This window comes from Choloepus didactylus, chromosome 18 (genome assembly GCF_015220235.1).
Source record: "Choloepus didactylus isolate mChoDid1 chromosome 18, mChoDid1.pri, whole genome shotgun sequence".
Taxonomy (NCBI): domain Eukaryota; kingdom Metazoa; phylum Chordata; class Mammalia; order Pilosa; family Megalonychidae; genus Choloepus; species Choloepus didactylus.
In genome coordinates, this window is record NC_051324.1 from 15,913,093 (window position 1) to 15,970,601 (window position 57,509).

At 57.9% G+C, this 57,509-nt stretch overlaps 3 protein-coding genes across 8 annotated transcripts; 2 read left to right on the forward strand and 1 right to left on the reverse strand.

Annotated features, from left to right (window-relative positions):
* Positions 1–237: 237 nt before the first annotated feature.
* GGT6 (gamma-glutamyltransferase 6) lies at positions 238–2,804 on the forward strand. Its single transcript, XM_037810046.1, has 4 exons — positions 238–368; positions 989–1,191; positions 1,278–1,391; positions 1,739–2,804. The coding sequence occupies exons 1-4, from the start codon at positions 238–240 to the stop codon at positions 2,776–2,778; spliced, it is 1,488 nt and encodes a 495-aa protein (XP_037665974.1). The 3' UTR covers positions 2,779–2,804.
* A 2,017-nt stretch (positions 2,805–4,821) lies between these two features.
* MYBBP1A (MYB binding protein 1a) lies at positions 4,822–19,722 on the forward strand. Its single transcript, XM_037808847.1, has 26 exons — positions 4,822–5,038; positions 5,241–5,336; positions 6,022–6,105; positions 6,183–6,257; positions 6,376–6,483; positions 7,389–7,564; positions 7,662–7,829; positions 7,948–8,065; positions 9,422–9,717; positions 9,952–10,062; positions 10,699–10,824; positions 11,014–11,181; positions 11,271–11,370; positions 13,051–13,147; positions 13,251–13,402; positions 13,776–13,862; positions 13,950–14,126; positions 14,213–14,386; positions 14,520–14,677; positions 15,897–16,149; positions 16,400–16,525; positions 16,600–16,668; positions 17,187–17,300; positions 17,498–17,599; positions 18,632–18,780; positions 18,948–19,722. The coding sequence occupies exons 1-26, from the start codon at positions 4,832–4,834 to the stop codon at positions 19,630–19,632; spliced, it is 4,176 nt and encodes a 1,391-aa protein (XP_037664775.1). The 5' UTR covers positions 4,822–4,831; the 3' UTR covers positions 19,633–19,722.
* A 384-nt stretch (positions 19,723–20,106) lies between these two features.
* SPNS2 (sphingolipid transporter 2) lies at positions 20,107–56,938 on the reverse strand. 6 transcript variants are annotated; one of them, XM_037808849.1, is made up of 13 exons: positions 56,432–56,938; positions 43,232–43,297; positions 32,711–32,847; positions 28,839–28,990; positions 28,511–28,577; positions 26,851–26,993; positions 26,332–26,484; positions 26,020–26,209; positions 25,599–25,664; positions 23,272–23,370; positions 23,006–23,169; positions 22,442–22,612; positions 20,107–21,796 (listed from the first exon to the last, which is right to left on the reverse strand). In XM_037808849.1, exons 1-13 carry the CDS (start codon positions 56,790–56,792, stop codon positions 21,310–21,312), a joined length of 2,256 nt encoding a protein of 751 aa, XP_037664777.1. In that variant the 5' UTR covers positions 56,793–56,938; the 3' UTR covers positions 20,107–21,309. The 6 variants fall into 6 exon arrangements, 4 of the variants coding, with proteins under 4 accessions (XP_037664777.1, XP_037664776.1, XP_037664778.1 ...); XM_037808848.1 differs by having other exon boundaries at positions 22,442–22,633; XM_037808851.1 differs by having other exon boundaries at positions 21,660–21,796; positions 22,442–22,488.
* Between the last annotated feature and the right edge of the window lie 571 nt (positions 56,939–57,509).

The window sequence follows — 57,509 nt, forward strand, 5'->3', positions numbered from 1 at the left end:
TCACAGGGAACCACACTGGGAACCTTGCTGTGAGAGCCCTGGGGCCCTGGCCCTAATAGAGCACACTCACACACAGAGCCTGCTCCCACGCCCTGCCCGACCAGTTCCAGGCTTCCGGCCTTCCCCAAGGCCGCCCCTACCCCACCCCCCTGCCCACCCACCCAGCTGGGGCAGGGCCTCCCAAGACTCAGCCAGGCAGTTTGGTGGACAGGAGGGCTTGGCAGACACTGGGGGGCCATGGACCCCACAGCAGGTCCTGTGCAGTACCAGAAGCTCCTACTCTTGGAGCCGGGCTTGGATTCTGACCAGGAAGAGGAGCTATCAGAGCCACTGGTTCCCCAACCCTGGAGGCCCCAGGAATCCTCTGGGTAAGTCTGGAAGGGGTCTGGGTACCCAGCCCCTCAGGTCTGAGGTTGGCAAGTCCCCTTCTCTGGAGCCCCTAAGGGGGCCGACAACCCCCTGCCTGGCTCAGCTCCAGGAACTTTCTTGTTGAGTGGGGTAGAGTTGGGGTGGGGGAAATGTGGGCTGCAGCCCCAGACCTGGCCTGGGCCAGACAGCCAAGAGTCTGTGAGTCTGAAGGGGCATTTGTCCCCAGCTAGCCCCTGCCTGCTGCTTGATCCCAGCCCCCACCCCCTAGGGAAGGAGGCACCTGCTTAACAGGTTGGGGCCTGGCTACGCCTGATCAGCTCCACTCTGCAGCACAGCTCCTCAGCTTCTTCTCCCCAATCAAGCCCCCCTCAGGCCCCTCTCTCAGCGAATTCAATCCTGCCTCTCCAACCTCCTTCCTAGATTCTCTCTCCCTAGCTGTCCTCAGTTTCCCTTCCCTGTGTCATTGTCCACACTGTGCCCTCTGCCTAGAAACCCTTTCTCCCTGGCAGACATGCACTCCTCTTGCAAGAACCAAACTCCTTTAGGAAACTTTCCCTGCTTCTCTTGGGGCTCTTGGGTGCCCCCCAGGGGCCCTGGCTCAGGACACCCCTCTCTGCAGGAACCAGGTCGGCTGCCTGCCCGGAGCCTGGGCCCGACTAGTTGCAGCCCTGCTGCTGCTGGCCGTTGGCATCTCCCTGGCCCTGAGGCAACTCCAGACCAGGGATGGCTCTACAGGGATTTTGGACTCTGCAGCCCCTCTGCTCACCGGACACTCCCACAGCACTGGCGTGTACCACCACGGGGCCATTATCAGCCCCGCAGGTCAGAGCTGAGGGCAACTCAGAGTACGGGAGGGCAGAGGTCACCAGTCCCTGCCCCTTCCCGTGACAGCTGCTTCCTTGCTGCAGCCGCATGCTCCCGCCTGGGCCGAGAGCTGCTTGAAGCCGGGGGTAATGTGGTGGACGCCGGAGTCGGAGCAGCTTTGTGCCTCACGGTGGTGCATCCTCATGCCACCGGGCTAGGTTAGTGACCCATGACCCCAAACAGCAATCCCAACCCTGGGCCTTGTCAGTGACTTGGGATTCAAGCACAGTCAGTGGTCCTGATCTCAGGGCTGGTTAGTGACCAGGACCTAGGACTTGGGCCGTGATTATGACCCCTAGACTGACATTTGACCCCAAGTGTATGTACTCTTGACCCCAAGACTGGTCATTGACCCCTGTCTGCAGGCTTGGTCAGTACTCCTGATCCCAGGTCCAGTCCAGAAGCTCAACCTCAAACAAGATAGTGATCCTTCATCTGGGGTTGCTGTGGGACACTGACCCCAGTCCTGACCCCTGTTGACCCCTTTGTCTCCCCCCGCCTTCAGGTGCCATGTTCTGGGGACTCTTCCACAATGGCTCCTCAGGCAATTCAACTGCCCTGACCTCAGGCCCAGCCCAGACCCTGGTCCCTGGCCTGGGGCTGCCAGCGGCTCTGCCTGCCCTGCACTTGCTACACACACGCTTCGGCCGCCTGCCCTGGCCACAGCTGCTGGAGGGCCCCACCACACTGGCCCAAGATGGTTTCCTGGTGGACACACCCCTAGCAAGGGCGCTGGCAGCCCAGGACACGAAAGGCCTCTGCCCACTGCTTTGTCAAGCTGACGGGACACCTTTGGGCCCCGGGGCCTGGGCCACCAACCTAAGACTGGCAGCAGTGCTACGCAGTGCAGCCCTCATCCCCACCCCAGATCCATCTGGTGATGTGCTACTGGGCCTGGTGGCCAGCGATCTGGGGCTAGTGGTGCCCTCAGCTGGCCCCAGGCCCACCTTGGAGCCAGCACTGCAGCTGCCTATGCCCCAGGGAGTCCTGTTCACCACCCCCAGCCCCTCGGCCGGCCCAGAACTGCTGGCGCTGTTGGAGGCAGCCCTAGACCCCAGGGCACCCAGCCCTGACCCCTGTCCACTGTTCCCGCAAGCTGCTGGGACCCCCAAAAGCAGTGTCCTGGCCACCGTGGACAGCAGTGGCTCTGTGCTCCTTCTCACCTCCTCACTCAACGGCTCCTTTGGCTCCAGACGCCTGTCTCCCAGCACTGGGGTTCTGCTCAGCAACCTGGTGGCCGGGCCTGCAGTGAGTGCGTGGGCCTGTCCCCTCATCCTCCATGGTGGCCCAGATGACAAGGAGGCCGATGTGTTGGGGATGGTGGCTGCAGGAGCCCCCATGGCAGCCAGAGACATGACTAGCACCCTGCTCAGATACCTGGCTGAGCCCCAAGATGAGGCCCAGCACCAGCACCAGGCCCAGCGAGGGCCAACAGAGGGCCCCAGCACTTGCGGCCAAGGGACCCTGCTCCAGGTGGCAGTCCACGCTGAGCATGTTCACGTCTCCAGTGTCCCCCATGGCTGCTGCCCCTTCCAGGGTTTCTAACAGGGGGATGGTCTGTCTGGGGTGGAGGTGCCTCAAACCGGGGGCAGGGGCAAGCACAGCAGCAATGAGTGTGCATCTACTAGGTGCTTACTGCTGGCTTAGACCCCCAACCTCTGGCCTGGTTAGTGACTCAAGCCCAGGCCTTGTCAATTACCTGGACATCTAGGGCTAGCTCAATGGGTCTTCAAGGTAACCCTGCTGGATGGAATTTTGGGCTCCTTTTGCAGCTTAGGAAGCTCTGAGGTTAATGAAGAGAGAGCATCGGGGCTGGGGGACCCAGCTCTGGGAAGGCCAGGTGGGAGAGTGCCAAGCCCATGGCTAGGCCCTGGGTCCCATCAGGCAGGGCAGGTGAAGCCTGGGGTGCTGCTGTCATCTCCACCCTCCCCTTTGGGACTTTCTGGGCCAACTCCACTGTTTCCATGGGGCTCTGTTCTGGATACTGGGGCCATCCCCTGCTGATCTCTCACAGCTGGACAGGAAACAAAATAAAGATCAAGTCTCCTGAATGCCAAGTGCCATTCCTGCTTCTTGCTTAATTTCTCATCAGCCTTTGAGGCACCCTGGGTCAGGGCTTTACCCACGGGCACCTCAGAGACCAATTCCCCAAGACAGGCAAAGCCTGCACTGCTGATTTCAGCTCCCCCTGCTCCCTTCACCTTCTGCCTCCTGGAGCACCCTCTGGGCATAGCAAACCTCTTCCTTTCACTTTCTAAAACAGACAGGAGAGCAAGGAAGGAGTTGAGAGGAGGAGGAGGTGCCCCAGGGGGCATGTGGAACCTAAAGGTTGCAGCTGGCTCTGACCTTCCCCCAGAGGGCTGGGGTGACTTAGGACCACAACCCTGGAGACAGCTTCTCAGGCCAAAAAGCAGGGCTGGCCAGTAGCAGCCTCTCCCTCCAACTTTAAAAGGCATCTCTCGTTTAATAGACCCCTTGATCCCACCACCTCCATGCTCCTCCACTCTCCAAAATATTTCCTCCCTAGCTCAGAATATGGTACCATAATCTACCCAATTATTTGTGCTCCAAACCTGTAATCCCTCTTTTCCTAGTCTACCCCCATGTCCAGTCCATCACCCATCCCTATCAGCTCCTAATTGGCCGGAATCTCCCCCGTGCCGACCTTACCCAGCTCCAAACCACCTTCATCTCTAACTGGTCTCCCTGCTTCTAACTTTGCACTCCTACCATCCAGCCCTCACCCAGCAGCCAGAATAATCTTTTTAAAATGCAAATCTGATCCAGGCTTGCCCCTGCATAAAACCCTCCATTGACTTCCCAGCACATCAGAATGAAACCCAAACTCTTGATCCCGGTGGGACCAGAATGAAACCCAAACTCTTGATCCCGGTGGGACGGGATCTTGCTCCCCTCACCCACCTTGCCAACGGCGTCCCACCCAGCTTTGGGACCTGGCTAGCTGCGGTGGCCTCCCCCTGAGAATTCTCTTCCCTCTCCAACTCCTCGTCATGCAGCTCTCCCTCCTCGGGTCCCCTCCTTGTGCCCTCAAATCAGCCTCTAGGATTATTCAACTTTCTTTTGAACAGCAATGTTTTTAACAGGTGATGTGTTCAGGCGTTTCCAAACTGAAAAGCCTCCCTTTGACCTCTGTGTCGGTACTTTTATTTTCTTCATACTAACTGTCATTTGTAAATTGTATTTGGTTACTTGTTAATCCGCTGTCACTCCCCCGGTGGAAGCAGTAACTTTGTTTTCTGCGGCTCAGCCCTGAGCCCAGCACAGGAGGAGCTCAACAGTGTTCGGAACGCAAGGCCCACGCTGGAGCGGGACGCATCGATTTGCTTCGCGTGTTTTCGTTTTCTGAGAAAGGCCCTCAGCAGCCCGGGGAAAGGGCGTCCCAGGGAGAGGCCAGGGGTTCCGCTCTACTCGCAGAGGGCCCTGCCCTGGGTGAGGGCGGAAGGGCCCGCCTCCTGTGGCCCCGCCCTGGCCCCGGCCCTCCCCTCTCGGGTCTCCTCTCCAGGCGACCCAATCAGTGCGCATGCGCGGGGACGTGACCCGGAAGAGGCAGGCTTCAGGACCCACGTGTTCATGGAGCATGGCGGAGATGGAGACTCAGGACGTGGCCGAGCCTGTGTTCCCCGGGGAGATGACGAAGAGCGGCGCCCGGCCGACCGATCGCCATGGCTTGCTGCAGCACAGCCGCGAGTTCTTGGATTTCTTTTGGGACATTGCGAAGCCGCAGCAGGAGACGCGGCTTGAGGCCACAGAGAAGCTGCTGGAGTATCTGCGCACACGGCCAGAGGTATGGTGGCTTGGCCTGGGATAGGGAGCCAGGCAGATCCCTGCAAGGATGTGGCGGCGTGACCCGGGATTTGGGGCTGGCTGGGGGTACGTGGTCCCGAACGGGGATGCCAAAGTGAATACGGGCGGAGTTGCCGAGCTCAGTAGGGGACGCGCTAACTCTTATCACCCGCCGTCACGAGGTCTGCTTTTTGGCTCTGCAGGGATCCGAGATGAAATACGCACTGAAGCGCCTAATCACTGGGCTCGGGATCAGCCGAGAAACCGCCCGGCCCTGCTACAGTCTGGCTCTGGCACAAGTGAGCTCCTGGCTCCGGGCTTACCGCAGGGGGCTCAGCTGGAGGGAGGGGTCTGAGGGGGCGGATGCCTCCGCTGTTTGGAAAGAGGTGGCGGAGGAAGAGGTTGGAGGCGTGCTTCGTGTGATAGGTGCCGCCCAGTATGAGGGAAGATTCACCATGTGGAGCTAGGGAAAGTGTGTAAGCCAGGACTTGGCTGCAAAGAAGCCCAGGCAGGTGGACAGAGGGTGGAGGGCGGGGGGGGGGGGGGTCCTGAGGGGTTAGGGGGTAGGTTTGAGCAGCCTCTTAGGTACATTTACTGGGGGGGAGTGAGCTTTGAGGTAAGCTCCCAAACCTCTGCAAGGTTCAGGGCCCTCTCCCCAACTTGGATGACTAGAAGGGCAATAAAGACCCAGATCTCTGGGGAGCTCAGAGCAGACTTTTGGAGATAGGGTGTTGAGCACTCTGGGGGCCAGGGGAGGGACTTTCTGAAGCTCTGGGCAGAGATGGGGTGGGGAGGTGAGGTTCAGCCCTGTTTGAGCAGCAGAATTCTATCACTGCTTGGCAGGGTGCAGCTTCAGAGGCATCCTTGGGGTGGGATCAGGGACCCAAGGCCTTTTGGCAGAAGTTGAAGGGAGGAGGCCGAGATCCGGGATGTGGCTGGGCCTCTCCCCTGAGCCCCTCTCCCTCCTGTCACAACTCCTGGCAGCTGTTACAGTCTTTCGAGGACATCCCCCTGTGCAGCGTCCTACAGCAGATTCAAGAAACACATGACCTGCAGAATGTGAAGAAAGTGAGTGGGGCTCCAGGGTGGCGGCGGAGGCGGGGAGGACGTGGGCCCTTCTCACCAGTGTCTGGCATCCTGTCTAGGCGCTGATGAGACCCGCTCTCTTCGCAAACCTGTTTGGGGTGCTGGCACTCTTCCAGTCAGGCCGGCTGGTGAAGGTAAGAGCTTTGGGGAAATCAGGAGATTCTCTCATCTGGGGTGCCTGGACTGGCCTGGGAGTGGCAGGGGACAGTGGCGTGCCCTGCTCACACCTTCTGCCCCTCTGTATGGTGCCAGGACCAGGAGGCTCTGATGAAGTCAGTGAAGCTGCTGCAGATCCTAGCCCAGCACCACAACCATTTGCAAGAGCAGCCCCAGAAGGCTCTCGTGGATATCCTCTCTGAGGTATGGGCTGACTAGCGGCATGGCCTTCGGCAACCCCCCCTCCCCATATAGAAACTTCTAGAAGACTCAAGTGAATACATGAGGACACTATAGCAGCGTTGTCTGATAGAAAAAGGCAAGAAACATGTGTGGTTTGAAGTTTCCCAGTAACCGCATAAAAAAAGCAAATGGAAGCAGGTAGAATAAATCTTGGTGTGGCTTATGTAATTTAATATATCCTAAAGTTCTACCATTGCAACATGTAATTAATATAAAAAGTCACTGAAGTATTTTACACTCGTTTTGCCATATTGAGTCTTCAAAATCCAGTGTGTATTTTATACTTACAACAAAGCTCAATTCAGCCTTGTCATATTTAAGTGGTCAATTGCCACTGATGGCTGTGACTGCCATTTTGGGCAGCGCAGATAGAACAGTGCCTGGCATGTGGCGAGTATTACATACATGTTTGTCATTGCTATTTGAGTAGGGACTGCTATCGCCCTACATGGGAAACTGAAGTCAGCTAATACTAGAACGCTTTGCCACCCCTGAGGGCTGAGGAAAAAGCAGGAGGCTGGCACAGCCCCAGCCAGGGTTTTCTGCACGGCCCCAGCTCTTCCACTGGTTCTCAGCTGAGGGCTCTTTAAAAATAAGAAATGGGCTGTTCTCTGAAAGCCAAAAAAGAGGAATTATGGAAAGGGTGACTCTGGGCTAATTTAATCATCCTCGACGGAATGCTTGCTAAAAACCTAGTTTCCTGGGACTTGGGAGTTTGAAATTTTTAACAAATTCTCTCTGATGGCCCCAAGACACTGCGAGGTAGATTCTGGCTGTCCTACCTCAGACCCTGCCAGGGACCATCACAGGAGCTGGCAGGTGGAGAGGCTGAGGCTACCCCGCTCACCCCAACTCCCCACCCTCAGGTCCCAGAGGCCACGCTGAAGGAGATTCTGCCAAAGGTGCTGAAGGCTGACTTGAATGCGGTACTCAGCTCCCCCGAGCACCTGGAGCTCTTCCTCTTGGCCCAGCAGAAGGTGCCTGCGAAGCTTGAGAAGCTTCTGGGACCAGTCAACCTGTTCTCAGATGAGAATCTTCCCAGGTGCATATGGGAGATGGGCGGGGTGGCCCTGCTGCTTGCAGCCTTGGCACCTGTCTGCTGGGTGGGTGTTCTGAGCTCCCCTTGCCCTCCTCCGCAGGCTGGTGAACGTGCTGAAGGTAGCTGCCGCCTCTGTGAAGAAGGAGCACAAGCTGCCCACTGTGGCTCTGGACCTGCTCCGCCTGGCGCTCCAGGAGGGCCAGTTCCCACAGTTCTGGAAGGAGGTGGTGGAGCAAGGGTTGCTGAAGAAGCAGTTCTGGCCGGCCAGGTGCGAGCAGCCCTTGTCCTGTCTGGAACCCCTCTCCCTGTTTGTGAAGTGGGAGTGGGACAGCAGGTACACCTGGGCATCCCAGGGCTCTAACCAGGCTCTGTCCCACACCCCTCAGCTACCTGTGTTTCCGCCTGCTGGGCGCAGCCCTGCCCTTGCTGTCCAAGGAGCAGCTACAGCTGGTGATGCGGGGAGACGTGATCCGCCAATACGGGGAGCACCTGATCACAGCTAAGGTGGGTGCCCTGTGTGTAGCTCGACACTGCCAGGAAGGCCTGGCAGCAGGGTTGCTGCCTTCTAAGAAGCAGGGTAGGGGGTTGGTATCAGGGCTTGGTCAGCTTCTGGAAAAGGGCATTGGTTGCTCTTTGCTGTGATGTAAAGGGTCCTGGTCCCGGGTGGGCAAGTAGAGCTGCTGTGGGGAGGGGCCTGGGACTGGGTGTCCCTTCCCTCTGGGAAAAGCGGGCCACCTGAACCCCTTCTCTCCTCCCCTCTGAGTGGAGTTTTGGCAAGATCAGGCCCTTCTGCCCTAGCTAGACCCTCTCGGCAGAAGAACGTCCAGCTGCTGGTCTGTGCAGATCTCCCTATTCCCCTAGCTAGTGTTATAATAATGACAGTTGTCATTGTCACTAATGTTTAGAGCATTTTCCATGTGCCCCACCCTAAGCTGTGGGCTCAATGTAAGGACCAAGTGGTGGTGAAGTGCCTGCAAAGAGTCCAGGGGCCAGGCTGCCAAGTTCCAACCCTGACTCCACTTGCTAGCTGTGTGACCTCGCAGTAATTGCTTTACTCCTCTGTGGGTAAAACGAGGCCAACAGTACCTTCTTCATGGGGTTGTGATGAAGATTAAGTGGGGTGATAGACACAAAGCAGTGTCAGGTGTGTAATAAGTGCTGTAGTGTTTGCTGGTGTCTCTCTCTTAGTCTGTACAGCTGACTTCAGAGAGCTGTTTTCCCATTTGATGGGCAAAGGCTCAGGCTCAGGGCTCTGGGTGGTGGTGAAGAGCCTGGTGGCCCCAAACCCAGACTGACCAGGTCCAAATCCCAGGTCCACCCCTTATGAGCCCTGGGAACCTGAGAATGTTACTTCCGAGCTTTTATTGTGCCCCTTATCTATAAAATGGTAATGATAGTGATCAAGCTCAGAAAGCTGTTACAAAGATTCTACGAGCTGCTGCACAAAAATGTGTAAGGCTCGTAGTGAGCATGTGCAGGGTGTTGGTTTACATCCCAAAATAGCACAGTTAGAAACTGGCAGAAGTGGGGCTTGAACCCAGGTCAGTCTGATGACCCCGTCTGGACCCTTAACTGCTGCTCTGCCCTTTCTTAGGCTAATCTGAGAGGTGGGAAGGAGGGGCTTGCTGGAGCCAGAGGTGCAGGTGCTGAAGTTAGGCATGAGGGGGCCCAAGGGGAAGCATTGGGGTGAGGGAGCCATTGCACATTTGTGAACAATGGAGTGAGAGGATTCTAGGCTCAGGCTGGCTGGGTACAGGGGAGGGGGGTTTCCCGGGCCTCAGTTTAGCCTGCTGTGGAAGGGGCCTGGGCTGGTGACCCCAGAGCCGGGCCCTCTGCCAGTGCCATGCTTGGCTCTTGCAGCTCCCAGACCGGTTCAAGTTTGCCCCGGAGATGGACGAGTATGTGGGCACCTTCCTGGCAGGCTGCAGGGACGACCCTGAGCAGCAGCTGGCCCTGCTGGTGGCCTTCTCATCCCTCACCAACCAAGGCCACCCGGTCGTGCCCACCTTCTGGCGGGTTGTGCGGTTACTGAGCCCCCGCGCCCTCGTGGACTACGTGGCCTGGCTGCGGAACATGTTCCTCCAGCCCGACCTGGACTCCTTGGTCGACTTCAGCACCCACAACCAGAAGAAAAGCCAGGACGTCTCACTACATGTGTGAGTGGGCGGAGGGGCAGGCCCCAGACTCTGCCTCCCAGGATGGGGGGGGAGGGGGGTCCAGACCCAGAAGGGGAGGGGGAGCAGCTTAGCCATGAAAGGCAGCCTCAGTTTCCTTTTTTGTAGTCCCAGCTGGCGACTGGGGTGGAGTGAAAGGGTGCCTTTTTTTTTTGTTTTCTCTGGATGGCTTCCATGACCCCTGCTCTGACCACCCCCACCACCCCACCCTCCCAGTCCTGAGCGATCTGTGTTCCGGCTTCGGAAGTGGATCATCCTCCGCCTGGTCAGCATCGTGGAGGACTCTCAGGTGGAGAAGGAGGAGGCCTTGATCGAGGAGGTGGCCAGGTGCGACCCGTGCGCCCGCCCTGACTCCCCCCTACCCTGAGTAGGGCAGCCAAGGAACGGGGCCCAAGGCCTGGTCCGAGTTTGGAACTCCGAGAGCCTTCAGGTTGAGTCATCAGCGGGAATCACACAAGCCATTCCTGCCCCTTAGGCACAAGGGGATTTAGAGAAATTTCTCAGGGGCTTGGGAGAGGAAGGGACGTCTGAAGCACAGGGTCACAGGGCCCTCAAAGGCTCAGGCTTGCTCCAAGTGTCCCTCGGGCAGCCTTTGCACATAGACCATGCCAGGGAGGCCTTTTGCCCAACACTTGTGTCACCTGGGCCAGGCACAGAGCCAGGTGCTAGTTTAGTCTCACCATGGTGGGGGGCGGGGGGCTCCATTAGCCCTGTTTTTTACAGTATTGGAGACTTGACTTTATCCTGACCACTCAGCCCCCCCCCTTCCCCCAGCTGGGGATCCAGGCCTGAGAAATGCGCCCTTCTCATGTCTCCTGGCTGCCTTGGACCTTGTCCTGTTGGACCCCTCAGGTCGTGCCCACAGGACCCCATTCCCTTGGAGATGCCATCCAGGGAGGGGAGCCCGACACCTTGGCTGGTGCTATCTGAGGCTAAGGCCGATTGCTCTCCCGCCCACCCCAGGTTCTGTTTGTTCCACTCATTCTTTGAAACAAAGAAGCCCACATCCCAAATCCCAGAGACTGGGCAGCGGCTCTCCTTCCCTTTGGACAGCCGGGCACGAGAGGTCGTCAGCAATGCTTTCTTCAGGTGGGCCCTGGGTTGCTGAGGAGGGGGCCAAGGGTGGTAGGCGAGCAGGGCAGGAAGGTGGGGAGAGCTACAGAGGCCTGGTGGGTTCCAGTGGGTGGAGGGCAGGGGCACCAAGCCCTGGGGTGGGTGGAAAGAGGCAGCCGGGGCCCACGTCCAGCCCTGTGACCCTGGCCCCCACCCCTCACCCAGTCTGCTGCAGGTACTTGGCATGCCCTCCAGGCAGGCACCAGCCCAGACCCAGGACGGGAAGCCCTGGTCCCACCGCCTGGTACAGTTTGCCGGCGCGCTGCTGAACCACGGCCGCAATGTGACCGCCGTGACAGCCTTCACCCCACAGCAGCGCCTGGCCTGGGACCGGTGAGGGGGGGCTTTCCTGGGCATGGCTGGGTCACTCGGGTCTGGCCCTGGCAGCAGGGGCCTGATGTCACGCCCCCGCCCCATCCCAGGATGCTGCAGACTCTGAAGGAACTGGAGGCCCAATCCTCGGACGTCAAGGTCACTGCCTTCCAGCACCTGCTGCTCCTGGTGGGAATCCACCTTTTCAAGGTATGGCTGTCCTGGAATGGGGGGCTGTGACCTTCGAGTTCCGAGGTATGGCACGTTCCTACCGAGAGGAGTAGCCAAAGGCACTGAGGAGTCAGTGCTGGAAGGTTTCCGGACTGACGTAGTTTGTGGGTGAAATTCACAACCTAAGGGAAAAAATCACTCTGTTCACCTAGTGGGCACCAGCCAGCATCCTGGGCTTTCTGGACAGTCTCTTGTAATCCCCATGCCTTTGAAGCAGGCACTTCTTTCCCCTCTTGACAACAGGGGTTGGGGTGGGGGTAGGACTGAGACTTAAAGGCCGAGTAACTTGCCCTGGACCACACAGCTGGGATTCAAACATAGGCTTCGGCTCTGCTGCCCCACAGGGCCTCCCAGAATGTGCTTTACTGGCCAGAGGTGATGGACTTAAAGGGAAAGTGCTGCTTTCCCACAGAGGAGGCCCACTCTGGCACACTTCTCACCCTGGGGGTATTTATTCCATGGTTTGGTACTTAATGAGTGTGGGGTCCCAGCTTTTATGTTTAACTCTTAACCACATGGAATCAGTGTTAGTGGGTTGAGGCTAATGTTTGTCAGTATTATTGCTCATTGTCTTTATCACATTTTATATTTATGCACCTAATAAGGTTCTCGTACACAGTGATGTCTCCTTTTCTGTTCTTTTCACCAAGAAGTTTGACCAGAACTAAAAGTCATTGCTGGGAAATCTCCTGACCCTTGTGGTTTCTTGTTGATGCTGAACCCTGATTTCCTGGGAGGTTTTCCTCTCCCATTGCCTGGGGGCTCTTGTCAGGGCTGCTTCAGGTTGTAGGTAGCCTGAGTAGATGAGGCTCCTGCTCCCCTCTGGCCTCTTGGCTGAGAGGTTTTTTGCTTTCCAGTCCAGCATCGGGGTGAGCTGTGTGGTCAGTGGTCCACAGGGCCTCTTCCAGTCCTCAGCTTCGGGCCCTTGATAGTGCTGGGTTCCTGGCGAGTCTAAGTCACGTGCAGAGCAGACCTTGGGATCTCTGAGCTTGATTTGGACAGAGAAGCTGGGGTTCAGGGTGGATTAAACCCTGGATAAAGGGGCACGGCTCTGAGAAGGGCCTCCCCAGAAGGCCACCTTCCCACCATCCCTGGCCTAAATGTCAAAGGTGCCAACTGCACTGTGTGGGGAAAGTCTTCGTTTTAGGTATCACACATCACATGGGATGTTTTCAAAATGCCCCCCTAACTCACTGGTGGGCAGCTGGAGTCTGGGCTTTTTTCCAGCAAGATGTGTTTCCATTTGTTTAAACTTTAACATAACTAAATTAATTACAACTAGTGGTTTTAAGTGTTGTCTTTGTAACTCCAAGCCAGGTGTGGGGGGTGCAGTCCCATATTGCCAATCGGTTGGCCTGGGACCTGCCAGCTTCCTTGTGGCCATGACCTTGTCATCGTCCTTGTCAGCCTCAGCCTCTGGGTGTCAGGTGGGGAAGGTTGGCTGCCATGTTCCCCATGGGCTCGCAGGTGCGGGGCTGCATGTCAGATGTGAAGAAGACATCTGGGGTCTAGGGTTCCTCTGATCTGGAAGGTGAGGGTGACTGGCCAAGGTGGGCTGGTGGCTGGAGTCTTCAAGGCCACATGACCAGCCCTTCGCCTGGCTCAGCAAAGGCTGGGAGTGGGGCCTTGCCCCTGACTTGCCATCATCCCTGCCCACAGTTCCCTGCAGAGAGCTGTGACCTTCTGGGCGACATCCAGACTTGCATCCAGAGGAGCCTGGAGGGGAAAACTCGCCGGACCCGCTCCAAGGCCATCAGTGCGTCTTCACCTCTGCCCCGGGGCCGGGGGGCACGTCCTTGGCACAACAGGGACTTGGGATGGGGGTTCTCTGCCCGGGCTCAGCCTTTTCCTGCCTGCAGGCTCCCAGGAACCCCCGTGGGTGGAAGTGCTGGTGGAGGTCCTGCTGGCCCTGCTGGCCCAGCCTAGCCACCTGATGCGCCAGGTGGCGCGGAGCGTGTTTGGCCACATCTGCTCTCACCTGACTCCACAGGCCCTGCAGCTAATCCTGGATGTGAGTTGATCTCCTTAGGGAACTGGGGCCTTGCCATCCCCTCACCCTTCTCGTCACAGCCCTGCAGGGATGGGGTATCCTCATTCAAACTCTTGTGTGCTGTGCTGGCTTATTCCAGGGGGTCCTGAAAGGGGTCTGGGCCTCAGGAAGCCAGAGGCTCTGTTGAGGAGAGTGCTGTTTCCTGGGCATTTGAGGATGTGGCCTTCGATCCTGGGCTCCATTTTCCTCCCTGAAATCGGGGCCCTTTGCCTAAGACTGGACAGGGCTGTGGTCAGCAAAGGCCGATGGGGGTTGGGGTGGGGGTGTCTGGTGAGCCAAGGAGGGTAAAGGGTCAGGGCAACAGGTGGGTCAGTGGCCTGGGCATCCTCCGCAGGTGCTGAACCCTGAGAAGAGCCAGGACGAGGACGACAACGTGGTGGTAACAGATGATTCTGATGAGAAGGAGCTGGAGAACGCAGAGGTACTTGCCGGCGGAGAGCAGAGCGGGGCGGTGGCAGTAGGCACATGGGCAGGGCAGGGCAGTGACCCGCCACCCACCCACCCCCAGGGCCAGAGCCCAGGCGCTTCAGACGGTGAGGACAAGGAGGAGGAGGAGAAGGAGGAGAGGGAGAGCAGTGAGGGGAGCGACCAGGACGAGGAGAGTGACGAGGAGGCCCGCGATGGGGACGTGGACCAGGGCTTCCGGGAGCGGCTGATGGAAGTGCTGCAGGCAGGGAAGGCACTGGTGAGCGGGAGCCTTGGAGGGGCCGGGGGGTCTGTCTGTGTGCGCCCACCTGGGGCCAGGCTAATGGCCAGGCATCTGCCCCTCAGGGTGGGGTGGACAGCGAGGAGGAAGAGGAGGAGCTGGGAGATGAGGCCATGATGGCCCTGGACCAGAACCTCGCCAGCCTCTTCGCCGAGCAGAAGCTGCGCATCCAGGCCCGGAAAGACGAGAAGAACAAGCTGCAGAGGGAGAAGGTGCTGCGGCGGGACTTCCAGATCAGGGTAAGCCTGTATGCCAATGCTCGTCTGCCTTCCAGTGCCAGCCCGGCTGCCCTGCTGCATCCCTGGCCCCCTGACACACACACACACCCGCCCCCCTCCAGCCCCCAGTTGAGCCCGCCCCTCCTGGCTGCAGGTGCTGGACCTGATCGAGGTGCTGGTGACAAGGCAGCCCGAGCACCCACTGGTCCTGGAGCTGCTCGAGCCGCTGCTGACCATCATTCGCCGCAGCATGCGCACCAGCAGCACCAAGCAGGAGCAGGACCTCCTCCACAAGACTGCCCGCATCTTCACGTGAGTGGGCGGCAGAGCTGCAGGGTGGGTGGAGGGAGACGGGCATTTCACAGCCCACAGGGCTTAAGCAGAGCCAGCACTCCCGGGGCTCACAGATAGGAAGGGTGGGAGCCAAGATGACTATCCAGGCCGCCCGACTCTGCAGGCTCCCTGCTCAGCCTGCTCGCACACGCCAGTCCTCCATCCGGCCCGTCATGCTCTGGGCATTCTCTGGCCCTCACAGTGCTGCCATGCACTAGAGCCAGGGGGCGCCACAGTCCTCTCGTTGCCCTCACAGGGTTGAGAGGAGTTGAGAGCCAGACTGGTCATCAGGCAGTTGGCTAACCTGAGAGTGGGCTGGTGGGAGGCACCTAACCCAGTCTGGAGGTACCAGGAAGGCCCCCCGGAGACGTGCCGGGGACACTGGGAGTTGATCCAGCCTGGAGGCCCACTGGAATGTAAGGGAGGCAGGGGCCTCAGGGACCCTGGTCCTAGCAGTATGAGGAGTCAAGAGGTGTCTCCAACCAGCACTTGTTGGGGGGTGTCTGGGTCTGGTTTGCCTTTTCTGAAACAGGCTGCGGTGTGGAGGAGGGTTTGGAGGGTGCTGTCTAGAGGCCGGGAGCCCAGCAAGGGGCCATGGCAGGATCGGGAAACGATGCAGGAAGCAGATACAAACCTGCCTTCTTGAGCTCAGAGGGGAGGTGGTGAGACAAAGACCCAGGGACTTAGGCTGCTAAGTATAGAGGTATAGAAGGTTGGGGGGCAAGTGACCATCAAGGCCAGCCCCAGCTCAGGCTTTCTCCATTCCTTCTCCCCACCCCCTGCTCTGACGAGGTCCGAGTGACCTGCCTCTCACCCCCCGCTCAGTTTCCAGCCCTGTGGGGCCACAGAGGTGCTGAGCACAGAGGCACTGTCTCACTACACAGGGCCTGAAGGCCACTGCCCCACGAGAGATGGGTGCAGGAGGACGGTCTGGACCCTTGGTGCAGCTGATGGGGTGTTGGACCCTTGGTGCAGCTGATGGGGTGTTGGACCCTTGATGCAGCTTCACCCCAGAGCCCTTTCCCCTCTGGCTGGGCCTCTGTCGCCACCAGGGTCAAATCCCTTGTCTCCTCTAGGTCTCCTGCTTCCCCTCCTGTGAAATGGGACTGAGGGTCCCTGCTCTCGGGGTTGGCTCTGCTGGGCTGAGAGCAGGGATGGAGAGAAGATGCTGACTCCTCTACCCCTTCCCACCCTGCAGGCACCACCTGTGCCGCGCCCGGCATTACTGCCGGGACTTGGGCAGCCAGGTGGAGATGCTGCACGCCCAGGTGGAGCGGCTGGTGCAGCAGGCCGGCCACCAGGCAGACTCCTCCATCGCCCTCTACCACTTCAACGCATCCCTCTACCTGCTCCGCGTCTTGAAGGGCAACACTGCTGACAGCTTGACCCTCAAGACCCCAAAGAAACAGAAGGCCGGCGGTGGCACCAGCTCCAAGCCCAACGGTCCAGAGGTGAGTAGGACCTGGTCCTGGAGGGCTCGAGGAAGGTCTCCTGGTTCAGCACAGAGAGCCAGGTGCCAAGATGGGAGCAGGTCACAGCCAGCAAGCCAGGAGGCCATCTGCCCCGTTCACTGGTGGGGATTGAGGCCATGACTCTCCAAAGCCAAATCTTTAGCCTTCTAGAGGCAGCCCAGGCCCTGCTCCCATTCTGGGGATACCACCTCTCCCTGGCATCACACTTGCTCCTTCTCCCCTGGTCCAGACTACCAGCTGCTTGGACTTGAACCTCATGACCCCTGTGTACTCATCAGCTCTGAGCTCCTTCCTGACCAAGCGCAACAGCCCACTCACTGTGCCCATGTTCCTGAGCCTCTTCACCCGGCACCCGGTGAGTGTGGGCTGCCCTGCCCCTGGAGCCCCTGCCCTGACCGGCCCTGCCTCACTGTCTCTTTTGTCCCCCAGGTACTGTGTAAGAACCTGCTTCCCGTCATGGTCCAGCACATGACAGGCCCAGCGCGGCCCCGCCAGCAGGTAGGCAACTTCCCAGGGCCCGGCGGAGTGACCCGTTAGCTGGATCCTGGCTGGGTGTTTGTGAGGTTCGAGAGCTGCTCTGCTGCCCTGGAAAGTGAGGGCAGGGTTCCCTCTGACTCCTGTCTTGGCCAGCCCTTCCCCCACCACCAGCACAGGGGTGGCACCAGCCAGCTGCTCTAATCCAAGGGCTGCCACTTCCTACCTGGCCCACCCAGGAGGCTCCTGGCCACATCTGCTCAGGTGCCATGGCTCACAGGTAGCCTGCCTGGGTGGGACAGGACGGCTGGGAGGCTGGGAGGAGGTTGCACAGCCAGGAACTTCTCAGGCTGAGGCCCCACCTCTGTCCGTCTGGGAGTCCTGGCTGCTGTTCCCCAGGCTTATCAGCAGGGGGTGGGAGCCCAGGCAGGTGGGACCTGCAGCAGGAGGCAGCCCCTCACAAATGGCCTGGAGTTGCCGTGGCCTCAGTGGAGCCCCTCAGGGCTCTCTTAGCGACCACATTCTCATCCCCCTTCTCCCAGGCCCAGGCCTGCCTGCTGCTACAGAAGGCCTTGTCCATGCGGGAGGTGAGGCTGTGCTTTGAGGACCCTGAATGGGAAAAGCTGATTGGCCAGGTCCTGCCAGAGGTCACCGAGGTAAGAGCCTCAGAGCCCCTCCTGTTGACTCCATCAGAAACGGTGCTCTGGGAACCAAGGGGTGAGGGTTATTTGGACCCTAAGCCCCACAGTGAAATTTGGGGTCTCTCCGGGAGGTATTTTCTCCTTTGTCTCCTGTAGGGGGGCGGGGCATAGCAGTTCTCCCAGGTGCCTCATCCTTGCCACATGCTCCCTAGAACTTGCAGACACTGGGGAAGGCTCAGGCCAAGTCGGAGCAGCAGAAGGAGCTGTCCTCCTTGGAGCTACTCATCACACTTCTCAGGGCTGTGCATCGCCAGGTGAGGCAGGGGCCCCGAGCTGGGCTCAACCAGGGGGCATCATGTTGGGGTTTCAGGCAGGACCAGGGGGGTGCAGTGCAGACACAGGAACCTATCTGAGCAAAGCTGGGGGTGGGAAGACATGGGGTAAAGGCTTTGGGTGCCAGGGTGAGAAGTCTGGGCTGTTCATTTGGGTGGCTAGAGCCACGGATGGAGGTGGAGGGTAGTGACCACACCTGTGCCTGGCCGGTGGGGGGAGGGGGGTGAGGTGCCGTGCTCCAGTTGGAAAGCTGAGAAGAGGCTGGAAGGGCTGGAGGTGGTGGGCAGCAGTTGAGCAGGAGCTCAGCATGACTCCAGGTTTCCAAGCCTAGGGAAGGGGGCAGTGGAGCTGTCACCGGGAGAGACAGTGGCTCAGGAGCTAGTTGAGTTCAGGGCATGTCTGCATGTCTGCAGCCTGACCCAGAGGGAAGGGTTTGGGAGTCCTTGACATACACGTTGGCCAAGGCCCAAGTGGAGGTGAGCACGCCAAGAGGGTGCCGGGAGAGTGGAGGAAGGGCTGGGACAGGGCCTTGCCAAGCCACAACGTTTAAGGGGCAGGTGGAACAGAGAATGGTGAGAAAGCCCAGAGAGTAAGGTGTGTTGGATGCCAAAGGACCATTTCGGGAACAGCCTGTTTGGTAGGTGGCTGGGAGGGCAAGCCAGCAAGAAGGGCCTTGGCAACCCTGAGACCACGTGATGACGCCCTGAAGGTGGAAGGGCTGGATACCCCACAGGAGCAGGGGAGGAGGGGGTGGGGGGGTGAGACAGTGGAGGCAGGGCCTTGTGGAGAGCTCCTGGTGAAAAAGAGACGGACACCGCACCTGCTGGGGGGGGCCTCTTTTTCCCTCCCAAGATGAGAGAAATTGATGATCTGCAGGCACGGGGAGAGACTGAGGATCCGGAAGGGAGGCAGGGGCAACAGAAAGGCAGGGAGCTGTGCAAGGGTGAGGACCAGGAGCCTGGGGGAGGCTGCCTCCCATCGCTGCTGCAGCCACAGCCTTCCCCCCTCTGCAGCATCTGACCGTGGACCTGACCACTGTGCTGGGCACGCTGCGGGGCCTCCAGTCCAGCCTGCAGCAGAGCCTGCAGCAGGGGGAGCACTCGGCCGGCTCCAGCCGCCTCTACGACCTCTACTGGCAGGCCCTGAATCTCCTGGGAGTCCGGTACGTCAGGGGAGGACGTCCTCCACTTCGGGAGGGGGCTGGAAGGACCTTCAGGCTGCTCACACTCAGATGAGGGGGCCAGGCAGCTGGGGCCCCCTAGGACCACGAAGGTGGCAGTTGCTCCTGTCCCCGCAGGGTCCTTTCAAACCTTGCTCACTTCCTCCCAGGCGCCCCAAGTCAGAGAAGAAAGAGGCGAAGGAAATCCCCAGTGCCCCCCAGAACCCCATTAGCATGAAGCGGAAGAAGAAGGGGTTCCTGCCAGAGACCAAGAAACGCAAGAAGCGCAAGCCGGAGGAAAGCACAGAGCCAGAAGCTAGGCCCGCAGCCCCCAGTGGGGAGCAGCCCCCCAGCTCGGGCAAGAGGAAGAGGAGGAAGAGGACAAAGTCCAAGGTCCCAGCCCAATCCCAGGTGAATGGGGGGCCTGCTGCCAAGACCCCTGCCACCGACACCCCCACCACAGGCCCCAGCACCCCAGCCATCCCCGCCTCAGGCCCCAGCATCCTGGCCATCCCTGCCACGGGCCCCAGCACCCTGGCCATCTCTGCCACGGGCCCCAGCACCCCAGCCACCCCCGCCACCAGCCCCAGCACCCCTGCTAAGACCCCCAAGCTTCGGAAGAAACAGCAGAAGCAGTCCCAGGTGAATGGCGCCACGCCTGCAGCCACCAAGGAGCCTACTGATAAAAAGCAGGGTCAGGAGCATCTTCCCAGAAAGGGGAGCTTGGGCAAGTCACCCCAGTCCACCCTACCACAGAAAAGGTCAAGGCTGTCTTTGGCCAACGGGAGCCCCAGCCCCCTTCAGAGTAGGGCCAAGAAAAAAAAAGCACAGGTGGAAAAGGGGCAAAAGCCCTGAACGCAGGCCCTGCACCTCAGCCCCCACCTCCGTCAACCCTAGAGACTCCTATTTTTTCACCATAATTTTAATAAACAAGCTGCCATCTAAGCGACTATCTTCTGACACTGGGTGGAGAGTAGTGGCACAGTTCTGCTGCCACAAGCGCTGTCAACACTGGTTTCCATTTCGTCCTAAACGGGTACAGACCCCTGGTCCTGAGCTGGGGCTACCTCTGGCTGACCAGGTTCTTAGCATGGAAAATGCTTGACCTCTGTGGGGCCAGGGCCTTGGCTCCTATGGCTGTGGGCCAGGAGCAACGGTCTGGTGTGGGGGTGGCCGGGACGTGCTGAGTCCTGTGCCTGGTGTCGGTGCAGGCCAGCACACTGCTGGTGGCTGCACTGCCCTCCCACTCGGGCCAGGCCCCAGTGGGACCGCTCTTCCCGTGTCCCCACCCCCACCCCAGGCCTCTTGGCTGCAGGAGCTACCAGGGCATGATTTAAATAGGTTTATTTGTTCATTTACAAGAGGAATATATTTGGCTTCTCTTAGACTCTGAGATTCACAATCAGCAGCTCTAAAAAATAAAGGAGCAGTTTGGCTTCCGGAAGGAAGAGGAGGCAACACTTGGACCTGGTTCTTGTACAACAAGAAAACATTGCTGGGGCCCCAGCTGAGGCTGGGGTGAGGGTGGAGGCCAGGCTGGTCTTTGGGGGACACCACCCCCACCCCTAGTATTAGGCCCTTTGGATGCCCCAGAGCATGGTGGGGAGTGGGTATGCCACTAGCTTGCACACCACAGAAGCCAGGGCCAGCAGGTAACTAGGGCACAGAGAGCGCTGTCTCAGCCGGCTCTTGTGTCCTGCTGGCAACAAGGGCCTCCCAGACCAGAGCCACGTTGGGTTCCAGCAGATGTGCAGGAGTGATGAGTTCCTCTGGGGAGCTGGAGGGCCCGTGTGGGGTTGGCAGCTGCACGCCAGTGTGTGGTTGCAAGGAGAGTGGTGTGTTTGCACGCACAGATAAGTGGGGTTGAGCAGGCTGGAGTGAAGGCTTGGCCCCCCAGGGTGTGCTTGGAAGAGTGGTGGAGTGCCTAAATGTGCACAGAATCAGCAACAATGGAAGTCCAGAGGTGTGTCTAGAGATGGTTCTGGGGTATTGGCCTATCTGAGGGCCAGGAGGTGGGGGGGGGGCGCTCTTCCTCTACCGAACTCATTCCCCTGGGGCAGGAAGCTCTGGATGGCTGCTTCCTCTGGCAGCCAGAGCCTTGGCTACTGCCCCATGAATTCTGGGAATGGTCTCTTGGGCCCAGCCCCTGGAAAAGGCCCAGCCCAGCCTGGGGGGCGGGGAGGTTCTTGACTTCTGGTGGGGCTGGGGGAGGGGGTTTGGGAAAGACGGTGAAAGGGGCTCCAGGGGCTGCAGGGAGCCCCCAAAGATCAGCCTGGCTGTTACTTTGAGCCTGGGGGCGGGGGTGGTGTGCAGCTGCCGCGGGTCCTCCCCCCAGGTGGTGTCAGCTCCCTGCCTTGGAGCTGTTCCCCGCCCCACTGCTGTGCAGCCCTTGTCCTCCGGGGTGAGCCAGTTGGTCAGGGAAGCGCTCAGCGACTTGGGTGCCCATCTCTGCTTGCCAGGCTGAGTCCGACATCCCAGAGTGGAGCCCAGCTGAGCGGCACTGTCCCCGCACTTCAGGCCTGTCAGGGAGCCTCAGAGCCTGAACTGCCTCCCTGAGGCCTGGGCCACCGCTTCTTTGTCCGGCCCAAGGGCTGTTGGGTCTTCAAAGCTGCAGAGAGCGCCTTGCCCAGCAGGCTGCGTGGGAAAGTCCAGCCCCCTAGCCCCATGGTCCAGGGAGGGCAGGGACTTGCCCAAGATCACACAAACTGGTGACAGGCCAGGCTCTCTCCATACACCCACTTGGGGTTGTCTTCTCCCTTGTCCCCAGGGGCCCTGCAGCCCAAATCCAGGGCTGGGAATCTGTCCAACCACATGGCTCCAGCAGATGCAACCCTCCAAGTTAATTGAGGACACCGCCTCTTCTCGGAGCCAGGGCCACTCAGCAGTCCCAGACCAGAGAGGGTGGGCGCCCAGCTGTGGGTCACACAGAAAGCTTTGGGACAGCCCAGCAGGTCCAGGATGCCATAGGACCCCTCCCAGACCAGGTAGCAACATGAGTTCTTCATTGTCCCAGCAACACCTGGGGGGGTGCGGGGGGGGCAGTCAGAGGTCAGAGGTGGGGGCTTTGGGAGGCACCATCCCAGGGCTTTGCTCCTTTCCCCTTTCCTCACTTCCCTGCTGTTTAGAGAAATGCCTTTCTCCAGGTTCGGTGGGGGGGCTGGGGCAACAGGAAAGGGTGTGGGTGCACTTGGGCCAGTGTAGGGGAGCAGTGACCCCAGGTCCGGCACTGCCAGGAAGCTGCAGCCCCCCCCCAGGCCCTGAGGCGGGTCAGAAGGCACAGTCAGGCCTGGCATCTCTAGGAGAATGAGGAAGGCTGGGCCTGGGGACCACTTTCTGGCCCTGGCTTATGCATCCTTCCGGGCGCCTGCAAGTGGGGAGTTCCTGGCCTCTCCCGGCCCTGACCCATGCCCCCAGCCCTTCTTAGGAAGGGGGAGCTGACTTACTGGAAGAAAGAGCATGTTTCCCCTCCCAGAGGTCAAGCAACACCAAATACAGAGTTGGTGGGATGTGCTTGGGCAGGAGGTGGCTCAGGAGGAGCTGCTCTTGTTCCAGGACCCCTCCCCCAGGGCAGTGCCGGGTTTCCCTCTCCCCTGAACACTCGGCCCTTCCCTCCCACATGAAATCTGGCCCTCAGCCCCATGGTACCCTCCTGGCCTGCACTCACCGCCTCAGACTTTCGCGGATGCCGGCGGCATCGCCAGCTGGTTCGCCCTGAGGGAGAGACGGGCGGGGGTCAGGGTGGCGGCTCAGCGGGGGCCGGGCCCGGGCACAGCTCTGGCACATCGCATCACGGGGGCCGGCTGACCGGAGGTTCTGGGCAGGGACCTCGTCAGCCCCAGGGGGAGATGGGAGAGCCCAGGGGTGGGGAGAGGAGAGAGAGAGAGAGAGAGGAGTAAAGAGGAGAGGAGAGAGAAGTCAGAAAACAAGAGAAAAGGGAAGGACAGGGGGCCCCAGCTCTGAAAACCGCAAACACCCAAGAAAACCGAAAATAAAGAATGGCCACCACGGGGGCCTCACTCTAGCCAGCCTGGACCACGGGGGCCTCCCAGGCTCAGAGGCCGGCGCTGCAGGGGGTGGCAGAGGCTTGTGGGCGGGGGGCAGGGTCACAGGACAGAAAGGCATGGGGGGCTGTCTGCCCCCACCCCCAGTACCCCTCCAATCCCCCGGGAAGGGGGCAGCTGGCAGTCCCTGTCCCCCAGCGGAAGTCTCCCCGCCCCCACCCACTCACTGCTGCTCGGCCTTGGCACGGTCACTGAGGAAGAAGAGTGCAGTGGCGAGGAATAGCATGCCCCCCAGGACCACGACGAAGGGGCAGAGCATGAGGGCGTAGCCCAGGCTCAGGAACTCCCAGAGTGGGGAGTCCTTGGTGCTCTGGCGGATCAGGTCCGAGATCTGCAGGGATGGGGGTGCGGGTCAGGGCAGGGCCACCTCCTGGACAACCCCCGTACCCCTCCCTGTTACCCAGCCCAGCTCCCCACCCCCCAGGAAGCTCACAAAGCCGATGAGGTAGGGGCTTCCGGCGTCCCCCAGCAGGTGGGAGGTGAAGCTCTGCAGGGCCACGGCGGTGGCCCGGCGGGTGGGGATGACCACACACTGTGGAAGAGAAGGGCAGGGTCAGTGGCCCCCAGCCCCCTCCCGGGGCCGCTGGGGCTGGGACACCCCGAGAGCCCCCACACCCTAACTCACACCTGCCTTGGTGTCTCGACTCCTCCCCCTCCTGGGTCCTTCCCTCCTCCACTGCCCTCTCCTTTATTGCCCACCCCCTCAGCTCTCCCCGGGGCCCCCCGCGCTTCTCCATCTGACCCTCGCCTCCCTGGGGCTGGATCTCGCTGCACATGCCGGTAGCTTCCGGCCCTCCATCCCCAGTTCCAGACACTTGGAACACCAGACCCAAACTCCCCGCTGTCTCCTGGACACCCACACATGGGTGATCCCAGATGCTGCCCCTCAACCTGTCCCCAGCAGCTCAACATCCACCTCCAAACCGACCGACCCTCCCCCCAGGCCCCATCCAAGACATGGACACCTTCACTTCCCTCGCTCCCGACAGGCATTCAAGAGAAAGTATGGGGACACCGTGGCACCAGTCAGGGCAGGCCTTCAGTGCAGGGCTCTTTAAGCCGCAGGACACCCGTGTCATCAGAAGTAGTCAAGATTCAGAGTGGTGGCCCAAGCTGCCCTCTCCAGGCTCTGCACATGGCTCTTGGGGCTTGTTTGCAACTCGTGGGTAAACTGAGGCCCGGGGGGGCACAAATTCCCGAGGCATCGCACATGGCAGACCTGGGATGACCAGAACCCTGGCGTCCCCACAAGCTAAAGACCCCGCTGATTCCTCCATAAGGACCAGGGTCGGGGGCAGAGATGTGAAGCAGGATCCTGCCTGGAAGAACCCCCACTTTTACCCACTGGCACCCCTAGGACCGAATGCCAGGAGCCGCTGGGCCCAGGAGAGCAGAGCTCTGGGGAGCCCCCACCAGACTGAGCAGCCCCGGACCCCCAGGGGCTGCATTTCCAAAGCCGGGCAGGCCAAGGTCGGATGCAAGGGGTTGGTGGCAGAGGAGCAGCAGGGCAGGCAGCGGCCAGCTCAATGGGTGCCCCTGGGTGGCCCCCTGCCCCCCGAGCTCCAGCTGCCTCATCTATTCAGAGATCACAGGCCTTCCTCGCACCAGCTTTGGTGGACAGTCTGAGAACAGCCAGCACCCACTGGGCACCCTGGAGCTTGGGGGAAGAGACCTGGATCAGATGAAATGACATGACCCCGTTTCCAGCAATAATTAGTCACTTGGCTGTGACACTTAATAAAGTGGGACACGATTTCCCTGGGACCCGGACCCTGAAACTGGAGCTGCCCCTGGGGGGAGACCGGGCACTTGACTCAGATGCACTCACTCCTCCCTTCTCCCTGGGAATGCGCGTTGACCCCTGGCCCACCCCTGCCACCCCTCCTGGCTCTGTCAGACCCCCGACCACCTCCCCACCCTGAGGACTGGTTGGTGGAGAGAGGGATAGCCGGGATACCCAGAGCCGGGCCCAGCAGGCTTCCTGGAGAGGAGGAGCTAGCCAGCCCCAAGGCCCCAAGCACCCCGAGGGTCGACCCATGAGGGGTCCTTCCTCCGCCTGCCCCAGGGCTGCCCTGGCACCTCCCAGGCATTCTCTCCCACCCCCAGCCCCCCACACTCTCCTCTCCCAATTCTTTCCTGACCCTAACTTGGAGGATCCGCAAGGACAGGACAGGTGGCCCCTGTCCCTGAGACTGCCACAAGTGACAAGAGCTGCAGCCCCTCCAGCTCCTCCCAAGCTACTCCGGTCCCCACCCAGGGACACTAGCCCCTGCCGGCCACTCAGACAGCCCTTTGTCCCCAGCCAGCCGCTGGTCTGGAGCCCATTGTTGGCCCCGTGAAGACGGCCTCTGTCCGCCTGGCCCCAGCCACAGGCACTCGGCCGGCACGCCTGGGACCCAGGCTGGGCTGGAAGGGACGGAGCCCGCGAAAGCTCAGCCTCTGGGGGAGGAGCGCTGGCAGGCAGCGCCGCCTCGGTGCCAGCCTGGCACCACCAGCCTCCCAGCCACAAATCTGAGCCTGGAGACATCCCCTTCCCCACCCAGTTCCCACATGTTACCCTTCCGTTTCCTCAGCCGTCTGTTTCCAGGCTCTGCCCTGGACCCCCAAATCTCTCACTTCCCAGTCCCCTCCCTGCTTCCAGGTTCACCTTCCCAAGATGCCTTCTTTGCTCCCACCCCCAGCCCATTCAGTTCTTCCCACTCACCTTGTCCGCCCTCCCCAGCTGCCCCCCCATAAGGTCAAGAGGCCTGAGTCACTTACCATAAGGATGTCTGCAGTGATGGCCCAGTTAGAAAACAGCAGCGTCTCCCCCACAAAGATACAGATCTGCCCAGGAGAGAGCAGAGCAGCCCTCAGGGGGCCTTCCACCCCCCTGCAGCTCCCCACTGCTCCCTACACACTGGCTGCTGGCAGGGAGACCCTCCCCGGGGCCCAAATCAACTGGCAGTCGTGCTTCCTCCTGAGCAATTTGTGTTTTATCCACAGACTCCAAGCCATGCCTGCAGCCCCTGAAGGGTGCCCGGACCCCAGGTCCTGGGCTACACGGCCCACTGGAGGCCTAGAGAGTCCAGCAAGTCAGCCTGAATCTCCTGTTGCCGACCCACCCCCAAGGCCCAGGCCCAGCTCCCACCCCCACCCTTGCTCCAGACCCTGTCCCCCAACCCCTGTGCCCCCCACTCACATAGGCCCCCACAATGCTGCTCTTGGCGGCCACGAAGATCAGGCAGATGAAGATGGCGGAGCCCAGCATGCCCACGGCACACACCAGCGGGTCGGCCCGCTGCGTCCGCAGGCGGCACCAGCGCGTGGCTCCTGCGCCCGTGACCACACCCAGAAAGCCCGTAAAGCAGGTGATGGCCCCAAAGATGAGGCTGTGTGGGCAGAGGGCAGTGGGCACAGGTTGGGGTGGGAGGCATGGCCGGGGGCAGAGGTGGGGCTCTGCTGCCCGGGGTCCCATGCCGCCCCGGCTTCCCCAACCACAGCCTGGCCCCACCTGTCCTTGGCCCCACAGGGTGGGCTGCTGCACATCTCCGCCGTCTTCTGCACGACTTGGGCACGGTGCAGGTAGAGGGGGATCCACATGCCCAGGGCCCCTGTGGCGAAGGACACGGCCGACGTGGCCAGGGAGGAGAAGACGTAGCTGCGGCTGGGGAGAGGCCGGGGCAGTGGCACTGAGCTGGGGGCCAGGATGGTGGGGATGGCAGGGGCGGCCAAGGCATCAGGGCCCCAGGAGGCTGCCTTCTCTCCCCCAGCCCACTGGCTCACACCTTCCCCATGGGCAGAAGGCCTCAAACACCTTCCCTTCAATGCTCTAGGGGTGAGCGTTCAGGGTACAGGGGTCTCTGGGGTATAAGAATCAACAAAAGAGGCCAAAACGTCCCTCCCAGCCCTGTGGGCAGCAGAGATGATGGTCCTGGCCCCTGGGGCTATCTGTGAGGGCGCTGGGTGGGCTGCCCTGCAGGGGAGGGGATCCTCTTATCTTAGTACCCTCCCTCTTTCCAGCAGGACTCACTTGCGGATCAGGGCCTTCATGTCCCGGAGCCACGAGGTCCGTGCCTTAAGCTGCCCCCCAAGCTGGTCAACGTGGCCTCTCTTCGTGGCCGGGACCAGGATGAGGATGAGTGTGCCTGTGATCATGCCCAGGACAGGGGACACCTGGCAGGGCAGGGAGCAAGGAGTTAGGACACAGAGCTCAGCTCGAGTTTTGTCTTTGCTGCACGAGGAGGGGCAGTCAGGCATGCCACACCTTCTCTGGGCCCCAGGCTCCTCCTCTGAGCTAATATCTGGCCAGCCCCCCTGTGGGCTGCTGAGCAAAGCCAATGGGGATGATATCAGTGAAAGGCCTGGGGTCCAAAATGGACTGCCCAGAGCTGGGGCAGGATGCAGGTAGGGGAGCATGTAAGGAAGACAGACTAAGGAAGAAGAGAGGGATAAATGGATGGATAGTAGGACAGGCGGAAGAAGGAGGGAAGATAGTTGAATAGATGGCTGTAGAATGGATGTAGAGATAGATGGAAGGAGGGCTGGCTGACTGGATGGATGGATGGATGGATGGGTGGGTAGGTGGGTGGAAGAAAGAATGGATAGATGGTGGATGGATAGATGGGTGGATGGAGGGATGGATGGAGGGATGGAAGGAAGGAAGGATGGATGGATGGATGGAAAGAAGATGGGTGGAGGAACAGACAAGTGGAATGATGACCTTGGGAGAGAAGTGAGAGTTCCTGGGGGCAGAAAACCAGATACCAGCCCTTCCCAATACCCTGAGGCTGGGAAAGTTCCCCAGGCTAGCTCTTTGCCACGTGGGGCACTAGGAAGGACCTGGCTGGGCCTGAGCCTTCCAGCTAGTAGATCCAGGAGCTATTCATTTGGGGGAAGCCCATGTGGGCCCCACACTAACAGAGACTGAAGGGCCCCCTTGGGTCTTCCCTGTATCCAGACCATTGTCAAGAACAGAATCTCCGAGGACCCAGGCCTCTTTCCAGACGGGAGGGGGCATCTTGGCAGCTTCTTCACAAGCCCATGAGAACGGGGAAATCTGCCCCGACCCCCACCAGGCCTGGGAGCCCATGGACTGGGGAGTTCCTCTCCATGCCACTCCCTCTTGCCCCCCATCAAGAAATTCCACAGAGGCCACTTCCTTCCTGCTTTTGAGGAAAAAACACTTTGTCTTAAGCTTCCGCTCCTCCTGAGACTGGGGATCTCCGTTTCCTCCAATTGCACTGTCCTGGGGCCTTGGCAAACTTGCCCTAACCCTCCTGCAGGTCAGGAAGTGGCTCCAGACCCTGGGGGCCCCCAGGCAAAGGTCTTGTCCCAGCCTCACTCTTACACAGCTCCAGGGAGGCAGGAAGTGCCACTATGGAATTGGAATTTCCTGACATGGTGGGAGAGGCCTCCAAGCTTCAACCTGAGGCTTCCAGGGAGGGAGATTCTAGCTCTCAGACTAGGGATCCCTGAGGGCGGTGCTGAGTCTGGCACCCCAGGCTTCCTGATACATCTGAATCTAAACTTATCTGAAAGGACAGGGGTTTCAGCGCTCAGGCCTTCCTACAAGGCAGGAAGCTTGGAGGACCCGGTTGGGGTCTAGCCTGGGCTCTGTTCTGGAATCTCTGGGTGACCTTGGACAAGAGCTGGTCTGGGGGTGTCTCGTGTGGGAGGGGCTCAGGCCTTACCCGCAAGGCCCAGTGCCAGTCTCCAGCCGCCTGCTTCACGCTGGAGCCAGTGATGTAGCCCAGACCGCTGCAGAGAAGACAGGGCACAGGTCAGGCTTAGCAGTGATGGAGGCACAGGGACAGGGAACGTTCTAGCAGGCAGGCTGCTCACCCCAACCACCCAGATAGCTGGTCCAGGAGCAGGCTCAGGCCTCCTCCGAGGCTAACCACCTGCAAGTTTAGTTAACCAAGCACACCTGCCTGCACCAAAACCCAGGGAGGAGTGGTCACAAGCCCGAGGAGACCTTGCCCAGATCCTCACCCAAACCCTGGGACCTCAGGCTCTCACCTGCCCAGTGGGATGGCAAAGTAGAAGACAGATAGCATGAGCGTGCGCGTGTTCTTGGTGAAGAGGTCGCCAATGATGGTGGGTGCTATGGTGGAGTAACTGGCCTCGCCAATGCCCACCAGTCCCCGGGACAGGACCAGCAGCCAGAAGTACTGTGGGGGAGGAGTGGATAAAGCTGGGGGTCGGCCCTGCCTGCTCCCCCTCAGTTCCCACTCTACCTCCCACCCCTGCTCAGCAGTGCCTGCACCCCCAGGCCACTCTAGGGCTCAGTCTACCCCTCTGTATAATTGACCCAGTGCTGGGATGGGACTGGGCTTTCCCAAATCGAGAGCTGTAAGTATGACCCACCCAGACAGCCCCTCCACCCTTAAACACTGGGAGCAGTGCAGCCACAGACCCCACAGTTGGGAGACCTGCTCCCTGGGTTCTGGCCTTCACCTCGGGAGCCCAAAGCCGTCTCCCAAGTGCCCCTCCCCCAAGCGAGGTGACTGGTCTGACCCTGGCAGCACCGAGGGTCCATGTGGGTGGGGAATGGGCAGAGCAGCCCAGAGGGCTCCGTGCCCCCTCCCCCACACACACATCAAAGGGCACAGTCCAGCTGGGCAGGCAAGGGTGGGGCCATGCCAGCTGCTGGTGGCACTACCCTTTGATGTGGACCCCCCACCCCTGTGCCCCCAGCTCCCCAGGGCCTGAGAACCCAGCCTGGTCATCCTTCCCCAGCCCCACCCTGACTGACCTCCCAGCTGGCCAGAGTCACCCACATCCAGCCCTCCCAGGGTCTCCCTGTGCCCCTCTTTCCATCTGTCCAGCTCTTGCCTGGGTCTTTGTCTGTGTCTCTGTTACTGCCCACCCATTGCAGACCCTTCCTCACATAGCTATTCACTCTTTCACTCTCTCACTCTCCCCAGCTTCATGTTTTTCCTTAGTTCTTTTCCTGGGAATGTCTGCCCACAGCCTTTGTTGTTTCTGTTTTGATTCATACTAGCTTTTTACATATCATGGGTATTGATCCTTTATTGTATACGTCACATGTATTTTCTGTCAACTTTCTTTCAACTTTATGGGGAGTTTCCCCATACAGAAGTTTATTTTGTTTAATTCACTTCTGTCAAATCTGTTGATTTATCCTTCCTGGCTTTTGGATTCTACATCTTGTACAGGAAGGCCTAATATTCCCAAAATTATAAAAATAATCTTGCTTGTCATATTTGAGAATGGGACAGTTCTCATCAGTCTTTCTCCTTAGCACGATCGCAGGCAGGCGTGACCTCCTTTAGGAAGGGGGCCTGTTCACCCCCACTCCACCCATCAGAACCCGCCACGTGGCACGTTGGTTGTGAATCCTTCTGTCTTTGCTTGCACATACATATATGCACCAATGAATAACATAATATGTCCTGTGTGCGCTTTTACAAAAAGAACATAAGAGGGACACTTCCGTACACCTTTTGCCACAATTTGCTTTTTCTCCCCAATCTTAATCTTTTTGAAACCCATTCATGCTGGTTAGTATCAATCTAAAATTTTTGCTGTTAAAAATTTTCACAGAATGAATGCACCCATTTTATTCACACATCCCCCTGTGAGGGTCATTTAGATGATTCCTGGGGTTTTTCTCTCTTTTATTAAAAGAGTGCACAAACACCCTGGCAGGCATCACTCCCTGCCCACGAACTGAAGTTTCTCTCTTGGGAAGTGGGCTACATACATTAGAATTTTACAAAATACTGCCATTTTGCTCTCCAAAGAAGCTCTACCAATTTACACCCCATCAGTAGCAGGACTCCGGGATTCTCCACAGCTTTAATCACACTTGGTATTGTCAGCCTTTTAAATTGTTGCCAATCTGATGGGTGTGAAATGGTATCTCATTGTTGTTCAAATTTGCATTTCCCTGATTATTTGAAAGGCTGAGCAACATCTCCTCCTATATTCATTGGCCGTGTGGGTTTCTTCTTCTGAATAGCCCGCCACTATGCTTTGCCCATTATTTGTCTTTTTCTTGCTGATTTCTAGCTCTAGATTTTTATAGTTTGTTTTTTGCCCTACTTTAACCTATATGGAAATTCTTTTTTTTTTTTTGCAAACTTTATTTTCAATCCAGATGGATGGTAAATTCTCCCAAAACCATTTATTTGTGATGAGACTTTCATCATACACTAAATCCCCACAGAAATAAGGATTGTCTTTCATGGATCTCTTGGTCTACTCTTTTGCTGTTTTAGTCAGAATAGCCATATTTTGATATCTGATAGGGCAAGTTCCCTTTGATTGTTGTTTTCACGATACTCTTGGCAGTTCTTGGGCATTTTCTCTGCCAGATGAACTTCAGAATCCCGTTGCCAAGGTCCACCAAAAACCCCCGTGGGACTCGGCATGATGGCAATGAATTTATAGATCAATCAGGGGTGATCTAGTTCTCTCTCCGCTTCTGCTCATCTTCTCTCCCCAGCCCTCCCTCCTCCCACACACCCAGAGGTGGGCGCGGCCTTGGCATCGTGGTCATGGGCTCACAGTTGGTTCTGGAAGCAGCTGCCAAAGTCAGCTGACCAGGGCCCTGGCCAGGGTCCACAGAGGCTTCTGGTCCAGCCCCATTCCTGTGACCACGGCCAACAAACTCTTCCAGGGCTCAGCTCTGTCCTCAGAAGACAGCCCAGCTCCCCAGCCTGGCATTTGAGGCTCTTCAGGACCTGCTCCCTGCCTTCCTTTCGTGGCAAATCCCTGTCCTCCTCGTACCCCCAATATGCTCCATTGTCTGCATTCCGTGGGTTTGCTCCCTCTCCCTATCCATCTTCACCAAAAGGCCTGATCTCTCTGCCCTGTCTGGCCCGCTCAAACGCCACCTCTCCCAGGAAGCCTTCCCTGACTCGGTGGACTGCAAGAAGCCGCTCTCTCTTCACTGAGGACTCAGCACTTTGTCTGCCTGTCTTGAAGGCTTTGAGCATGGGAACTCCTGTCACGTCTCCTTCCCACCCCCAGCCAGGATAGTCCAGTCTCCTCTTTTGTCTCCTACAGTGAAAGCTCCTTGAGGACAAATCCTGGTCTTCACCCCTTCTTCCTCCATCTGCCCAAATGGCAGCCAATTTGTGATTGCCCATCCTGTTTGAATACCCCTAGTGATGGGAAACTCACTACCTCACAAGGCAACACATCCCCTCTTTGGAAGAAAAGAGAAATAATAATGTGTTGAATACCTGCCATGCTCCAGCAACTGGGCATTCATTAGCTCAGTTATGTCTCACAATAAACCTTCAAGAGGAGAAGTATTATCCCCATTGTAAAGATGAGGGAACTATGGCTCAGAGTGGTTAAGAAACTTTCTCCAAGTCACAAAGCTGAGTTAACAACAGAGTTGGGATGTGCCAACCCAGAACTTCCAGAGCCAAGTGAGAAACATCTTTATGATGAATTAATTTTTGCCTCCCTGCAACTTTGACCTAAGGAGTTAGCTGGTCATCAAAGAGCAAAGTAAGTGAGACCCAGAGAAGGATAGTGACTCCCCTAGGGTTACAGAGCAAGGCGATGGCAAAGTCAGGACTAGCCCACAGGTCCTGACTTTCAGGCCAAATTGGCTTCCACTGTTCCTTGCTTTATCCCCAAATCATGGGACAGCTCAGAACGAGCCAGGAAGCCACCCGGGGCTGCCAGTCCCTCAGTTCAGGCCAGCACAGGGAAGGCCCCATCCGCAGGGCCAGTCTGAAGACCCCTCAGGCTACTGCACTTGTAAGAGACTGTCTGGGGTTCAAGTCAAGGGACAGGAACCCTCAGTCTAGACTAGCACAGACCAATCAGACCAGTCACCCACAGGAGGGACCGGGACACACGGACGGGATGTGCAGGGATGCCAGGTGGGAAGCCAGGGCAGGCCTCACCTGCTGAGGGATGAAGGAGCTGGAGAAGGTGATCGCCGACCAGAAGAAAATGCCACAGCTGAGGATCACCTTCCTGTTGAAGCGGTCACCCAGGTAGCCGAAGATGGGGGCAGCCACCATAAAGCTGCAGATGAACACTGTGTGGGCAGAAGAAAGCTTGAGGGTCCCTGCAGCCAGGCCCACCTGCCCATGCTGCCCTGGCTTGAGGCCAAGTGCCCATGAAACAAACTCAGCCCGGGCCAGGAACCAAGGAAGCAGCCCCAGAGAGGGGCCAGAGAGGGGCAACCTCGGCCGGGCCTGGGCCCAGGGGTTAGGGTGTGACCACAGCTCCGTCCCCTTCAACACATCTCTGCAGCTCGTCCTGTCTCAAGTGAGCTCTTCACATGCTTTTTAAAAGAGTAAATACTTATTTATTGGATGCTTTCCATGCCAGGCGCTGCACCAGGGGCTTAACACAGCATTTCGTGTCTTCTTCCAACCTCCCTGCAAGGTGGGGATCATCCTGCCACCTCGCAGATGGGGAGACATATTCAGAGAGCAGAAGTGACTCGCCCAAGGCCCCACAGGCAGTAAGTGTCCCAGCAGGGATTTGAACCCTTGTCTGCCTGACTTCAGAGCCTACGTCCTTATACTTTGCCACATTGCTCTCCTTATATGTGGGAAAATGGGTTCAGAGAGGGGCAGGGACCTACCCCGGGTCACACAGCAAATCAGGACAGAACTGGGCAAGGAAACCTGGGTCTCGTGGCTGCCAGGCCACACCAGTCACCCTCACTCCCAGCAGACTGCAGAAGCTTTGCTGACAGCTAGAAATACTATCATTCATTCAGTCATTCATTCACTTAACACAAAAGTTTTTTGAGTACCTACAATGCACCAGAAACTATTTTAGGTACTTGGGATACATCAATAAGCAAAACAAAGATTCCTGCCTTCTTGGGGCTTTCATTCTAGTGAGGAGAAGCAGACAATTAAAAAAGTAGTAAAATACAGTATGTCAAATGGTAACAAGTGCCAAGGAGGGAAAAGGGGCAGAAGTGGAAGATAGGAAATGTGAGCATGTGTGTGTGAGAGAGAAAGCAGATGTTACAATTTTAAATAGAAGGGTCAGAGAAGGTACCATTTCAGCAAAGACCTGGAGGAGGTAAGGAAACAAATCAGGCTGACATCGGGGCAAGACGGCCAAGTGCAAAGGCCCTGGGACAGAAGAGGCCCAGCACGTTTGAGCAGAGAGGCCAGAGTGGCTGGGGCAGAGGGAGCAAGGAGCAGAAGTCTGACTGGGTCGGGCCTTCTGGCCTACTGTGAGGGGTGTGGCTTCCCCGAGCGAGAACAGGACACACTGGCGGAAGCTGTGCAGAGGAGTGTCGTGACCTGGTTTCGTTCTTCCAGAACAGGAGAGCAGTGGAGCCTTACGGGACTCCCTGGGGATGCCACTGGTAGTGTTGGGAGGGGCCACGGAGGTCCCAGGTGGGAAGGAGAGGCCCACAGCCAGGCAGGAGGGGCCGTAGGTCAAGAGACGAGGCAGCCCTCGCCCCGTCCTCCTCCCTGGAAGGCAGCCCCACGGCTGATAGGCAGATGGCCAGACAAAGGCCCGGAGTGGGCAGACAGGCAACCGGTTAGCTGGCCTCTGACCGCCAGGCCAAACGTGGGCATGGACCCTGCTGTTTCATCCTAGATCCGCGTCCCCCGGGAGGCGGGACGAGGGGATGAGAAAGAGTGAAGTGATCAGGGGAGAAAGGACTGGACAGAGACTCCCTGGAATAGCAGAGTGTGACTCTCTCTTCCCCTGAGAGAGCAGGACAGGGGTTATGTATGGGTGTGTGAGGGGTCAGCAGAGAGCTGTAAGGACGCAGGTACCAGACACCCACTGCCTGGGCTGGAATTCTGCTCTGCCCCTTCCCAGCTGGGGGACCCTGGGCAGGTCACCATGTTTCCGTGCTTCTGCTTCAGTGGTGTGCTGATAGATGTGTTACAGATGAATCTCCGAAAAGGGAAGAAAAAACTTAAAAGCCCTGCTTTTAAATCAGAGTTGGCTGATTTCCGTGGCGTAAATACTCCCACCAGGGCTGATTTCCAGGGCTGATTTCCAGGCCACCAACGTGACTTTGCTGATCACGGAGTTGGGAAAAGATGCCAAGCGGTACACCATTGTGTAGTATTTCCACCATTCAGACACAATCGGCATAACTAACCCTCAGAGCACAGATAATAGTAAGACAGAGTGAAACCATTAGGAAGTAAGCAATTTTGAATCTTTATTATTACCTGTGCTCCTAATATAACTTATTTCATTGTAAATGCATATAATTTGATTTTTACTTATGGTTGTGCTTAACAACCAGCTCACAAAATTCCTGAAAATTTAACAATTGGCTCTCATGAGCCGGCAAAGGCTGGCTCCAGCACGCCAACTTCCTCATTCTGTAAAATGAAGATAAAAATAGCAGCTCCCTGAGTGGCAGTGAGTACGAGATGAAATAATGCATGTAAGGTGTGTGACACCACACCCTGCCCAGAGCAGGCCAGCCTCGGTCAACATCGGCCCTTGTTTAGATTAGCCAAGGCCAAAATAATTTCCTCACACCTAGAAAAAGGAGAATTATTCCTGCCGGGCCTGCCTCCCAGGACCTGCCTGAGATCAAATCAGAAATTTAGGTCACACAAGGATTTACACACATTAGAGAGAGGAGGAAGACTTGTTCCTTCTGTGCCTGTCCCTGCAGGGTGGGAGTGTCAGAAGGAGGACAGAGTAGGATTTGCCCCCTGTCTGGTCTGGGGAGGGGTCACCCATCCATGGGTTGCCCAACTTAAAGGGCTAAAATGCACAGGAACCAGCGAGGAGTGCCAACGCCTACCAGGATAGCAAAGGGAGGCTTCCTGGAGGTGGTGACGGCAGAGTTGGACACTGAAGGATGCGTAGGAGTTTACCATGATGAACACACTTAAAATCAATAATATATACGAAGATATAAATTACAAATCTTATAAGCAACAATGTACAATGGTTAATGATGCATAGTGTTCATTATTAATCATAATAACTGCAGTTTTCATTTATGGAGCACTTACTTATGCCAGGCCCAAGGATGCCCCCTTGACATGTGCACAGATCATCACTATTATCTTCATCTTCCAGAGCAAACAATAGAGGCTGAAAGGGCTGACATCACACAACCAGTATGTAGTGAGACAGGATCTAAATTCCAATTTGTCTGACTCTAGAGCCTGTTCTCTAAATCTCACTACAGGCTGCCAGGCGGGGAAGGAGGGAGGTCCCAGCTCATATTCCCAAGGGCAGAGAGAGCACAGGGTGTGCTGGGGACAGCAAGGAGTTGGGTCAGGCTGCAGCACGGGAGGAACAGCCATGGAGGCAATGGCAGGAGATGAGGCCGTGGAGGGAGATGGGACCCTAAAGGCGAGGCTTGGGGTTAGATTTCAGTCAGAAGGCAATGGAGAACCATGGCAGGCTCTGTTCTCCCCTATCGAGGCTGAGCACTCGGAAAAGCACCTCCTGGGTGGGAGGAGGGCCCAAGGGAGGTGACCCAGGCCCTTGGCCAGGCCTCGGCCAACCTGGTCCATCCTCCCCCACAGTCCCCATGGAAGCAGGAAGGGCGGGCCCCTCCTGGCTCTTCCAACCCTTCGATCTCTGCCTGCCAACAGGATGGGCAGAAGCATCAGGGCGGTGGCTGGACTCCTGTAAGCTGGCAGACCCGTCCCTGCCAGCCAGCGCCAGCCCACTGCAGGTTACCTGCATGCCCTTAGCTCACCCGAGCCTCACCACCTCTGTCCCCATTTCACAGCTGGGGCCACTGAGACCCTGAGAGGGGGAGGATCTTGCCCAAGATGACAGAGCATGTCACGTATGCTCTGATTGGACTCTGCCTACCCCTTGGTGCCTTCCTCCCAGGGACAAACAGGAGAGAGGGCCCAGCCTGGAGGAGAGGATTGAACACAGTCAAGGTAGACAGAGGAGGAAGGATGATCCTGGCAGAAGGGACAGTCCAGCAAAGACCTGGAGGGGGCTCCCCCAGAGAACCTCTTTGTTGCTCAGGTGTGGCCTTTTCTCTCTCTAAGCCCACTCAGCAGGTGAACTCACTGCCCTCCCCTCTACGTGGGACATGACTCCCAGGGATGAGCCTGGACCTGGCATCGAGGGATTGAGAAAATCTTCTTTACCAAAATGGGAAAGAGAAATGAAACAAAATAAAGCTTTAGTGGCTGAGAGATTTCAAATGGAGTCAAGAGGTCACTCTGGGGGGCATTCTTATGCATTATATACATATCCCTCTTTAGCTTTAAGTGTATTAGAATAGCTAGAAGGAAATACCTGAAACTGTTGAAATGCAACCCAGTAGCCTTGACTCTTGAAGACGATTGCATAACTATGTAGCTTACATGGGGTGACAGTGTGATCATGAAAACTTTCTGGCTCACACTCCCTCTATCCAGTGTATGGTCAAATGAATAGAAGAATGGGGACAAAAAGTAAATGAATAATAGTGGGGGAGGAGGGGTATGGGAAGTTTTGGGTGTTCTTTTTTAATTTTATTTTTATTCTTATTTTTATTTTTGTTTTTTGGAGTAATGAAAACGTGCAAAAATTGATAGTGGTGATGAATGTACAACTATCTGATGATACCGCGAACAATTGTCATACACTTTGGATGACTGTATGGTATGTGAATATATTTCAATAAAATTGCATTAAAAAAAAAAAAAAAAAAAAAAAAAAAAGACCTGGAGGGGTGAGAATGCCCCAGAAGAGGACGCAGAGGCTCACCCAGCCAGCCGGCAGCTCGTGCTGGAAACGCAGACCAGCCCAGGCGGGGCCCCAGGCTAGAAGCTTCCCCTGCCCAACAGCCCCCAACCCCGTGGTCTTTGTTTGAGGAGAGCTTTCTGGGCAGACCGGCTGCCCCACCCCTGATTTCAGGAGGGCTAGCTTTCCCAGCAGTTCCCCCACGAGGACATCCTGTGGGCTGGACATGGGGAAGCCCTCGCCCCATTCGCGTGTGCTGAGCCCACAGGTCTGGGACAATGGAGCCGCGGGGCTGGGAGCCAGGCAGAGTGGGCAGGACTCTCTGCCCCTCACTGGCCATGCGACTGTGGGACCCAGGCCTCACTCCCTCCTCTGGGAGCTGGGGTAATGCCCCCTCCCCACAGCGCTAGTGAGGTCATCTGAAAGACAGTGGGCTTGGACATGGCTGTGGTGGTCTCACAGCTGCCCAGGGCTCAGAAGGCTCTGCTGGCTGAAAGCCTTCTTTACTGGGCACAGCCACGCAGAGGGGCCCCGGCATTCGGAGGTTCAGACCAACCTCTGCTGAATTCTCCATGTCTTGGTAGACCCCACCCATGGGGCTGCTCGCCACCTGCACCACAGGCATGCCCTGTTTGACCCCAGGAGGTGGTCACTGGGCAGGAGTGGACAATGTCAGAGCTGGAGGAGCCCTGGGCTCTCACATGGTGGCCTTGGAGCCCACACTCAGCCCCACCTCAGCCTGGGCTGAACCAGGACTATTTTTACAAAGTCCAAATTCCGGGCAACCTGTTATTTGGAGAAGGCTCACCGCCCTCCACATCCTGTGGGCAGGGAGGATACTCATGCAGGAGCCGACACCATCCCTGCAGCGAATCAGGCAGGGAGCAACAGCCTGGGCCAGCCACGCCAATGGGAGGGACCCCCTTGGTGCCTGAAGTCCCACCATTCCACAGACTTCCTGCAGAAAGAACAGCAACCATCCCCTCCTTTATACCCCACTCGAATATAAGACCAGTGTTGGCTCTCAGGCCTTGGGGCCTCTCTTCCAACAAGAAGGCCCTAGAGGGAGAGCCATGGGGGCTATCCAGTGTGGCTCAACTGGGAGGATGGTGCTGGGTTGGCTAAAAGGGGCAGGGGAGCAAGGCCAGAAGGAGACTCAGCCCAAAGTAGAGTTGCCGTCTGGTTTCAGTCTGAGTTGGCTCTTCCTCTGTCCCTGCTCTCCCCCTTTATACCCCCTCCCATGGCACTTCCTCATTTTGACCCTAAAAACCCCAGACTTGAGCTGCCTTCCAGCCCACTCTGCCTCCATTCCCACACTTGGGAACATCCTGATGTACACATTTTACATGTTCCTGCCCTGCTCCCAAACCTTCTCTGGCTCCCCACTACCCCAAGATGGAATAGAGACATCCTATCCCAGCCTTCAAGCCTCTCACAACCAGACCCCACTGACTGCCCAGCCTCCTGTCCCTCCATTCAGCCCAAAGCCGAAGAACCACAGGTCACTAAGTCAGGCAGTATCATAAACAACCTTTATTCTCACACCTCCCTCTACCTGACACGCCCCAACCCTCCTGCTGCATCTGTGCTGATTTCCTCAGACCCATCTTCTAATTCATTCATTTTCTCTTCAGCTGGGTCTAATCTACCTATTAACTCATAAAATTATTTATTTTAATAATTATTGTTTCACTTCAAGAACTTTGAATTTGGGACTTTAAAACATCTCTTTTCATACTGTGCTATTTCTGTTTAATGAATTCTCTTTCCTTTAGCGCTTTTAAAATAGAGCATACCTAATTTTAAAGTCTCTTTATGATGACTCTATCCTCTGCAGTTCTTTGGGGGTCAGTTCTCCCATTTCTGGGCCAGCTTGACTCTCTCTCATGGAGGGGTAGGCTTCCTCATGTGCTCCATTCATTTTGAATTTGAGTTTGCTTTCACGAAACTACCATCTGTGTCCATGCATGAAAGCATCCCTCAGGACCCAGTGGGAGTCCCAGAAAACATAAGGCATATATGGAGAAGGGGATGCAAGTCCCAGGACTGTACTGAGCAGGGGCTGGAACCAGGCTCTCAACAGAAAGCTGGAGCCAGGAAGGAGACGTCCATCCCTGAGAGGGAACATGCCAGAAAAACTGCCCACCCACCCAGGGGCACAGCTTGGAACCAGGGAGCTTGCTCTGGGTGCTGGGCAGAAACTGAGTGGTCCATGTGACACTAGAACCCGAGACTGCACTGCCCAGTCCTCAGAGTGAAGAAAGCCTGAGCCTGGATACTGGGCCAGCTGGATGAATCTGGGTGATGGGCAGATGGGGGTCCGTTGTACTTTTCTTTCTACTTTTTATGTATGTTTAAGATTTTTGTGATAAAAATGTTTATATTAAAAATACTGTAACAAGCTTCTAAGACATATGTATCACTTGGCTTCAATTCCAGCTTCCACTCCAGTTTTTGAGTTCAACTCTTTTATTTCTGGCACCTGGAAATTTCCCTGCTAGCTTTAGCTTTTGAGCTTAGCCAAGCAATATGTTTTAAATATGTTTTTTTGGTGTATTTCAATCGAGCTTCTGCACTAGTTTGGAAAGGGGAGGAAGGCTTTTCATGTCTACTCAATCCGACAAATCAACTGGAAGTCCTTTCCCCTGAACAAACCCTAACTCATCCTTCAAAGCCCCAATCAAATGTCTCCTCCTCTGGGAAGCCGTTCTCCACTTGCTACCAGCCAGAGCCAGGTGCACACTCGCCACCTTCCCCCTGGGGTCCCACGGTCCCCTTTGCCTGGGTGATGATTGGATCACTTGTCCATTCTCATTAGTAGAGAGAATCTGCTTGAGGGCAGGAACTGGCTCTGCAGCAGAGAGTTGTGCAGGGCCTGGTGAACAGTAGGTTCAGCAGCAGCTGCCTGTATAGGTCTAGCCTATGGGGGTTCCTGATTTCCCCAAACAGCCAGACCCATAAGCTGTAATGTGGCTGTGAGCTTTTGGAGACGATGAGCCATGGGAACTCTCACCATGGCCAGAGGCGTGCACACACACACACACACACACACACATACGCTGAGCACACCAAGACGCCAGCCACTCAGACACCTAGAATGCCTCGCAGAGCCCCAGTCCACCTGTGACCATCCAGGCCACCCATGAGCCCGCACCGAGCCGGCAGCCCAGCAGGCCGGCCATGATCTGCAGGACGGCTACCGAAAGTGGGCTCTTCCCGAGCCAGTTCCCATGCTCTGGTCCCAGGGGGAAATAGCAGAGCAGGCCCAGGCCTCCCCCTCAGCCACCCCCACCCCGTCTCCCGGCCCAGCAGCTTCCGGTGCCCGCAGATAGGCAGGCAACCCTGCTGTCAGCCCTTTGATCCGGGCAAGCACCAACAGCAGGCTGGCGCCCTCCACCTAGCTCTGACCTTATCGGGCTTGGGGAACAGACAAATGTCTGGGGCACAGGCCAATTAGGTGACTTGCCTGGTTGCCCAGTCACATCCTGGTCTAGCTCAACCGGCTTCTTGGCCCAGATGGCCGAAGGGGTGAGGACGCTCTGGGGAGCCATGCCAGCCATCTTTCTGGGCCAGGGGTCAGTGGTAGGGTAAGGGCCACAGGGTAAGAGTGGGAGGGTCTCTGGGAGTGCTGGGAACTCTTGCCATGGCCAGCGGCACCCACCCCAAGGACACTCAGGTGCCAGACCCTCAGATGCCAGAATGCCTCCTGGACACCCCAAACCATCCAGGGCCCTCCCCAGCTACCAGGGCTGCACATGCAGAGCTCTGGATCCCAATTCCAGGCCTGCTGCTCCCTCACCAGGAAAGCTTAAGCAAGTCACTGCCCCTCTCTGAACCTATGACTCTTCAGCTGGAAAGTAGAGCTGCTGGAAAGTGGAGCCAATAGAAAGGAGCCTGTGGGATTCTTGGAAGAATCCAACCAGATGACAACTGTGGGGAACTGTCCACCTCTGGCCAGGCCACCAGAAGTCAGTGGGGACTGCTGTGACTCCGCCCCCTCAGGACATAACGTCAGCAGGAACCAGGCTGCCCTGACCCTCACACCTTGCCTTGACGCCCTCCACCCCCATTTTCTCCCTGGGAGGCTGGGCTGGCCCTGACCACACTCAGGGGGTTAAGTGGAGGATGCTTGAAGCGGAGCAGAGCCTCGCTCCAGATTGGCCAGCAAGGCCAAGCCCTGGAAGAAGACGAGGCTCGGGCCAGGTCCCAAGTGGCTCAGGGGCCACGGAAGGAGGGGGCTGGGTGGCTCGGCTCCTCCCGGCCCTTTCCTCACCAGCTTGACAGCCTGTACCCTCCCACGCTCCCATCTGGCCTGAATCCATCTTCCCTTCTGGAAATGCTGGTCACTGCAAGTGCAGAGCCCAGGAAGCTGGATACAGGGACCTGTCCCAGGCCCTAGGAAGGCTGAGGTAGGAGGGAGGGGAAAGAGGAGGGGCTTGGGCTCATGGCCCGGGTGGAGACAGTATCTGCCGGACAGGGGCCTGGCCACCCTTAGGAGGTGCCGGACTACCCAGCCTTGCCCCAGTACAACCTCAGTCAATTCTCACTTTTTAGGACTGAGCCCTGGGGCTGTCATATCCCCTCTCTCTGGGCCCCAAAGACCCCACCTGGGAAATGAGGACAAGCAACCAGGCCCGGCTGAGTGGCTGTGGCATTCTCTGAGCTCACGGAGGCTGTTGCTGTCGAGATCTGGCATAGCACACGCTGGAATGCCACCCAGTCAGGTCAGGCGGGTTCCTGGACCAGCTCACTACAGCCCCCTCCTTCCCAAGACAGCCCCGGCAGGGCCAGGGGTTCATGGTAGCCATCAGGGCTGGAATTCAGATCACAGACCTTCTCCCACATGTCTGAATGGGTCTGGCAGCCAGAGGGACTCCAGGAGCAAGAGGTTCAGAGATAGGAACCAGAAACCAGGCCGGGGTCACACAGCGAGGTCAGGGCCAAATCAGGACCAGGCCTCCTTCCTGCACCCCTGGGATCTGCTCTGGCTCTGAATCTCTGCCCAGGCTTGGGGGTGGCCCACTGAGGGTAGGCCAGCCCAGCCATGGCCAGGGGGAAGACGGGGGAGCTTGGGTTCCAGGGGGCCATGTGGGGGCAGGCCTGGTGCCCCAAGGGTGAGCCAGCAAGAATCTTCAAGGTGGCCTGGGCTGATGGGCCAGGGTAACTGTTTAATGACCTGCCACGTTGCCCAGGCCCAGCTCACAGTCCACATGTTCTCAGGCCCTGCCTCCGGTGGCCCTGAAGCTGAGCAGGCAGCTCAGAAGGCTGGGGTCCGCAGGGAGAAGGGGGACAGGCATCTCAGGCCCAGGTCTAGCCAGGACCCAGAGTCTCAGACTCCTGGCCCCAGGTTTGAGGACCACTCTGGGGCCAACCACATAAGTTTTCTGCTTTGTCATATAAGGTTGATGGCAATGGACATGGGGAAGGAGAATATTTGAAAACAGGATCACAAGGTTCTGACAGCATTCCCAACTTACTGCCCCAAGGAGTTCCCATTTCACCAGCCTCGGGATGGAAGCCAGATCATGGGCCTGCAGCCCCTCCAGCAGGTGTCATCCACCTTGTCACACAAGTAAAGCAACAGACGGTCAGGAAAGGGGCAAAGCCTGTGAGTAGCAACGGTGGGATTCCAATCCAAAGCCCAGGCCCTTTCCAGTGAGTTGGGGCAGGGGACAAGCAAGCTGCTGGAGGATGACTGTCACCAAGAAGCCCAAAATGCCAGGGCCTGGGGAGTGGGGAGGGGCAAGGGGCAGGGGGTGGCTCACCTGACTGCAGTAGGCCAGCACCTCGGTCCTTGACCCCAAAGTGCTGCTGGATGTCCAGAAGGACACCTGGAAGGGAAGACAGAGGCTGCTTACAGCAAACATCTGACAACTGGGTGCCCCCAATTGCCCCGCCCCACCTGCTGCACCCAGTTCCAGCCCAACCTTCTGTCCCACCTCACAGGGCCCAGAGCCTGGCCTCCCATCTATAGAAACCCCAGCACTGCCGTGACCTCCACCCCGCCCAACACAGCCAAGTCACCTTAGGGACCGTTGAGGCCCAGCTTCCCATCTTTCCATCCTGCCTCCACCAGAGCCTCCCACTGACACCCTGGGCATAGGATCCCACCCCATCAAGGGCCTGAGGTGCAGAGATGGACAAGGCTGCTCCTGGGTCAGAGTCCAGTGGGGGCAGCCAAGCCTCCCGTCTGCCAGCCCAGACCTCGGCCCAGACCAGGGGGCTGGGACCAGAGGGTCAGACACAGCCCTGATCTCTGGGGAGACTGCAGAGCCCACTGCCCAGAGAGGGGGCAGGTGTGGTGGGCAGCCGCCAAAAGCTGGGGAAGCCCATTGGCCAGGGAGAGGGCAGGGGCAACTCACAGGAGACACGCCCACTCACAAGCACTTGCACACTTGCACACAAGCACTTGCGCACACACACACACATACTCTCCCAGCTGCCCTCAGGACTACAACCAGGACCCCATTTTCAGACACAGGTGCCAAGATGCAGAGGGCAGCAGCAGAGACATTTTTTTTTTAATCTCAGAAAATTTTATCAAGTATAAAAAGCTTTACACCTATGATACGCTGACATTAGGAGTGATGCTTCTTAAAGAAGTTATACTTTAGGGTTTGATTGTTGGTTTAGAAACCGTGAAGGTTTAGGCTTTCTTTGGTTACAGGCCATGCCTGCCCTGCTCACACATCCCAGCTACCTCTGCCTCTCCCATTAGGACTTGCTATGTCAGTGGGGGCAGCTGGAACAAATAGAAACCACCACCGAAGGCTGCGGATGGACAGAGTGAGCCGTGGCTACATGGGGGTCAGGCCAGCCTCCTGAACCCCTCCCACCTCTCAGAGCCCTCAACCTGGGCTCCTGAGTCACCCCACACCCCCATCCCTCAGACCCCAGGGCCCCTGCCTTGGGCTTATCTTGGAGGCCACAGGCCAGAGCCCCTAACCACAGCACTTGTGCACTGAGCAGGAAGAGGAGAGAAAGGAGGAGACAGGCCCTGTCCTCAGGGACTCCCAGGCTCTTTGTGACAATGACCATGACAGGATTAAAAAAAAAAAACCCTACAAGTTCTCTAATAATACAAAAATTTTCCAATGAAACAAACAAAAAATGATGATGGTTTGCATTATTGAGCATTAAATGCCTCGCTCCTTTAATCCTCATCAACCCCACAGGCTGGCACTATTATCCCACTTGACAGAGGAGGAAACTGAAGCACAGAAGGTAAGGCTGCATACTCAAAGCCACACAAGGGAAACAGAGGGAAGTGGAATCTCCAAGCACTAAATCGTGAGGGTCAATCTGGCCGATGGGCTGGGGGCCAAGAAGGAGGGGAGTAGGGTGCTACTGTCCCTCCCGAGACCAGGACTAGGACGCTGGACGGTTTCCCAGGACACAGGGTCAGACCCGCTCAGGGTCCTAGCAGCCTGACAGCCAAGAGAAGCTGGCCTCCCCCTTGTTAATGCCCAGAGTGGATTTACCATAATTACCCGTAATGAAAAGGCAGTGTGAGGCCCAGTTAATGACTTAATAACCAAGGCCGTCTGGGGCCTTGCCTTGAAGGCAGCAGCTGGAACTCAGACCCAGTAACCTGCTCTGGGGTCTCTGCATGGAGGGGCCACCTAGTGGGACCTCTGAGGTGCCCTGACGTGGCACAGCTGGGCCCAACCTTGGGGAACCGCCACACTCACCTCCCTACCCCACACCCTACTCCTGCACCTGGGCAGGGACACCATCACCTCCCTGGTTGAGACCACCATTCCTCCTAACGTGCAGATCTGATCATATCCCTCTCCCGCTTTGTCACTGTCACCAGTGGCTCCCTAGTGCCTCAAGAGAAGGTCCAGGCCTGTCAACAGGCCACAGGGTCTGCCCCTGCCAACCTCGCCCTACAGTCTCACTTCCCAGGACATCACCCCTACTTGTGGTCCCTCAACTCCACAGACTTCCTCTTCTATCCTGGCACAACTTTGTCACTTTTGCTAATTCCTACCAGCTCTTAAGAACAGGTCAGATGCCTCCTCTTCTGGGAAGCCTTCCCTGATTTCTCCTCCCACTAACCTCAATAGGAAGTTACCCTCACTCCCACCCCTCTCCTGCCCATCCTTGTTTTAGGCCTTGTCACACAGTAGGATGAGTTAGTTCTATAAAGAAGACACAGAGGGACATGGATATGAGCCATGCTGGTATTTATGATTATCATTCCCATTTTACATATGAGGAAAACTGAGGTGCCAAGAAATGAAGTAACATAGGTTGTCTGAGGTGTGGTTAGAACACAGGTCTGTAATCCCAAACCAAAGCTTGTTCTTTGGTAACACTCGTGTAGTTCACTGTTGTCCCCCAGCCCAGGGCCTGGCACCCACCTGGCCCATAGTGGCTGTGACATTGACACATGGACAAGTGTCCACCCCCTCACTAGACCGTGAGCCCCTTGAGGGCAGGGGCCACAGCGAGTCACCTCCAGAACCCAGAACAGGGACTGTCACAATTTAGGTGTTGGATGGACGAGAGGCTGGGTGGGGTAGAGGTGGCAGGTGCATATACAGAGCCCCTGGGCCCTGAAGTGGCATGTGGCTCTACAGTGATAGCAGACTCACTCTCTGGGAGGGAGGCCACATCAAAATGGGCCCCCAAAAGATGTCACGTGTCCACAGCAAATCAAAACACTCATGCTTCCTCCTCAATGACTCCAAGACCCAGCTTTTGCCTCTGCCTCCAGGAAGCCTCCCTTGATTTCCTCTCCCACAAGAGCTCCTGGTAAGAGGGAGGGACATTTCTCCTTATCCAGATTGGCAGCTGAGTCCCCTCACAATTCCTGGGAAGGCCTGGATGGGGTCTAGACCCCAGGACACAGGAAGCTTTGGATGTCGTCTCCCACTCTCTACCCCATCTCCCTGCCTCCCGGAGCCAAGACCTGAGTTCCAAGCAGAAGTTCAGAGAGAACCTCTCCAGGAAGCAGGTCCTTGTGTAGGCCTGAGACTTTCTGGGCTTATTTTCCCTCTTCCGAGCCTGAAACGGGCCATGGCCACAGAGGACCCAAATCCTGCTGGCCACTGGCACGGGAAGCGTGTGTCACAGCCGCTGGGCTGGTCGCCTCAGATTTTCCTCTGGGCTCCAGACTGGTTTGGGCCCACACAGCCCCTCCCTTCTTCACCACAGCCTTATTTTTAGCCTCTTTCCTGGAGGCTGAGGTTTGGGAGGCCACGGGACAGGCCTCACGCCCAGGAGCAGCCTCCCACCTCCCAGGCCACACCCACCCCAACAGTCTCATCAGCCCTGGGGTATACAAAGTGGGGCCCCATTCCATGGCTCACCTCCCAACCCAGGCCTCTCCAGGTAGCCACCCCAAATCCACATCCAGAATCTCCTCTGGCCACAGGTCCTCATCCCCAAGCCAAGAAAACATTCTAGAACAGCAGGAGTAACCTGAACCTTCTCATCCAGTGACCCCAGCCACACTCCCACAAGCTCCCAGGTCTCGCCTCTCGTCCAAGGCCAACTGTCCCTCCTGCTTCCCAGGGATCCCGGCCCTGGTCAGCCTGGGGCCTCTCCCTTCTGCACATCAGCCCACAAACATGCTCACTCCCCTCTCATCCTGGTGGCGAAAGAAGCCCTGACCTGTCCCCTCTACCAGTGGCTCCTTCTGTCTTCTCCCTTCACAGCTGAAGCTCCTGAAAGAGCTCTCTCCCCTCCCCACCTCCATGTCCTCACCTCCATCACTCCCCTGCCCAGCCACCTCCTGGCAGCTCAGTCCCACAGCCTCTTCCCATCCTTCACTTTCCCATCCACCTGGACTCAGTCCACAGCTCCACCACTTGGTCCCCACTTCCTGGGCAGCACCACCTGGGAGCTGGGGGTGTCATCTCGGTGCTGGCCGCTCTGGGAGTCTCACACCTGCTCTCACCCCTACACTCCCATAGCCCCATGAACTCTGGTCCCCAGGCCCCAGCGAGCCTCTGTCCTCCACGCCACCGGCCTCCTCCCTGGGCTCCTGCCTCCAGCCTCTCCTGGCTGGCCCAGCATCCCCTCTGCAGCCCACTCTCACGGGCACTTATGGATCGCCTCCGAAGTTCCAAGCCCTGGGATGAGGCTCTAGGGAACACAAGATGGTTTCTGGACTCAAAGAGCTGATGCTGTGGCCCTGTTTGCTGGCCCTGGCTGGGCCCTAGAATCACCCACGAATTCTTCAAAATCTACTGGACCAGGCCCCTGATGCAGTAATACTACCACCAGCAACAACAACAACAGCAATGCAATTATTATCAGCAGCTACCATGTGTTGAGTGCTTATCATGTGCCAGAAATTGTTCTAAGAGTTTTACTAATATTAGCTCATTGCATACAGCCACCCAGTAACTCTCACTGGCTCCCTATTGCCACCCAAATAAAGCCCAGACTCCTACATTTGAGGCTCCCATGATCTGGTCCAGAGTCTCCCCTATACACACACACAGGCATGCATACACACACACTAAGCTCCAGGCAAAGGGGAATGCCACTGATCTTTCACCTCCCTGGACCCTCATCCCATCCTGTGTAAAATAGAGAGACTAGGATGATCAGTGGTACCCAAAGCTGCCTAACAGTCCCAGTCACCTTGAGGGAGGGTGCTTGTTAAAATACGGCTTCCCAGGCCCCTCTCCAGAGCTGGGGCCCCAGAATCTCCTGTTTGAACGTGCTGCCTCCATGACGGAAAACCACCAGCCAGGCTGACCTAAGGCCCCCTAAGACTTTGCACAACCGCCTGCAGGCCCCGGAAGCTTCACTGCAGCCACACCCTCTTCCTGGAATGTCTGCCTCTACCTGTTAAGATCAGCCTCCTCCTCCAGGGCCCAGGTCCAAGGTCACCTTTGGCAGGACAGGGTGCCCTCCAACCCCCTTCTCTGAGGCTCTTGGTGACGGGCACCCCTGGAGCTGGGTGGGGTCTGAAGCTGACTCACCCAGCTGGCTGATCACAAAGGTCCATGATGTGGCACCATCACTGCTGGCCCAGGGACATCACTGGCCTCCTCCTCTCTCCCCTGCTGACATCACGGAGTCCTTGCCAAGGCCAAGGTGCGAGAGGAAACCCCCTGCTCAGGCCAGCCCCAGAAGCGAGGAATGAACAGCATGGCTCTGAAATCTCTTCCTGCCTAATTAGCTGGTACAGGCCACCCAGTGCTTGGGTTCACGCAGCCCTCATCGCCCCCATGTTCACCCTGCCCAAGGGTCCCTCAGTGCAGCAGGCAGCTTAGCTGAGTTCTCAAGAGCATGGACTCCAGAGCCAGACCATCTGGGTTCAAATCCAGGTTTCTCTACTGTTCCTGCAGTGTGACCTTTGACAAGTTACTTAACCTCTCTGTGCCCGTTTTCGCCTATGTCAAATGGCTTAATTTTAAAGCCTGCTTTTCTCCAGAATAGAAACAGATCCTGGAAAGATGAGGTCTGGGTATCTGAAGGGAGGGCTGCGCCTGCCATGGGCCAGGTCTTTTAAAGGGATCCTGGTCCTCCTGTGGAGGCCTTGGTGCTGGACCCTCTGGGAGTCTCACCCCTGCTCCAAAGCTCGGCTGCAACTCCCACCCTGGTAATTACAGGGGCCGGGGGGCCTGGCTCCGCTGGCCTGGATGGCTAAGCTTGGGAACCCACAGCCTGGCCCTGCCGGCACCCCCAGCAGGCTGAGGGGACAGGGCCAAGGCAGCCCCTGAGCCGGGGACTCTGGCTTTCAATCACACACACTCATGCCCCCTCCCACCCCCAAGCTCCCACAGGCAAGATCCTGACCCCATCCCTCAAGGACAAGTTGAATGACCTCCAGGGGCATCTGGCTCCTCCATTCAGGCTCCAGGTACCCATCTGAGGAGTGGCCCAGGGTCCCAATACATCTTTGCTGAGCCCGTTCCTGAGCCTCAATTGCATTTGTTCTACACATGCCAATCTTCCCCTTGCCACCCCACAAAACTGGGTCATTCACATCAGTACAGTCTCGCAGTCCTCTCTGCAGGGACCACAAGGATGAGATCCCCAGCCCAGAGCCTCAGCCTCTCAGAGAGATCCCCCCCCCCTTTCCAGAGACCCTGCACTCTGAACTCGCTGCCTCCAGAGCACTGCAGCTAAAGACCCTGCTGCCCCAAGAGGCACCACCCCCAGAGCCCAGAGAGCCCTCCATGCTCCCCACCAAGTCTCTGTGCCCAGAGTGGGCGGGGACGGGCAGCCCGGCCTCCGTCCTGTGGTTATAGTCTATCATTTGGGGCCAGCTTTCCTGGAACCAGGCTCTGCCTTAGCAATTTGGGGACTTTGTGCAGCCACTCCTTGCCCAGCTCAGCCTCCTCAGCTCTGTGCTGGCCCAGGGAGTCCCGAGACCACTAGGGCCCAGGGACAAGGTGGCCACACCCTTATCCTGAAACATGGAGGGTGCAGCCGGGGTGGCCACAGGCAGAGGATAAGGCAGGGGTAAGGGGTGGGGAGGGGGGGAAGAGATAAGAGACCTCAGACCCGCAAATCTCAAGTCCACAAATGCTCAGCCTTCTCCCAGTGTACTGCTTCAGGAGCCCTGAGAGACCAGGGACTCTCACTCCCACTTCTCAGAAGGAAAACAGATTCCAAAAGGTGAATGAGCAGGAGGCCGCCCGACAAGGCCAGAGCTAGGCTGAGCTGGCCTCCCAGCTCCAGAGCTGGCCTACGTGCCCTCCTTTCACTCCAAGCCCCCCGAGAGTCTGAGGCCAGTCCCCTCTCAACACACACACCAGTTGCCCTCATTTGGCAGCTAGAAACAGTTGTGTGACCAAGTAACACCACCCCTCTCCAGACACAGCCTTTTACAGTTTACAAAGCCTAATCATGCTCCTTGGCTCCTGGAACTGTGGTCAGGAAACCCACGCTTGGCAGTGCAGGGACAGCAAAGACCTCGTGGAACTATCAGTTGGGGGAGGGGGAGCGTGTGCAGGGGGAGACCCCAGCTAGGTCTCCATGAGGGCAAAGAACTGTGGGGGATGCTAGGACAGCACCCCATCCCTAGCCTCCAAGCTCTGGCCAGTGCATTGTTCCTGCTTATTTCTTGCGCTCATGTAAATGCTTCCACCGCAGCTAAATCTCCTCCAAGAGCCCTTTCCCCCAAACTCCCAGCCACCAGGAGATGACCAGGCCCTGAACAGACCACTGCAGACCAGCGCCCTGCTTCACACCTCCTCGCTGTGCATCCTGTGCCCACCCCTTTATCTCGAGTGTCCTGTCTCCAGAAGAGACAGGGCAAAGCTGCCACTTGACTGTATAGAAGCTGCTCTGCCCAGCTTGGGGTGGGGGCAGGGAGGCCCAAGAGCTGGGCAGACAGAGACCGCTGCTGCCCACTTCCTCTCATTTCCTTCCCGGAGACGCGAGGCCCTGTACTTCCCTGTGTGCCCTGGTCAGGACGAAAGGGCAGCACCAGCCAGCACCAGAGAAGCCTTGGCCTCAGCACAGGAGGTTGGAGGGCTGGCCTTTATCCGGGGCTGTCCAAACCTACAACTCCCCTCAAGCCCAGAAGGATGGGCTTTGGGAGTCAGGCAGAGCTGGGTGGATCCCAACTCTGCCACTCCATCAGCCTGTGCCATCTCCCCATGCATGCTGGGTTTACAGAGAGGACCAGGCTCTCCCCTCGAAGGCTGGAGGGAAAGGGTCACCCTACGCAGGGATAGGTGCTGGTTTGGATGCAGAACAGACTACAATGGAAAACCAGGAGCTAGGCCCTGACTCAGCCCAGAGAGCTGGGGAAGGCTTTCTGGAAAGAAGGCAGAAGCACTGCCAAGATCTGCCAGGGGAAACTGAGGTTGGCTGCTGCAACTCCTGGGGAACAGACCTAGTTATCCTTGAGGAGAGGGGTGCAGGCAGAGCTGCAGACCAGCAGCCAAGAGTTCCTGAGACCAAGTGCCCCAAGCTACCTTTGGCCACAGTGAGGGAGGGAGAACACCATCTCTCATGGATTCAGGGCCCAGAGAGGGTCAGGACCTGCCTCAGGTCACACAGCAAGTCTGGCAAAGCCGGGAACAAGAAGCTCAGCCCAGGAGACCTTGAGGGCCCAATAGGAAGCCCAGGCCTGGGAGCCTGGGAATCAGACCAGTCTTCTCTTTGCCTCCCTCACTATACTCAGGACTTCAGGCCCCCATGGCCAGGCAGAAACGAAAGCTACTTCCTGTCTGGGGAAGGGATGAGGAGCTCCCCCTCTCTGAAGGCAGCCTCACTCTCAGAGCAGGCTACAACCTGCAGCCCTGCAGCTTCCCTGCCCCATTCACAAAATGAGAAACTGAGGTGCGCCCAGGGAGGTAACTGGCTCTGAGCCCCAGACTAAGGTAGTAAATTTCAAGGCACTTCCTCTGACAGGTCAACGGCACAGCGGAGGTGCTGTCAGGACCAGCGGCAGGTGCCTGAGGAGGAAGAAGATCAAGGAAGTGGGCAGCTGACAGTTAGTCACTTGGGCACTGACATTCCAGGCCAGCCCAGCGGCTCACCTGGTGCTGACTCTGCCAGGCCAGCACTCTGGAATGCAGCCCTGGGACACCCCGCCCCTCAGACCTTAGCAGGGAGTTCCCCCACAGTGAAGACGTGGCACGGCCAGGGTAGGGACACCGCTGGGGACAGGGCAGGGGATGTTGTCTATGCTCATTCTTAGAGATAACTACAGGCCCAGGGCCTGGCTCAGCTTCAGCCACCCAGGGGACCCTGCACAGGGCCCTCAGCCTCAGTTTCCCCTGTCAGCTCCAGACAGGCTTAACCTGGCAGATAAAAAAGAGCCAAGAGGAAAGTGAACCCCAGCCTGGCACCAAAGGGGGCTGGCAGCTCCCTCCCTCTGCACCCAACTCAGCTGTATGGGGAAGCCCCCAAGCCCTGCCAGGCCTGCGTTCCCAGCCGGGCCCCTGTGCTCCTCCCTCCTTCCAGGTTTCTGTTAGTGAGGGGTTGTCATGGCTACCAGTCTCAGCTTCTTTGGCAGAAAAGGACTCCCCAGGGCCAGGCTCTGCCTTTCCTCACCAGCCCCCTCCCCATCAACTCCCAGTGCCCAATCTGCCATGGACTGGGCCAAACGAAAGGAAAATGGGTCTCAGGAAGGGAACAGATGTCCCAGAGAAGTTGGGGAAGGATCTCAGTTCTCAAATAGTCAATCGCCGACACAAATAGGGCACCGAGCTGCTCCCCTTTGCTGAGCCAAACGTTGCCACCAACACCCCAAGCTCTGCTTCAGTTTTGCAGATGGAAGAATGGAAACCCAAGAGCAGAGGCAGCCCTGGCACCAGGAGCTAGGAAGAAGGGGCCCAGAACCCTTGCCTGCAGGGCTGCCTCCTGCTCTTGACCCAGCAGCCACAAGCAGGCTCAGGATGCGGAGTGGGTGGCTGCCAGGCTGGTAGGGGCTGGGAAAGCAGGACCCATGTGCCCTAGGGGAGCTTAAACTGCCTTGGCTAAACTGAACTGAAATCCATCCGCCCAGAAGGGCTTCTGCCATGGCCAGCAGAGCCCCCATGTTTCCAGGCCAGGAGCAGGGGTCACGCCCCTGCTTCCACCTGAGGCTCCTGCAGCTGGAAAGATTGCTGCACTGAATGTGTGCATATGTGTGTGTGTGTGGGGGGGGGGTCTGGTCCCACTCTGTCCCGCCGAGTGACCTCGGACAAGTGCCTGCATTCCCTGGGAGTCAGTGTCCCTATCTGCACAAGGGGGTGGAGAGAAGGGCTCAGCCAAGGTTTTTGGACTATCTCAATTACATCCAACCCAAGCAAGGCAGGAGCGGAAGCCTGGCCCTCCTCACCTGCTTCTGATACCTGCTGCCCTCAGGGGCTTCTCATGTGGGGAGGAGAAGCCATAATTAACTGGATCACTGGGTGGCTCTGGGAATGCCAGGACAAAGACAGCAGTTCCTGGAGTTCCCAGGATGGAGACCAGACCTGATAGAGAGGGGAGGAATCTGCCAAGGTGTCCTGAAAAAGCTGTCATAAATGGAGGAAAAGGGGAAGGCTCTGGTGGCCTGGGGCACAGCTTGAACACAGGCATGGCAGAGACAGCAGCTGACATTTTTAAAGCTCCCCTAGGAGTCTGGACTTGCACCAGGTGCTTAGACGCATTCTCATTTACTCCACACAACCTGGGAGGTGGAAAGGAGCACATTCTCACACAGATGGCTCAGGTGATGCCCCCAAGGTCACACCGCTGGTAAGCCGAAGAGCCTGGACTCGAACACTAGCATCAAAGACTCTAGGCCTGTGCTGTCCCCCAGGGTGGCCCGAGCCACAGTGGCTACTGAGCACCTGAAAAGCACCAGTCCAAACTGACAAGGGCTGTGAATGTGAAACCCACACTGGATTTTGAAGGCTAAGTATGAAAAAAATAAGGTACAATATCCCTTTACTAATTTTCAAATGGATTACATGTAGAAATAAAACTATGTTGGATATATTGAGTTAAATAAAATACTAATTAACTTCACTTGTTTTCTTTTTTAATGTGGCTACTAGGAAATTTTAAATTATATATGTGGTTTGCATTATATTCTTTTGGGACAGAGCTGGTCTAGACCACAAAGACAGAGATGTACAGACGGATTTAAGGGAAGAGAGCGAGGATCCATCCCATTTTTTGATGGGGGAGCTGGGGCCACAGGACTCAGAGGCCAGGGGGGCTGGACATGGAAGGTGTATACACAGCAGAGTGTCCACGTCCCCACCTCTGCCCCCATTGGGCCAGCCAGCAACAGGTGGACTTGGGCCTGGGAAGTCCACTCTCCTGGCCCCCAGCACAAGACACTACAAGTCATAGTGGTTGCCATGGAGACAGTAAATGTTCCTAAAAACTGACCTTCGGGGGTAGGGAGGGAGTCTACCATAAAGAGAAAGAGATGGAGCCAGGCTTATCCGGAGAGGAAATCTGTGTTGCTTGTGTGTGTGTCAGATGGGGGGGCAGGGCGGCACATGAGCTCCCGCCCCTGGCTGGGGCTGGGAGGGATGCACGGCCCAGCTGGGTGTTTGCACAGGGGTTTCCGGGCCTTCCTCCCTACAGACCCACTCCCCTCTTACCAATTCACCAGAAATGTCCTATCTTGTTCCCCCATTCGGATATTCTGACTCTGGGACCCAAGACGGGGTGGGGCAGATAAGCACCAGGCCTCCCGATCCTACTCTCCACACTCCCTCCCAGCCCCTGGCAGAGTTAGTTCCCCTAAGAATGTCAGAGGGGGTGGCCTGGGGCCGGAAAAAACAAGTTGGAAAGTGTTACAGTGCCAAAAGCATCACCATTCATTCCTTAGCTGAGAGAGGGTGGGAAAACCCTTCCCAGGCAGAGGCTTACTGGGAGAGCTAACGCCAGCTTTGTCATCCACTCACTGGGTCATCTAGGACAAGGGCCATACAGGGGCTCTGGTTTACCCATCTGTATATAGATGCCTATTTTGCACGGTGTGCGGGTCCCCAGTGTTCTCTGATTTCTCCCCACAGGGTGGCACCTAAGCTCCCAGTCCTAGGCAGCATGACACACATGCATGACAAGGACTGGTGCACCTGGGTGGCATGCAGTGTTCCTAATCCCCCAGACCAAAGTAAGGGTCTCTTGGGGACAACCTAGAGTACCTAGAACCAAGAAGCCTCTAGTATCCTCTTCCACCTCCCTGGGGCGGAGGGCAGAGCCAAGGGCTTTCAAAGCCAGGGGAAGGGGGAGCAGCAGCAGCCTCTGTTTTCCCATCAGAGTTCTCCCCTTCCATTTGACAGAGGGGGAGACTGAGGCCCAGAGAAGGGGACCCCAGTGGAATGTGATAGGTGACCACTCAGGTAGACATTATGCCAGGACTCTCTTCTCTCAATTGTCCCAAAGTTCTATTTAGAGTTTGTCCAAAATTTCTCCTGTTTTGTTTTTGTAACTAAACTGTGGTTGGGCAGGTTCTGGGCCAACATACCAGGTACTCAGTCATTTCTCACCTCCCGCAGGGAGCCCCCACCTATGTGAGCCTGGCCAGAGTCCTTTTCTCTCAAGGCTGCACCATTTCTACCCAGGGACAGCTCAACTTGGGCGAGTCACTATCCCCAGACCCCTGGGAAGTGGGGGAGGAGGGCAAGCAGAACGGAACCCTAGAACCCCATCATGCATTCTCAAAGGGCCCAGAGATCAACAACCTCACAAATGCAGAAAGAGACCTAGACACAAGCTAAGACTAGCCCAAGGTCACACACAAATCATCTTAGGGGCAAAGCCTGGGCTAGAACCCGGTAGTTCTATCCACCCCCACCCCATCCCCAAGGCTGGTTCCCAGAGAAGCTCAGAGAGGATGAATCCACCCCTCTCTAGTCCCAGTGGCCTGTGCCCTGCCCCAGGCCCCGAGCTCCATGCAGCAGGGGGGAGGCGTCTTCAGGCCTCTAGCCAGGGCCAGCTGCAAACCGCATCCTGGGTCCCCAGGCGCCGCGGACCCGCCCCGCCCCTCCCTCCGCTCCCCGCAGCCCAGAGTCTTTGTCAGCCACGCGTTCACACGCTCACACACACATCCGCGCTGCCACGCGCGCACACACTCGGTCTCCCTGGCGCACACCCGCAAGGGGCGCACGCACTCGTCGCACGCACGCAGCGGGGGTGGAGGGACCGAGGAAGGAAGGAACTGACGGGCCACGGACGGACAGACGGCCTGGGCTGGGGGAGGGGGAGGAGAGGCCCGGGAACCTACGGCTGGAGCGGGAGGGGGTGCGGAGGCAAGAACACAGAGAGACGCAGAGGAGACTCTCGAGAAGAGGACAACGGATGGGACGTCAAGGGCTGGGCTGCTCCACGGGTGGGGGCTCCCCCAGTCCGTGACCCTGAGGGCTGGTGGGGAGTCTCTGGATTGGACCCGTGTGAGTACGGGGGCATCACTTGCCCAGTTGGTGCCTGGGCAGACGGTCCTTTGGGAACCCCACGTAGGACTTGGATACAGGAGGCCTGAGACCAAAGGATCCCCAGGGTACCTCGAGACGGGGGTCCTGACCCTAGGGTTGGGTGGGGCACTCGCTCACCTGCCACGGTGTACCTGTCCAGGTAGTTGAGCACATTGCCCAAGCTGAGGATGGCGGCGGCTGCCCCCCGCCCGCGGCCCAAGCTGGCCGGTTTGGGCTGCTGCGCGCCGGGGCCCTTAGCAGCAGCAGCGCAGCCGGGGGTGCCGGAGGGGCCAGGTGCGGCCCGCCTCACGCTGCCGGACAGCGTCTGCACCTCATCGTCCGGGGCCGCGACTCCAGCGCCGCCGGCGCCCCGCGCCCCGCAGCAGCCGCCACCAACAGCCCCTCTTTGCGCCCCCCGGCGCCGGCGCCGCCGCTCCGCGTCTGCCTCCTCCTCCTCCGCGCCGCCCGCCGCCACCGAGGCGCATTCCAGGCACATCATGCCGGCCGGGATCGGGGCGGCGGGGGGCGCGGGGGGCCCGGGGCCCAGCTCGGGCCCGCTCAGTGCGTGCGTAAACCGCGGAGCCGCTGCTGCACCATCCCGTCGGCTCCTGCACTCCGGCCCGGGCTGCGGCGCTGCCACCCTTCAGCCCGATGCGCCGCTGTTGCCGCGGCGGCTGACAGCTGCGCTGCGCCCCGCCCCGCCCCGCCCCGCCCACCAGGTCCGCGCCCAATCAGCTCCAAGCTCAGGCTAAGCCCCGCCCCGCACGTGCTGCCCGGGGGGCTGGGGGTGCCAGGCCGCAGAGCCCCGCCCTCCCGACAGAGGCGGAGTACTGCTGGAGCCGCTCGACCGCCGAGGTCCGCGAGGACTGGGAGAGGGGTGCGGGAAGCTCCGGGGCCGGGCGGGGTGAGGGGAGCAGGACTCCCCAGCACCTGCTTAATGCCCTGCCCCCGAATCCCTGCCACGGGGATGGGCTCCTGGCGGAGACTGGAAGACCGCTGACAGCTCGGGCCCAGGATCTTTGGACATCCTGGAGAGAGGGTCTCAGACGGCTTAAGACAGGCGCGTCTGTTCCAGAACCTGTGGCCGTTCCAACAGCTACCCAGCCGCCCTTGTTTAATCAGTTCAGGCGGTGCTGCGTAAGAACCAAGAAGCATGGAAGGTGGCAGCTTGGCCCAGGATCCAGGCCTCTGCGAGCCCAGAAGGCTGTGTTGCCTA

Coding starts and splice junctions, on each gene's coding strand:
- GGT6 (XM_037810046.1), top strand. CDS start 238: ATGGACCCCACAGCAGGTCCTGTGCAGTACCAGAAGCTCCTACTCTTG. Junction 1,192..1,277: donor GGCCATTATCAGCCCCGCAG/GTCAGAGCTGAG, acceptor TCCTTGCTGCAG/CCGCATGCTCCCGCCTGGGC. Junction 1,392..1,738: donor TCCTCATGCCACCGGGCTAG/GTTAGTGACCCA, acceptor CCCCGCCTTCAG/GTGCCATGTTCTGGGGACTC.
- MYBBP1A (XM_037808847.1), top strand. CDS start 4,832: ATGGCGGAGATGGAGACTCAGGACGTGGCCGAGCCTGTGTTCCCCGGG. Junction 5,337..6,021: donor ACAGTCTGGCTCTGGCACAA/GTGAGCTCCTGG, acceptor AACTCCTGGCAG/CTGTTACAGTCTTTCGAGGA. Junction 16,669..17,186: donor CAGCGCGGCCCCGCCAGCAG/GTAGGCAACTTC, acceptor CCCTTCTCCCAG/GCCCAGGCCTGCCTGCTGCT.
- SPNS2 (XM_037808848.1), bottom strand. CDS start 56,792: ATGATGTGCCTGGAATGCGCCTCGGTGGCGGCGGGCGGCGCGGAGGAG. Junction 28,991..32,710: donor GCTCCTTCATCCCTCAGCAG/GTGAGGCCTGCC, acceptor CCTCCCCCACAG/TACTTCTGGCTGCTGGTCCT. Junction 23,371..25,598: donor TCACTGCAGACATCCTTATG/GTAAGTGACTCA, acceptor TCTCTTCCACAG/TGTGTGGTCATCCCCACCCG.